The 70,467-nt window shown below is 44.0% G+C and overlaps 4 protein-coding genes across 10 annotated transcripts; 3 read left to right on the forward strand and 1 right to left on the reverse strand.

The window, feature by feature from the left end:
- Positions 1 to 3,343: 3,343 nt before the first annotated feature.
- Positions 3,344 to 14,920, forward strand: LOC121685389. Of its 3 annotated transcripts, none has more exons than XM_042065892.1 (8): positions 3,344 to 3,433; positions 11,548 to 11,592; positions 11,683 to 11,697; positions 11,856 to 12,031; positions 12,257 to 12,404; positions 12,618 to 12,884; positions 13,019 to 13,327; positions 13,560 to 14,920. In XM_042065892.1, exons 1-8 carry the CDS (start codon positions 3,373 to 3,375, stop codon positions 13,685 to 13,687), a joined length of 1,149 nt encoding a protein of 382 aa, XP_041921826.1. In that variant the 5' UTR covers positions 3,344 to 3,372; the 3' UTR covers positions 13,688 to 14,920. The 3 variants fall into 3 exon arrangements, with proteins under 3 accessions (XP_041921826.1, XP_041921834.1, XP_041921843.1); XM_042065900.1 differs by lacking the exon at positions 3,344 to 3,433 and adding an exon at positions 10,859 to 10,922; XM_042065909.1 differs by lacking the exon at positions 3,344 to 3,433 and adding an exon at positions 10,936 to 11,025.
- Positions 14,921 to 17,581: 2,661 nt separating this feature from the next.
- sona (SON DNA and RNA binding protein a) lies at positions 17,582 to 27,717 on the forward strand. Of its 4 annotated transcripts, none has more exons than XM_042065855.1 (8): positions 17,582 to 17,759; positions 19,448 to 19,569; positions 20,404 to 20,596; positions 20,697 to 20,782; positions 22,177 to 24,888; positions 24,992 to 25,425; positions 25,558 to 25,639; positions 25,905 to 27,717. In XM_042065855.1, exons 2-7 carry the CDS (start codon positions 19,542 to 19,544, stop codon positions 25,627 to 25,629), a joined length of 3,525 nt encoding a protein of 1,174 aa, XP_041921789.1. In that variant the 5' UTR covers positions 17,582 to 17,759; positions 19,448 to 19,541; the 3' UTR covers positions 25,630 to 25,639; positions 25,905 to 27,717. The 4 variants fall into 4 exon arrangements, with proteins under 4 accessions (XP_041921789.1, XP_041921815.1, XP_041921795.1 ...); XM_042065881.1 differs by having other exon boundaries at positions 19,455 to 19,569; XM_042065861.1 differs by lacking the exon at positions 17,582 to 17,759 and adding an exon at positions 17,922 to 17,945.
- A 1,740-nt stretch (positions 27,718 to 29,457) lies between these two features.
- fhip1b (FHF complex subunit HOOK interacting protein 1B) lies at positions 29,458 to 55,731 on the forward strand. Of its 2 annotated transcripts, none has more exons than XM_042065835.1 (14): positions 29,458 to 29,596; positions 35,571 to 35,715; positions 38,498 to 39,082; positions 40,079 to 40,519; positions 40,928 to 41,158; positions 43,676 to 43,834; positions 45,860 to 45,946; positions 46,260 to 46,427; positions 46,582 to 46,661; positions 47,433 to 47,602; positions 47,909 to 49,420; positions 49,677 to 49,855; positions 51,152 to 51,320; positions 51,975 to 55,731. In XM_042065835.1, the coding sequence occupies exons 3-14, from the start codon at positions 38,954 to 38,956 to the stop codon at positions 52,286 to 52,288; spliced, it is 3,639 nt and encodes a 1,212-aa protein (XP_041921769.1). In that variant the 5' UTR covers positions 29,458 to 29,596; positions 35,571 to 35,715; positions 38,498 to 38,953; the 3' UTR covers positions 52,289 to 55,731. The 2 variants fall into 2 exon arrangements, with proteins under 2 accessions (XP_041921769.1, XP_041921775.1); XM_042065841.1 differs by having other exon boundaries at positions 51,152 to 51,314.
- Positions 55,732 to 56,494: 763 nt separating this feature from the next.
- LOC121685405 lies at positions 56,495 to 59,255 on the reverse strand. Its single transcript, XM_042065920.1, has 3 exons — positions 59,052 to 59,255; positions 57,199 to 57,865; positions 56,495 to 56,877 (listed from the first exon to the last, which is right to left on the reverse strand). Exons 1-3 carry the CDS (start codon positions 59,127 to 59,129, stop codon positions 56,732 to 56,734), a joined length of 891 nt encoding a protein of 296 aa, XP_041921854.1. The 5' UTR covers positions 59,130 to 59,255; the 3' UTR covers positions 56,495 to 56,731.
- Between the last annotated feature and the right edge of the window lie 11,212 nt (positions 59,256 to 70,467).

Raw genomic sequence — 70,467 nt, forward strand, 5'->3', positions numbered from 1 at the left:
CACATGTTCCACATACCCACAAGGGTCAAAGGTGACAGTAGTGTTATTTTCCCAGCATGAATAAATAATTGACCCATTTACATAACATGTCAAATCAAAATAGTGTGGCAATAGGGGGGAAATACTGTAATTACCCAATCACATTACATGGTGGTGGGAGATGGAAACTCAGAGCTGTTGCGGGTGTGTGGCCTGCAGGGCTTCAAAGAGCCCATAACAAAAAGCACCCTATCAGTGTCAAACAGCTGTCCACCCTGATCAGCCATATTAGATCCGCCTCTGTGAGTTTCAGAGCCTACCTGCTTTTATTTCCTAGGCTCTGAGCATCTGGCCTTTATTGTTTGGCCGAGTCCCCACACGTACTGTACCTCCACAGTCAACCCCACCACTCTCTCTGTCTCTGTCCCTGCCTCTCTCCCTCTCTCTCTCTCTCTCTCTCTCTCTCTCTCTCTCTCTCTCTCTCTCTCTCTCTCTCTCTCTCTTTGTCTGTCTGTCTTGTTAATGAGTATGGTGGTGTTACCTGAGGACACAGAGTTGTCCTGCGTGATGATGAGAGCCGGAGAAGTCGGTGCTGGCTGAGAATGGGCCTTTTATGAAGTCATAAAAAAGCTGCCCATCTGCCACTGAAATGATGTCATTTGTGGTGGAGGTGATTCTGTGTTTTTATGACTGCTAGCTGCCTGTGCATGTGGCAACCGGGGGAAAGAAACATAACACTAGAGATCTGTCAGTTGATGAGGGTTGCTCACAGGTACGATCCCGGGCAAGAGTCATAAACACAACACCAGATCAGTGGTGGCTGAAACATGCTAAGGCCACAGTCGTAAGTAACCATGCCAACAACACATCCTGATGTATGATTTGGGGACAGACTGCATCATTGATTGATATAACATTGATTTTTGTAGTCAATGCTGATTTTCAACTGTGTTTGCTTCCTGCAAAGAACCTCCAGATTATATAGTATATATACTTTTTTGATCCTGTGAGGGGAAATTTGGTCTCTGCATTTAACCCAATCGGTGAATTAGTGAAACACAAACAGCACACAGTGTACACACAGTGAGGTGAAGCACACACTAATCCCGGTTGAGCTGCCTGCTACAACGGCGGCGCTCGGGGAGCAGTGAGGGGTTAGGTGCCTTGCTCAAGGGCACTTCAGCCGCGGCCCACTGGTCGGGGCTCGAACCGGCAACCCTCCGGTTACAAGTCCAGAGTGCTAACCAGTGGACCACGGCTGCCCAATTAACAGATTAAACATATGATGAAAGGAATTTGTCTTGTGTTTACAGTTGATGAATGAGTTACACTGAGTGTAACTTTCAATTACTTTCAGCACACAATTGTTGGCAAAAGTAAATAGACATAGAAGAAGGCTGAATCAACCAAAAGTTTGTCATTTACAATGGTTGTTTTTATAGCTTTCATAGTTTGTGATGTCTGCTGAAGATCACATCCGGTCTGAATGCTTGTTTAGGTTTCATATCAATATCTTGTTCTGCTGTTTTCATCAATTGCTATTGTTTTTTTTTTTTGTTTGTTACTGAATACATTACATTACATTACATTACATTTAGCAGAGACACTTCTTGACCAGTGACTTACATATGTCAGCTATATTACAAGGGATCACATTGTCCCGGAGCAACTTGGGGTTAAGTGCCTTGGCACAACGGTGGAAGCCGGGAATTGAACCGACAACTTTCAGGCAACTTTCAGATGGGGTTTCTGAGAAACGCATTTGAGAACAAACCGACCTTGAAAAAAGAAGCACTCACTGTAGCTGTCCCATCCATATTAGATTTAACTGCTCAATACCCCACATTTGTGTTCCTCTGCTTACTGGAGGCCTTTCCCACAAAGTCTGACACAAACCACACCACCAAACTCTAGCCTCTAACCCCCATTGCTGTGGAAAGTAAACATGTGGTCACTGACTGTGGGCTGGATGGTGGTGGAAGTGGACGCTTTGGATACAGGACAAAACTAATCATAACAGCTTTACCTGAGCCAAGGAGAAGGTTAACAATGCACCAGTGCTATTTTTGAGTGCTACTTGACACCGTCCATCAACTCACATGCAACACAAGCTTCCTCTGTGGCATGGAAAAAAGCCTGGTGCTAATGGCTCTTAATATGATACAATAGCCGGCGTGTCAGCCTTAATTGGGCCTGTGATTGTCTGAAGTGGTCTCACTATTGCGCTGATTAGTAACGTGACCCCTCTAACCCCTATGACCTTCCTCTGTCCACCACACGCAAGGTGTCCCTTTTCAGAGACTAATTGCAGTTTGTCCGGTGGGAAGCGAGCAAGTGAATATAACACCGTACCTCACACCGCAGCCGTCTGGATTAAATGCCAGTCAAGCTGCTGCACTTTATCATTGGCCATGTTTTTTTTTTGTCTCAGAGTGTGGTTCGATAGCAACGACAATAGGATCCTCCGTCCTATGCATGAATTGTAACAGCTTAAACTGCTGTGTCTCAAACCCTACACTAAGTGCTATATACAAAACCATAGCCCTACTTCCTGACAGTAAAAACCCAGCAAATAAAGTCAACTGCAAATGCTGACATATTTTAATCAATAGAAAATTGTTTAAAGATAGTGTTACTTAATAAGTGGCAAGTATCTTTAAAGTACTCTCATAGCTATTTGTTTTCTCCTGAGCTTTGCATATGTCTCAGCCTATGTCTAATAAATCCAAACTTGAAGCACTTAACTGAGGAATTCATCACAGGCAAAGAGATGAGCTGACAGATTCAGAAGTGCAGCCAAACCTCATTCTTCACAAACATGTTGTGTGCACACCGTCTGTCTGATGACAGCACACAAAAGCCAGACAATTTCAACAACAATGCATTATATGTTGACTGTACATGCTATTGTGATGCTATTACACTAAATTAAAGCACAAAAAAGCATTCACACAGAGAAAGTGTTCCTGTTTAGGCTGCCACAGCCTAACCTGACAATAGCCAGATGAATTTCGCTCCGCCTAGCTCCACTCATCCATCTGGAACCGATCCATTGAAGTGTTGCTTCAGAAGGCTGGGCCTAATCAAAAAATGCTTGCATATGATTGAATAAGCCACTTGTCCGTCATCTATTGACGTGCTACTTCAACCACTCACATTGAAGCCAACCCGTGACGCTGATAACAGTCTCACAGTCGCTTCTACGCTATGTCACATCTATGAAACTCCCGCCCTGCGTCCTGATTGGCTGAACCATAAAGTCGGTTGCAGAAATCACTCTCAATGGAAGAGGTCCCAGATGGATGTGAGTGAAGCTAGGCGGAGCTAAGCGGAACGACATTCATCTGGCTATTGTCAGGTTAGCCACAGCCTGCACTCAAGCAGATCTGTTCTATGCCTTTCCAGACACTCCGAGAGGCACTCACGCTCCTCGTGGAGTGGGCCACAGTCTATGGTGAGTTCAGGGGGAGCCACACCTGAGGCCAAACAGTGGGAGAGTTTCTGCTTCAATGGCACATGAACAGCTATTCGGTCTTGCGCAAGGGGTGCATTCGTTCAGTGTAGACGCACAGCACTCTCTCCAGGCAGAGTCTGACTAACCTCAACTCCTTCTGCTGAACATCGGAGCAGATGAAGGCCATGCGGCCAAAACGTTGGCATGTTAGGTTGGCCAAAAGAATTGGTGAAATAGAGATGAGTCCAGTTCTATGAAGATTTGTGTGCTTCCCAATTACCTTTAGGTATTTAATTTGGAATGTTATGCAAGTTATGTTTAGCACCACAAACAAAGACTGGGAAAGCGCATCCAGAGAGGGTTAAAGCGGAGCGGAGTAATCAAGGATATTTGGCGCATTCTTTCAAACAAGTATAGCTTTTACTCCTGAGGGCAGAGTTCAGCACTTTAGGTCGGTATAAGGGTTCAGATGTAATACAACCTTTGAATCACCCGCAAGGAATTGCATACAAACAGAGTTCACTGATAGGGCTGTTAGGTCACTCATCCGTTTAACCGGTGTCAGAGCAAGCAACAGTACTGTTGAAATGAGCTCAATATCTTCTAGGGCTCGAAGAGAGCACTACTGAGAGCCTTTAGCACCACAGTGAGGTCCCACATGGGCACCTTTAAAAAGCGGGATGCGAGGGGATAAGCCCATGAAGTCACGCCAGACCAACGCCAGGCCGAGTGTCCCTGCTCAAACAAATGCTGTAAGATCATGAATACCAATTCAATGGGACACGTCAAAGGGTGATAATTGTTAGCAAAGTCGGGAAACATCTACGACAAAGAGTAGTGGAAGTATAGTGCAGATGGCTCTATAGACCCTTTCAACAAGGTAAACAAAAACAATGCTTGAACGTTCTATTTGGGCCCCAATCTACTTCCTCTGCATTAAGATAACATATGGAATGTTAAAAAGGAAGTCTTGTGGGGCCAACTATGATGTTGAAACTCTCTTGAAAGGGTCCATAATGAATAGTTTCAACGACTAAGGGAGGTAACCCTTTTCTCAGCTGTTTCGCCCACCCGCTCTCAGGCTCTGGGTGCCATATCGACCCCTGCGCCTGCATCAGGAGGTCTTTGTACATGGGCAGCTGACATCCATACCTGGTGCTTTACGGCTAGTTCACTGATCCCCTGCCTCAAAATCGCAGGGAGGCAGTGGCTGAGGCTCCAAGCACAGTGGGACCGTTGAGGAGGAGATCTTAGTGGCCGAGCGTCGATGTGGGGGCGAGTATAGTGTGTGGCATTTACGGAGGGCTGGTCCAGAGGCTGTGCCGCTCCGTAACGTGGCCACTTGCCACTGCTCGACGGGCCCTGTGAGGTGAGGTTGGCAGCCACCGCCTCCTCAACATGGGGCAGGGAGGTGTGCCTAAGCTGATCCACCTTACCGAGAGGGGCAAAGACCGAGTAACCCTAAACCAATGCCTGTGCCGAGAAAGGGTGATGCCAAGAGCACTGGATTTTTTGAGTTAAGTGAATGGAAGTGGATGGTCATACTTTGAGGGGCGTCCTGGGCTCCATCTCAGCACAGTGGGGTTAGAAAGTTGGCGAAGAGAGCCACCTGTGCGTGTCCGTGTCCATCCGGCGGGTTGTAGGCTTTCTACAAGCGTGGTTCAAGGTCCTTGTGATTGCTGAAGGATGCTAACAGAGGACTAGATTCTCATGGTGCAGCCATTTATAGGCAGCGGCCTAGAAATGGCTGAAAAAATCCCTGAGGCAGGTGATAGAGGTTAGAGATTAGAGATTGGTTCTGATCGATGATGTCATCTGGACGCCCATTGGCTAACGTTGAGTGAACTCTACATATACCCATAGTACCCATGCATGTATGAAAGTTCATATTTGAGGTTCACTGGTGATGTTATCTGAAGATATCCCTACATAACTATTGGTCCGAGATGACTAGAAATGATAATCTGAGGTATTTCTATGTCTTTATTTCTCATGCCACTGACTTTACCATTAGTAATGCATTCCAGCATCTTTTAGCTGTGATTATTTTATCCTCATGTCTCACTAAGCACTGACTGCATCTTCAATTAATATCTTGAGCAGTGAGATAATGCTTGTTAATTTGTCACCACACGTGTCCCATATTGAGTAGGTTAAAGCACACTGGAGAGGTGTTCATTAAAAACCATAAACCATGAAGCGCTGTGGTTCTTGATCAACACAGCCTGTCCTTTAACAACAAAGCTGTCTCACAGAAGAGGCAAAGGATGTTTTTTCTCAAAAGGCAAAAAACGATAACAAAGATAACAGGTGCTTCCATGAACACAAGACGAATCGTTACTTCGATACCACAAAGTGAGCATTAATCATGAAAGTGAATGGGAACTTTGAAAGAGGCTCTGTGTGGTATGGAGTGAGGTTTTCCATTCTAACTTTAATTGGCTGCTCTGTGTTCTTGTCCCCTTGGCAACAGAGGATGTAGCCTTCCACTTCCCCTTCTGCCCCAAGCAATTTCCTCTTCTGTCTTTATATCAGTAGCGTTTAAGGTTTCAGGGCCGATCACTGGTCCCAGTAATGTCACTGACGTGATTCCCATGGCCATATATATATATATATATATACACAACTCTGGAAAAAATTAAGAGACCACTGCACATTTTTCTGATGTCATCCTACGGTTGCTGAGTGACATTCGAATGAGTTTACGGTTAAAAATTAAGAGACCACTGCAAATTTGAATATGACCATCAACTCATTCAGTGTGTCAGTCAGCAATCGTAGGATGACATCAGAAAAATGTGCAGTGGTCTATAAAAGTCTATAAAAGTGTGTGTGCGTGCGTGCGTGCTTGTGTGTGTGTGTGTGTGTGTGTGAGTGTGAGAGAGAGAGAGAGAGCAGCCTACATGAAAGGTGGGTAGGTCTTGAGAAACCAATAGAAATGTTAGTGTCAGCTTTATTTAAGTGCACTCTCCCAACACTGTTTGTAGACTATAGAACATTTCAGTTAAACATTTGAAACTTGATTTATATTTGACATTTACAAAATTGAAGTGATAGTTATCTCCCTGCTGTGTAGCCTACACTGGAGAAGATGGATAGTGTATAAAGTCTCTGCTATATTTATGATGACTCAAGGCATCAAACACATAATCTGTTGTCATATGGAAGAACCTCCTTTTACATCATATTGTTCAATCATCAAACATGGCAGGAGTCTCACAACTGAGCCATTAAACTTTTGTTTGAGGTATGTTTGCATGGGCAACTACTTTTGGTAACATCATGATGGTACAATGTTATGTGATGGACAGGTAAACACACCTGCTCTTCCCACCAGGAATTGAGGCTGCACTGTGCAGTGTGGTCCAGGACGGATAATGCAAGAGAAGCTCTCATAGCATGGCATGGCAAAGTAAATCACCAAAAAGACACAGGCCGGCGTGTCAGCAAGTTTATCAGTGCCAACTCTGTTGATGACATATCGGGGGTTTTTTTAGCTTTCTAGGTGGCTTGTTTTATAGTTTTAGAATAAACTCCAACATGTTTCTTTAAAAAACACACAAAAAACATTGTCTGAATCTTACCAAATAGCAGACAGTGTGGCAACGTAACTGTACAAATTTCATACACCCCTAACATAGCAATCACACACACCCCTGCAGATGACCTGACACCAGCAAAGTGACTGCAAAACACATCAGGAATTTCACCAGCCTCATTCAATAGTAAATCTGTGTGTCCATTAAACTTACCATGGGCTTTTACTGCCACCTGCTGGTAATACTCTAAGCTACACAATCTCTCTTGACTTGGCTGTCGCCTTGCCCTTTACACTGCCTGGGTTGATTGGATTCTAGTAATCTCTGACTCTTTACCCATCAACATTTGCCTATTTTCACCGACTACCAATTCAGCCTATAGCTATTAAGTACTCGCCATTAGGTAATTGCCAGAGGTGGAAAGTAACTAAATACATTTACTCACGTTACTGCATTGAGTAGTTTTTCTGTGTATTTTGTATTTTTTAAGTAGTTTATAAAATCAGTATTTTAAATTTTACTTGATTACATTTTGAGTGAAGTATTGTACTTCGCTACATCAAAAATACCATCCATTACTTGAGTAAAAAAAAAGTTAAGACTAACGAAAACAGAAAGGGAGAGAAAAGAAATCGCGCCCTAAACCACTAGCCTAGTGATAATGATCAGCATGTAGCCTACAACAGGACATGAATCAAGCTGGCGCCAAGCAGTCTTTCTGAAAGTGATGGAGATGGAGCTGGATCACGAGATGCATCAGATTACATGTGTAGCCTAATCTATGAAGGTGTATTTTCCGCTATTCCAATGGGTTTTCTCAGTTCGTTTTAGCACTAATGATTGCGGAGATATTCAAGCAAACACAAAACAAAGTGTTTTGACGTTAGTGCTCACTTTTCTTTGGAAAGAAGTTTATTAGCAGTTGTTTCCCCTTTTTTGATGTCTCTCTTTTTAGTAACCTGGCTTTCTTGGAGAAAGACATTGCACCAGCAGCACAACTAGCGATGCTCAACTAAATAAACAAAAGATAGACTACCTTATGAATCAGGCGGACTAAACCATTTAGCTCTTTAGCAAGGGAGAGTGAGAGTGACCTTAGACAGTTTTCACTATGTTTTGTATACAAAATCCAGTCAGTCAAACTTTAAATTTCGTCTGACATTCATTTTGACATTTAATTTGGAAGTTAAAATATTCAGGTAAAATAAATATATGGTGAAAATATACATATATATTTTCAGTAATTAGCTTAAACTTCCAGTGAGTCTATTCGAAATTTTCACCACACGGTAAGCGCTTTCAGACATACGTGTAAGACCGGAAGTTCTGCCGATGTTAAACGGTGGGGCCGTATATCTGAACGACATAACCGGTCATGTGGAAGTCCGAATTCACCCGGTGTTTATACTACTCCCCCCCTAGTATTTCCTCCGGACATTATGTAAATGTGCTGTGTCTGAATGAAGCGTAGGACATGCGGTTAAGATCACACCTAGTGAGAGGGCGTGTTGGTGACGTTTCTTTCGTGCATCCATGTGGTTAGATCTGACTTAAATGCCAGTGTAATGATGGAGTGGCATAATGCTGTCCAGAAAATCTCCGACCTGGAAAGATGCAGACATCACGGAGCTACTGTCCATGAGGGCATACAACATTTTGATAGAACACATGAAGGGAACGGCAAGAGACGTTGTAGCCTACAACTGCATGGCAAACGAATTCAAAAGACTGAATCACCATAAGCAGAAGGCGCTGAAAAGGCAGTAGCCTACAGCGACGTCCTTGACGACAATAACAGGAGTATTTAATAAATTGTTAGCCAACATGGTTTTCTGTTCATTGATACCTCGCTGAGCTCGCTGATATTTGTTGAGCATATATGCCTAGAGAAAATGAAAACGAAGAAAAGCCAACTTTGTTACAAGCTCCTTACGTAAAAGCAATAGACACATGGGGAGAGGATGCTTTTGGAAAAAATAAACCATGAAAAAACGAACAACTTCACTGTTATGTTAGTAGGCCTATTTTGTTTATTGCTTAAAAACGTTGTATGATGGCCTTGCAGTCTTGAGTTAGCCTACTGAATTGGCTGGTAGCCTACCATAAAGTTTGTGCATGCTCTCTCTCCAACGCAAACCAGATGTGGGGTTCTATAGCCAAGTAATTCTGGGACATAACGTTGAAAACAGATAAATGTGTTTATTCGAAGCACACATACAAATACTGTTTGCTTACTTGACTAGCCTACTTCAAGTATTAGCCTACGCACAATAGATTTGTCTTCTTTAGCCTACATAATGCATAGGCTACACGTTGTAAACAAAAAGCAGCTGTGACAGGCAGCGGCCGCATATATTCTGCGTCATATCTCGCATCTTGTGAACTCTACAAGCCCCCACCCCTCACTCGACAACCACACGGAGATTCTGTAATGTGCGTGTATGTCGTTCACACATACGTCTGTATAAGGTCAGTATTAGGTCCGCAGGTTAGCATCATATCTGAATCATCCGAAGGGTAGGACCTCCGTTTGACAAACCTCCGCATGTACTCCGGAGGTTATATCTGAAAGCGCTTACTATATTAACACACATATTAAAAATCCAAATATAAGAGTTATGTGTATTAAAGTGAAATGACACAGGAAAAAAGTATTGAACGTGCCTACTGAAAATTTATTCAATTCTTTGTGGATGTCTTAAAGCTGTCTTTACAAACAGAGGCTTTTCCACAAAGTATTGAAGAAATTTCAGTAGGCACGTTCAAGACTTATTGGCTGCCTTAGCTGCTGGCTGCAGCAACTCGAGCTAGGACCAAAGTCCTTTTCAGGCAAGTACTTCCACTCGGCGGCCATATTGCAACACTTTTTGGGCACTTATCGTGCATCTATTTCGGCAGAAATGCGTGTGCGTAAGGCTTCACGACACCAATCTTGCTCCAGCAGCGAGATCACAACAGATGATTGGCACGATGTCTTCACAGCACACCACATGATTGGCTCAGTGTATTTTACAACACACCACATGATTGGCTCAATGTATTCACATGTCGACGTTTTGCCGCGGAAGGGTTGTGATATTTGTAGATGCATTACTATGGAGGATTTTTTGAGTGCTGCATCTCCTCATTAGAAAGTCTCTGGTAAAACTGGTTGTTCTGGTACACCCCCCCCCCCCCCCCCCCCCTCCAAAAAAAAAAAGTAACTAAGTAACTTTTACTTAAAGTACATTTTAAATGAACTACTTTTTACTTTTACATAAGTACATTTTCAGATCGGTATTTTAACTTGTACTTGAGTAATATTTCATCAAGGTATTGGTACTTTTACTTGAGTACAATATTTTCGTACTTTTTCCACCTCTGGTAATTGCTGTTAGGCTAAGTTAGGCTGATTTCGAGCTGGATTGTAGACATGATTGTGCGAAGTTTAGTGTGCTCCAGAAACTGCTGATGAATCTGGGCATTTGCCAAGTGATTGAATTCAATTACACAATCTCTCCATCACTAACCCTTATATACCCAAGTATCACTTGACTCTTATCTTCCTGGTTTGTTTCACAATCTCAGACCAGACTTGCTATAAGCTGACTACTACTTCCATTTATAAAGCTTTCAGAGTCTGCAGACATTTCAATAACAATAGTAGGTCCCATTAGCATACTGGATAGTGGACAAAGATTTGACTTGGCTTGCAGATAGTTGTGTAGTTCACGGTTTAAGTTAATCTTAATGCCACGGACGTCAAGCGTAAACATATGATCCTGCCAACCAGGACAAGCGGTTATCCACACATACTTACCTACAGGCTTTTCAAGTCTCTAGGTTTAAGAAGCCAAGGTGGATAAATCCTAGCTCCGCCTCCCAGGAGTAATCAGCCACTGTGGACTGTAAACTCTGTTGCATAGGAGCGCACTGGTTTCTCTTCTCTAATATCGGGCAATGACTGACAAGTATGAATTTACTATTTCACTTGGAGAACTAAATAGTTAATTAAGTATCTTCTGCTCACAGACTTTCATGGGATAAATGGGCTTTTAAGGTTAAGCACTACGTGTAAGTGACATTTTCTAGTTGACTTGTTGACATGCTGCTTTCTGGGTGACGTTTGTCTGTAGTCTGGTACACAGTATGTAAAAGCATTTTGGTGGCTATAATTTGAAGAATAGACCCCATGAACAACAATTTATAATATGTTTAATTGGGCTGTACATTTAAATATATTTTGTAAACTACATTAGCAATGTTCTGTCTGTTTTCATTCACTACGCTTTGGTTTTTCACCATTCTCTAATCTTTGAAAGCAAATTGACAATGTAAAAGAGACAAAGAACTAAAGACAAAGATTTCAGAAGTTTAGAATTATCAACACTGAGATTTCCCAGACTGAAAAATAGGATGTTCATGGATTGGCTGGAATAATAATTTAAAAAAAAAAAACTCAAAGGGAAAACACACTATTCAGGAGAATTTAACATTTAAACAAACATCTCCTTTATGAGTGAATAGAAGGCTCATCCGACTTTCTGACACAATTTGTATTACATGGGGAATTTACTTGTTTTCTTTATACTGTAGTGGCCATGATGCCCTGGTTGCTGTTGTTTGTCCTCCTTTTCGTCGGTGAGTTTTATGTAATATGAAACCTATTTCTATCTAATGATATTATGCAATAAAACTGTGTTACTGAATTCATACCTTCTGTTCTTCTAGATACTTCTTTGGCAGGTGTGTGACTGAGCAGAGTGAAAGAGATGGGGAAACAATTAGCTACCAGGTGTTATGTGAACATGTAGTTAGTTTCCACATTATATCTCAGTATTTCAATCACACACAGATATGAGTTGTTAAAGGACAATGATGATGAGATTGTGAGTTGTTTTCAGATAAGCCAGAGGAACCAGAGGAACCAGAGCATGTTAGTGGATGTTACAACAAGAACTTCAGCATCCTACTCATCGAGGCTTCCCCATCTGATATCCCTGACCCTGCAAAAGCCTCAGTCTATTTTACTCCCAGCATCCCAGCTGGTCCTCAGAGACTAGTGTTGGAGAATGGACAAGTAAGTATGTGTTTGCGTTTCGGCCTGTCAATGCTTGGATGTGCATTTATAAGGTACAAACCATAACTGTTTATTATTATTATTATTATTATTATTATTATTATTATTATTATTACTACTACTGCAATATTGTAATATATATGCATAATACTATATGCATAATACTAATACATGCAGTTCAATAATCCATGCAGTTTATCACGTGAATGCATTTCTGTTTTGTAGTTAAAGGACAACAGATACAATCTTGTGTCCAACAAGTCAGGGCTCTATTTTGAGGTGCCCCAGCTAAACGCAGAGGATCAGGGAATATTCTCCGTGATATTAAATGATATCGATATGGATAATGAGACATTCTCCCTCACAGTGACAGGTGAGCTGTCTTCTGAGCTGTCTGTTGTCTTTGAGATGTCATTGTTTTGAATTTGCTTTCAACACGTGGTCACTAAAACATACAAAAGATGCAATACAAAAGCAAACTTTGCACATGTCCATGCATAATATGAAAAGTCTCACAAATGCATGGATTTGTATGACTGCTGCGTATATCTCCTTAATATTTTACATTACCGATTGATATTTTCAGAGTGCGCCCATCTAGAACGTTTGGATTATGGAAGTAATTTCTCCATTCTTCTCGATGGAGACATTTTGGAGTTCACCCGAAGGGGCTCGTACTTGGAGCCAGCACTTTTGTGGAACCGAAGTGACCCTACAGTCAGTGAGCGGGGCAGAGGTCGAGTCGTAGCTGGACACTGGCTGGCGAAGAACATCACCCAGTCCGACCAGGGGAATTTCACCCTCCGAGATGTCAAGGGCAAAGCCGTGTCCACTACAGTCCTCATTGTCACTGGTAAGTCAAGATTTGAAAGACAGAAGTTTGAAGGGACAGTGCATTCACTTTATTAAGGTCTCTTCCTTCCTGTCTTTGAAGTCATTTTCCTTATATATTTCCTAACTCTCTTTTCCTCTCTGACCATTCCCCAGAGACCAAAACTTATGATTATTTGAAAATGAATGAAGATTTGGTCATTGACCTGCCCTTCAGTCTCTCCAAAGTGACCCTCCTCTTCCATCCTGAAATTGCTAAGTGTAATATAAACAACTACGTCAGGCCGAGGGTCCTGATACGGGACGGGGTGCTGGTTTTAGAGGAGAAGCAGAGCTATGAGGGGAGGCTGAAGATGTCCAACTATCAGATCGTCTTAGAGAAATTCCAGATTGCTGATGTTGGATCTTACCATGTACACGACCCCCAAGGAAACTTGGCTACCACTGTTGAGGTGGAGATCTTATGTGAGTTCTATTTTTTCCCACATAATTTTGTTGTCTTTGCCTTAAATTATGAGTCATTTGGATTTAATGTACCAGCAAATTAATATGAAATTGCATATTTTGGTGGTACGTCATGTACTGTCAACACTTAAAACTAATACACTAATAAAAATCAATAAATGATCCTTCATTAAATCTTAAAATAATATTAAATTATGTTATGTTGACATTTTCTCTTCCTATTTCCTTGCAGTGCCCTCTGAGGCCTGGAAAGTTGCTGTCTTACCCGTGGTTGGAATTGTGTTCATGTTACTGGGTTATTATTGGAAGAGTAAGGGTCGTACATGTTGCAAAGGCGTTACTGGGCCAATGGCAGCTTAAACTTTTGTGGCTAATGAAGAACAGCAGAGGAGCATGAGTGTCATTGTTTGGGTGACTGTGTGTGTGCTGTTGAAATTAAGGTCAGATTTATCTGTCAGTCAACTCAATCTGAGTTCACAGGCCAGACATTGTGCAGCATTGTAGAGACCTCTCAAGAGACTAAGAGTTCCAGTCACAGCCATGCAGCAACCAGAAATGCTAATAGCTCTCCCTTCTGGACTGCTTCTTTGTAATCACTGTTGAGTAGTCTTGGTATAGGAAGAAAATGCTATCGGTGATCACCATTTCAAGGAATAGTTTGATCTGCTTGGCATTTCTCTGTCAACAGATTGCCATTTCAGTAAGTTGATTTTGGCACCATCTCCTTCACTGTACTGAAGCCTAATAGATAATCACATCTCGACAATATGTTAGCAAATGTTGTCTCACTCTAAACTTGGGCTGTGTCAAAGTCATATTGCAGGCCCTCAAATATTTATTCATGCATTCCATGTAACAGCACTTTTTGCCACATTACCTGTTCATTTTACGTTCTGACCTCTATTATCATAAATGTTTGACTTGAAGTTTCAGCTGTACAAACTTCCTTTACCAAAAAAAGTTTTGAAAAGAGTTTCTTTCAGCCAAAGACTTTTTGTAATATGTAACTGTTTACATTTTTATCTACATGGGGTAATAATATACTCACTGAAAGGAGAAAATCATACTGGTTACACTTAAGTGGGATTACATTATCCTGATACAAGAGCTTTGAAATAATTCCAAGTTTTTCCAAGGGATGGGTACCATCAAAAACGCACAAATATTGTAATTATTATTTCACGATTTTGTACAACTGAAGCAGTCCAAATAGTCTGTGCCATAGGCTAAAGGGCCGTTCACACCAAGAACGGTAACGATAATGATAACAACAAAAAAGTATTGCTCTAGCTAAAACGATAACGACATGAAGAACGATATCGCTGGGGATCACTTTCAGAGCGATTTTGAAAAGCTGATGGCCAATCAGAATCCATAAAAATTGAGCCATTCTCCATGTACATTTTTAGAATGGGCAAATATACTGAGGAAGGGTATAATAAAAATCCGATTTTATGCAGAATGTAAAATGTTCATAAAAATAGTTTCTGGAGTCAGAAAGTTTTTATATGTGTGCATTTATCAACATCATAATGAAGATTGTGTGTAGTGGTAAAGCACTTTGAAATGTCTAGTTTTATACTGTATCATTTATCACTGGAAACATTAAATATTTATACTCCAATTGTACATATTGAACTGCAGTGGAAGTCTTTTTTTTTCCATTTCTATAGCCTCCACAATTTCCCTACCTAATAACTTGGAAGGGCCTGCCATCATCTAGCAGCCAAGAGTTCATTCCAGTCATGTTCAAGTTAGCCTTTAGTTGCTACCTTCATAGACAACAAAATGAGTCTCACGCACTTGGGCAGTAGCTTGGTGTCATGAGAACAGGGAAACGCATCTAATGGCCAGGATCTGTAATCTCTAGTGACAGTGAGGTCATTTTGCCGTTTGTCAGGCCATCGGTTAACACCATAAAGGAGAGGGCAGGGGCATGGAGGGCAAGCCAAAAGGAGACTGCTGACCTGACATACTCCGCAACACAAACGAATATCCTCTGTAAGCCATTTGGGAGAATGGGTACCTGCTGAGTAGCTCTGTAAATCCCTTTGCTTCCTTTTCTCTTCAAATATCAGGCAACACTTTTGAAAACGACAGCTTGGATTCTTTTTCATTTATTTATTTTAATAAAATCAATGCTTCAAAATAAATCAGATTAATATTGAAACATTACTGAATAGCTGCTAAAATAAGAGTACTAAAAGTTACTAATGAAATTACAGAAGAGTAGGCTAGTCATGACCATAAAGTTATAAAAACATTGTAGCATGTTTCATACTGTACAAATGATTATCATCCAGATGTTTTTTTCTTTTTTATATATTGTTGACTACTTGGGTTATGCAGAACCATTACAGCAATTTCAAAATATTGGAGGGAAAATCACTGAGATGAAAGCTATGCTGAGTCTGTAATTTTAATACAATGACTAGCTAACTATTAAGATGTTCATAGTCAAGGCAAGGGTCCCACTTGTTAACAGTCACAGAGCCAGGTGATATTGGCAACTGAGATGTCTCTGGTGTGGTCATTTGAGAGTAATCCATATTGTGTGCTTGCATAGATTACCTGAAAGAACAGAGTCTGTTCGTTCTCCTTGTCAGGCGCTGTTCCATTGGTTGGCTGAGGGAAAGATCAGAGGTCAAGTTCAGTTTACATGGCCTGTTGAGGTGAGGGGATGAATGATGGCTTGTCTGTCTCTTTCCCCCTGCACTGCACAGTCATTGTTGGCCTAAATAAGTAAGTCTTTATATGGAAGCACATGTGGGTGTGTGTGCACTGTGTACATGTTGCTAGGACTATCTGGTTCTTTCCTAACTAAACACATCATACAATCAACAAAATCAATTATACAGGTCAAACATTTGGACACATAGGCCTGCCCAAATACCTCTACTTGTACAAGTGTACGTCCCTCTATTTTTCACCAGTTTGACTGTCCGCATGGCCAGGGTCAGCGTCCTACAATACAGCATTGTAGGCCTAGCCGCAGGAATCCCCATGTAGGTGGGATCACATACAGACTAACTGATTGAGGTTTCTCATTGCTACTGAAACTGTTTAACACCCAATTGGTTTAGTATGAGAAAAGGATTTAGACTAATCCAGGAGCATTTATGGCCCAACATTACTCTCTACAGGACACTCTATGCTATTGCACTAAAGTTTCTTCCCCCATTATCCAATTGTTAACAGCCAACAACAAATTGGCCTATTTATCGTGAAATAAGTTAGTTCCACATCCGCATACTGATGGTTAGCCTATAACGTGAACTATTTTCATTATTTTTTTATTTTATTTTTTTACACCTGCACTTGACACCACATGTGTTATACCTGCTGAGTCTCAGCTATGTTCTAGACTGGACTTTAGACTATGTTGCTGCTGGTCTGCTGTGTTAATAAGCTGTTTATGTTTGTTCTAGTAGATGCTTTTGTACCAGTTAGTAGACTTTAGTACCATTTTTTTTTTTTTTTTAGCCCTGTTGACCTACTGGTAGGATTTTGGCTATGCCTGCTGTGTTTCAGCATCTACTGTAAGCCTAGCCTATGTTGCTGCTGGTCTGCTGCCCACTCTATATATCCCCCTGCCCGGATTCCTGGCCCGTGCAGCCTAGCGACCCACTACTTGCCCTATGACAACTCCGGTTTGCAGTGTTGAAACACGTGTATGAAATGTATTAAATATGCAAACACAGATCCGGTATAAACACTGACCCCCCCCTAAATGTTGACAGGTATGCTGTAGAGCGGTGTATCCCCTCCCCTCCCCCCTGACTAGCAGAGTTGGCAACCTGGATGCCGAAACACATACCGACTTCGTGATTAGTAGACAGGTGGAGGGTGGCGCATCAGGCCAAAACACAATGACAACATCAACATCAGTTGAGGGCTTCAACTTCACTTTTTAAATGACAATATCCTGGCCGGACTACTGTTGTTTTTAGTGATATAAGTATTTGAAATGAACATGATTTCTTAATGTCTAGTGACATATCAGGGCCATTTTATGATTAATTAAAATAAATTTCTTACATACGGTTCCTTTAATGTTCTGTTGTTATCCATATCTTTCCACTTGCCATCAACTTCCCGCCATAAAGGAATCATCATCATTTTTGAAAAGTTAACAATTTACAGGCTCAAGTGACCTCTGCAATCTGGACCACAGCAGACTTGTTTATTTGTTGATATGTAGAGGGGGTGGGGTGGACTCTAAGAGCACAAAACCAGTTAGGCCTACCCTGGCCTACAGTAGAAGCTACTGTACGTCTCCATGGTTTCAAGACAGACTTCTGGGAAACTTTCTTCACTCGCGGGATGCTGGGATACTGGTGGACTACTGTTCGACCTGACTGTCATGGCGACCAATTTTCAGCAAGTTTCCAGAATTTCGTAATCAATCAAATTAAATAAGTCCGAGATCTAGGTGAGAAACATAAGCTTTGTATATGCATTTATATATTCACCAGAGTAATATTTTAGCATTAGTAATATATGTCGCGAAAGGTTCGTTGCTAATGTTAGGCAAACCTTGATCGGCTTGTGATGCTAGGATAGCTAATGTTAATGTTCGCCAGTCGACACTAGAACTAACGTTGGTGCGAGGAGGCCGGTGTGTATATGATGCGTCCGTATGGGAATGTGCAACAAGATTAGCAATAGCTTCTTTGTTAGCATTGATTAGGCCATCTCGACTGAATTGGCCACTGGATTGGTCCTTTGAGAATCGTTAACTGGTAATTTCATAACACTGTCAAATCAGTAAGCTGTGAGCAATATCATGTAGTATCGTGATATGTTATTTTCTATCTAAAGTGAGATCGTAATGTTAAGGTTAATGTGTACGTTCAAAGCTTTGGTTAGCTCATGTGCTAACCTGCCCTCGCTAGCAGCTAGTAGGCCTGAATAATGTTAGCTAGAGACTTCCTCGCTCGACAACGCTAATGTTACTTAGCTGCTACTCAACAATTGTGTAAACTAGCCGCGCGAATTTCAAACATTCAACATTTGTTGGCTGAAGGACCGATGATGGTATAACTGTAATCCTTTTTTTATATTCGCGGACATTGGTAGTTTCTAACTAATTTATTTGGTTACTTTTGTGTTCCGAATCAGCGGTCAGTTGCAGTGTTTGTTAGTAACTTGAGGTAGCTATAGCTAGTTCCTGGAGCCAGCTGTTTACATGCTCTTCGTCACAATGACCAGAAACGTTCACATTTTGTCAAAATTACCATCAATGCAACTTTAAATTGTGTAATGCTAAAGGTAATGAACCGTTAGCCCGTTAAATGCTTTGGTGAAGTAGCTCTGCAAAATGTGCAACAGTCGGAATAATTTGTCAGGTTTTCAGTTTGTCTAACGTTGCCAACCTAAGGCTAATATCGCTAACGTTAAATGGACCAACGTTAGTTCGCTAGCATGTTGGTGTGGCGTTTCACCAAACGCATGTAGGTAACAAAATGTTGAAACACAGTGCAGTTTTTGACTTTCACAGCCGTCCCACCTTGCGTTTCATATGTGCATTGTTTAGGATTTTAAAGATGTACTTTTAATAAGAATGCAGTACAACTCGTCTCCTTAGCCACACTGCTGTATTCAAGGAGCTAACGTTACCCTTTTCCCGCTCGACTACTTTCTTGAATGGCCGGATGATTCTCTTCTGTGATCAACCGTTTCTTTCAATCACCAAGGAACCTCTGTTTTGAGTGTTACTTGAGCATACATAGCCTAGATGCTATGGATGTTGTTTTTATACATCAGGGGTTGTGTTGCCTGTATACATGTCACTCTATACTCGGGCAAGGAGCACACATTTGAGATTGTGCGTAACATTCAGGTATTGAGTTCCTGCATTTTATGCTGTAAAGTTACTGCAGTCCACCTGGCAAAATGATTGTCAGTAAGGCTAATTTATTATCTGTTGAGTTTATGTATGGTTTGACCGAGAGATATGGCTACACTTCGATTGAACATGGATTTTATTGGGAACAAAGTAGATTGACGACAATGCAATCAGTGCAGACCAGTGACCTAATAACTGATGTTGATCAAAAATGGTTGTGCTGTGCATATGGTCCCAGTTTCTGTGTAACATGTGCACTGCATCTTCTGCAGAATCCAGTGAACTGTGACCTCCCCTTCTGTGGTGGAGAGGGTCCAGCCAGTTCTGTGGTCAGAGATTGAAAAGGACCCTGTGTCAACTGAAGCAATGGAATGTGCTGTGAATACTGCACTAGGTAAGTTCCAGAACAGTGTTTGTGAAATTCCATAAAGAAAATGTCACTCAGATATTTGGAGTCTGTAGGTTGCTGCTATCATATTATGCATCTACACAGATTTTATGTATGATGTAACTACTGTTTTTTTGCCATTATGCAACACACATTTCAAATTAAGGTCAATGGCTACACTACATCACAAATATCAATTAAAACCAGTAGCCTATTTATTCTTCTGTCTGTGCAGTGCTCTTGCTAGCCTGTGAGAAAACCAGACGAAGCTGTTAGCAAATTTGAATTTGCTCTGCTGTGCTGGTCAGTCTGGCAAGGAGGTCATTGACACCCATTTCCAATGTTCCAAAAACCCAGGCATCAATAGCAATCACTTATCCAGTGTGGGGTGGGCTTTATATGATGACAGATAGAGCAGTACATTTAAACACAACCAATGGCTATGCTGATAGCAACAGGGTAAAACAGATATGGATATGTTTTCTTTGGAATTGTGTTACCAACTGCAATTAAAACCTGCATGAAGTCTTTCCAGACCCACTCTCAATCTTAATTGAGATTTGAGAAGCTGTATGGTGTTAACCAGGCTATGGTCTTGCTTTCATGTGCTAATGACTTAAAGGAGAATTCTGGTGATTTTCTCATGTTCATGAGCCCCCTTCATGTTCATGCCCCCAGAGTGTAGCACTCTAGCTGTTGGCTGCAGCAACTTGAGCTAGGTAGAACAGATCATTTTCTGTTTTTTTTTTCCTTCTTACCAACAAATGAAAAATTGCCGGAATTCTCCTTTAATTGAATATTTATTATAAGAGATGATGGCAATGCATTTGTCTCTCCCAGATGAAGAAGAAGCCTCTGATAATAGTGCCGCTGTAGAGGTGTCTGTGACCAAGGAAGGGAGTGAAACTCCTCGGAAGAAAACAAAAAAGCAAAAAAAGCACAAAAGTAAGAAGAAGAGGAAGAAGCGCAAGTGTGAGAAAGAGAGCAGTTCTGAATCTGAGGAATCTGACTGTGGAATGCAGACAAGAGCCAGGTGAGGTGACCTGATTTAGAAGATATCCCCCTTTATCATTATTGTTGTTGTTTTATCAGAAATGTATCATCAATTCCTGTTTTCATTTACTTTCATACAGAGCAAAGAAGACTGAAGGTCATTTGACATCAAAGGGAGGAGAGCAAATTAAAATAAAAGATGAAACCTCAGGAATCCCCATACCAGGCAAGTGTATACCAGTTAAAACCTTAAATGTTCCCATAATGTTATTTACTACTATTGACAGGCTTCCCACGGGGTCATGGCATTTCTGGAATATCATGGAATTTTGGAAAGTCTATTCCAGACATGGAAAGTCAGGGAATTGTATCATTTTTGGTGCAAAGTCATGGCATATCAGGGAATTTTGTTGTAGCAATTTAAAACTTCCTTGCCAAAATATATTAATACCAAAATTTCCATGGAAAATTGGTGTATATCTGGTTATTAGCTTTACTGCTTGCTTGCTTAGCCCAACTTTGTTTATTCATCTCCCGCTCTAAAAAAGTAAGATTTTTGAACGCTACGCGGCTGCTCTGAAATTATTTGTCGGTATATTGTACCATTCATTATATAGTAAAGTTATGGAAATTCATGTTTTTTGTCAGGGAAAAGTCATGGAGTTTTCACATTTGAGTTAAAGTGGGAACCCTGTATTGGCTTTGATTGTTTTAGCTGTGGGTGTAGCATTTTTTTAACCATTGCACTATTTGTCATGAAATAGTTAGCTTAACCTGGCAAGGGTTCATAAAATAACCATGGTAAAAAAATATCAATAACAAATCATTATTCTTCCTCTAAGTAATATAGTTCTTTAGCTACAAAGGTTGTCTGGCAACACCCAGACGCAGTGTTGTAGTGTTGAGACACTAAACCTTGAGTGTTGGAGTCTGAGTCAAGTCCAAGTCATTAAAGAAAAATCGAGTACCAATTCATCCTTAAGTCTGAAACCAATGACACAACCGTCACCTTCTTAAAAGCCAAGTATCACACATGCTGCAAAATGTATCGATACTTGTGAGTAGTGTGCCGATGCATGTTCCATACCATACAAGAAATACATTTTCTGTCAGGATTTGTGAGATGGGGGGGGCTTTACAACTCCAGCCTCTCATAAGGAATGGGTGTGACCGGGCAACTGGTGGAGGTGGGGAAAAAATAGTAGGCAGCAGCTTGTGGATTTTCATTGAAAAATGGTGCAAGTTTATTTACGGAGTAAGATCTGTAATTTAGGCAAAATACACCAACATAGTCAAGTCAGTGACAAACACATTGCAGTGGAAACAGCCATTAAAGTTATCCTTATCATTTTGGTGCAAATTCATGTCTGAGTTGGAGTTGTTTTAATAGCCAAAAATGTAGTTTTTCCTTTGAAAACAAACATTTCTATGTGAACCCAATCTTTTGAACGGTAGTGTATATTAGTTGTTGCAGCCCTATTTGAAAGGAGTGCTATTGTTGTGCACCACGAATAACATTCATATCTTAGGATTTCTCCTATTATTAAATTCCAAAATGTGGCTTTTTAAAACAGGTTGTAAAACATGTAATTGTGTACTGATGTATTCCTATTTTCACAGACTTGCAAGGGGACGATGGCATTGTGAAGGCAAAAAAAACCAAACGACACACCGGGAGAAGAAAGAGGAGGGGTACGAAAAAAGATGCCGAAAAAAAAGGAGAAAACAAATCAGAAAGCAGTGCTGCTTCAGGGTCCGAGCCGGAATCAGAATGTAAGCAGTTATTGGCTTCTGACAACACAGATTTGGACCAAAAGACTGCCCTGGATTCTTTGGAGGCATCGAAAGGCCGGATTAAGCCTCACCTTGAAGAATCCGTTGATACCAGAACTATTAAGTCAGAGCCTTCTGTTGAAAAAACTAAAGACACCCAATGCAATGCTGAGGAGTTGCTTGAGAATTTGGCAAAAGGTGATGACCACTGTGAAACCACTATGAAGACTGTGCAATGCCGTGGAGAAAATGGGAACTTTAGCAAAGTACAGGACTTGCCAGATATAATTCCCAAACAAGAGAATCTCCAGAAGGACGATGCAAGCCTTTCTACAGAATGTTCAAAGGAAACAAATGGAGATCAGAGGGAAAAGGTTGGCCAATGTAGAGTGGAGAGTCCCCCTCCCTCACGATCCCGGTCAAGATCTGTCTCTGACACCAAAAGAGTAAAATCAAGCCCAAGTTGCTCACCAAGCCCTCGTCGTTCCCTTGATAAGTCAGCTTCTCGAAAGGAACGTTCTTCTTCTAGGGCTAGGTCTACATCAGGACCCAGGAGAAGGGGTAGTCCTAAGAGGAAACCCTCAAGGTCACCATCAGTAAAACGTAGGTCGAGGTCCAGATCAGTCAGGAGGTCGGGACGAAGGTCTAGGTCCCTTTCTCCTAAAAGAACCCGCCGCTCTGTCTCCAGATCGCGCAACAGAAACATAAAGTCTAGAACCCGGTCACCACGGCATGGCAGACGATCAAGATCTAAGTCCGTTGTGCGCATGCGTCGCTCAAGATCCAGGCAGTCTTTGTCACGCAGAAGGACTCGTAGGTCCAGAACGAGGTCACGCTCTGCAAGGAGAGGCAGACTCTCAAGATCCCCGTCACGCACACGAAGGAGGTCGCCAGTAACCCGGTCTAGGAGGTCACGTTCTCGGTCTGTCAGGAGAAACAGGCGAACTCGATCAAGATCTCTTGTTGTTCTGCGACGGTCTAGGTCTCATGCAAGGAGAGTCAGGAGATCTAGGTCACGGTCCATCCGTAAAAACAGGTCAAGATCCAGAACACCAAGACGGCTAAGTAAATCTCGCTCCAGGTCCCCAGCAAGACGAAGAAGATCAAAATCTAGGTCCCCACAAAGGGCTCGCTCTAAGTCAGCCAAACGCACCAAACGATCAAAATCCAGATCCATGTCACGGCATGAACATTCAAGGTCCAGATCACCTGTGACGAGCAGCAGGCGGCTTAAAACAACCAAAAGAAGAGAGCGCTCAAGATCAAATTCTCCCATCAGAGATAAATCATTATCTAGATCTGTCTCAGATGGCAGGAGGTCTACAGAACGGAGTCTTTCTCCGGCTGAACAGCGTTCTAAATCACGCTCCCTTTCTAAAGATGAAAAATCAAAAGAAACTCAAAAGCTGAAACTTAAAATAAAGAAAGGTGATGAATCTCCCTCACATGGGAGTACAGGCAGTAGCTCTGATGAGGACATTGCAGCATCACCTGCACCTGCAGGACCATTGAAAAAAGTTCCATTAGCTGAAAAAAGTGTCTCAGGCTCATCAGATGAGCAAGATATGGCATCATCTGAGGTTGAAAGAGATGACTCTAAAAACTCAACTACTGCACCACGTGATGGAGACAAACAATCTACCTCACATTTATCTTCATCTGAAAAGACATCATCTCTGGCAGTTTCCCAGGGCCATCATGTGTCTGAATCAAACAGAAGGGAGGATTCCCTTGACCGTGATGGATCAGACCATTCAAGAGCATCTTCACCAGGTAGTGCTAAACATGAAGAAACAGGAAGAAAGTCATCTAGTAAAATAAGAACAAGCTTGCTAAAATTGAGACAGTTGTCAACATCCCCATCACCTGCAAGGAAAAAGTATTCGGAATCTAGGTCTTCCTCCAGAAGAAGAATCTCAAAATCAAAATCCCCTGTTCGGAAAAAACGCTCCAAATCTAGATCATCCAGCCGAAGAAGACGTTTGAAGTCTAAATCTCCACCAAGACGAAAAAGGTCAAGGTCTAGGTCCCCAGGAAGGAAACGCAAGTCTAGGTCTCCATCTCGTGGAAGAAGAAAAAGATCTAAAACAAAGTCACCTGCAAGAAGGAGAAGGTCACGTTCAAGATCAACTGCAAGAAGGAGAAAATCAAGGTCCAAGTCCCGTACTCGTGTAAAGCGTTCCAAGTCAAGATCACCAAAAAGAAGACGATCAAAATCCCGATCTCAAGGAAGGAAAAGACGTTCAAAGACAAGATCACCAGCTAGAAGGAAGAGCTCAAAATCCAGAGATGACAGCAAGCGCTCCAAGTCTCGTTCTCCTGGCAGGAAGCGCAGGTCTCGTTCCCGATCCACAACACGGAACCGCCGATCGCGCTCAAGGAGATCTCGCTCCGGTTCTCGTCACCGGAGGCCAGCATTCCGTAGTCGATCCTTTGATCGACGAGATCGATGGAAACGTGAACCAAGCCACTCTCCAATCCTTATTCTTCGTAAAAGGAGATCCACCTCTCGAACTCGCCGGAGCACCAGCAAAACGCCACCACGCCTCACTGATCTTGGTATGATCGCATTCATTCACTATAAATATATGTATTTGTTTATTTAAATTTTGTTTATGGCATTTGCGGATTATTAATGAATTTGCATTTGTTCATTCGACAGACAAAGACCAGTTACTGGAGATAGCAAAAGCTAATGCTGCTGCTATGTGTGCTAAGGCTGGAGTGCCTATCCCGGAGAGTTTGAAACCTAAAGCCATTCTCCAATTGCCTCTTCCAACGCCAGCTCCTCAGCCTCTGTCATTACCATTGCCACTGCCCATGAGTTTGCCAATGAATCTGCCCATAGGAATGCCAGGTATGCCAGGGATGCCCAACATGCCCATGAATGCTGCCATGGCAAGTATGACTGCAGCTACAATGACAGCAGCTCTTTCCAACATGGGTGCGTTAGCTGCTATGTCCCCAATGCCACCACTTCCCACTATTACCAACAAGCCACCTCCTGTGCCCACACCAAACCTTGCTAATATTGAAGAGGTGAAGAGAAAGGTGACTCAACAGGCCAATAGCTTCAGCATCAAGGAACTCACAGAGGTTTGTATATTTTTGTTTAACAAAATAATCCCAGTTCTCTTTCCCTTTAGCACAAATACTTCCATTGCATTTGAATGTGAAGTCTTTTATTGCCGTTTGAGTGTGAAGTTAAGTGTTTTTATGTCATTTTAGAAATGCAAGCAAATAGCAGCATGCAAGGAGGAGATGGCCATAGCCAAACCCCACATGTCTGACGATGAGTGATGAGAACCAGGTAAATTCTAGTTGATGGAACATATTAATGTGTAGTTATACTAATCAATGTTAGTTTTATTCTATTCACAGTAAGTATTCCAAACCTATATCTATTATGAATATTGGACTGTATTATGTGTATTGGACTGTATTATGTGTATTGGACTGTATTATGAATATTGGACTGTATTATGTGTATTGGACTGTTATGTGTATTGGACTGTATTGGTTATACACCGTTGCTGCAGGTGCCTGCCATAAGGTGTTTTCCTTTTCCCCTCCAGTCCCAGTCAACTTCTGGTCATACCTCCTGACCACTTTTCTGCCCTTGATGTGGACTTGCTGGATTTGGTGATTGCCTTTGTAGACAATACTCAGATGGAATCATTTCAATAGATCTTCAGAAAGTGGAACCTGACTGACCACAGTTTTGGGGGCCAGCAGTCATCAACAGATCTTAAATGGCAGGTTTTCATTACGCTTCTGGAGAATATTGACTGAATTGACAGGATTATAAACGCAAGAGTACATCTTAATAGGAATAGGAAAAGTGAAAGTGTCCAGTCAGTTTGAAAATGTCCAGTCATGCTTTGTCCAGTCATGCTTTGTCAGGACACACATGGTGGACGTTGTGATGCGAGAAGTTGCTCTTTCAGGAACTACAATTTTGTATAATTACAAGTGTCTACAAGGAACTTAACAAATATTCCTCCATGACATTTTACTCATATGTTAACTGCCCATTTGATTGTAGTGCAAAATTGTCTAAGACTTGGGATAAATTATACAAATGTTGTAAACCTGTAAGCTTTTAACCTTTTTTAATTTTTTGTGTTCACTTTCCATGGATGGATAGTAAAATGTGGTCCTAGATTATATGGCCTGTAGCTCATTAATCCACCTCTACTGTAATGCTCTGTAATGTTTGGTTGTACTGGTTTAAATACAAGTAGAATGGAGGCAGAAGAGCCAGCCTTGTTTTTCTCTTCTAATTTTCAGAAACCCAGTATTTAATTGAATTTGCTTGGTTGCAAAACTTGCTATTGTGTTATTGGGGAACTGTGCTTGCTCTGCTAGGAACATTGTTTGAATCCTTTTAATGCAGGCAGTTTAATTATAATGTTTCACTAGTGGTTACTTGAAGTGATTGAGGATATTTCACTTGATTTTATCCTGGACGTGCAGTGGGACCTTTTAAATTCAGATTCTGCTTTTTTTCCCTTCTGTGGTTGGCAAAAGTATAGTTTCAGGTTCAATTTTCAGGTGATTGACATAACTGAACTATACGCCAAGGTAGTATCATCCAAGTATGAGAGAGCTGGTTTAACATTTTTGGAGAGAAATGACAATCAGACTGCCATGTTGTAAATATGGCCAGAGGGCAGAAACTAAGAAGAAAGATACATAGATGTATTGACCCCTGGACCGTAATTTGTGCTGTGTTGATGTTCATTTCTGTGCGTTTTGTATTTTGCCGTCTTGCTGTGTAGAAAAAGAACAATTAGCAAAGGCTCACGAACAGTGTCCATTTTAAAGGGACAATTATTATTTAGTTTTTTCCCCTTTTGTAAATGAGTGCAGTCCCCAAGAATGAGTGAAATCTTCAGAATGTAGTTACCATTTTCACTCACTGTTTATCTGCACCCTACACCGTCTTCTGAGGTTACTTTATTACAGTTTGGTCTATGATATTTGTACAGAATAGAGAAGAAAAAGCCAGCTGTTTCCCCTATACACCTGCAGACACTGAGTTATTAACTGCTAGCAGAAGTTGCCATGCACACCATTAAAGCAAATTAATCAACCAGGTATGTTTTGATACCAGAGCAGGGAGTTTTACTTAGTCATTTTTATAGTTAGTAAATCACACCAGTGGCTTGTCACTAGGGACAAGGAAAGAGAACACACTGTTAATGAGAGTATGGGACTGTGAGTAAATCTATATTTACATTGTAGAATTAAGAATCCTGCTCTGAAAACCCATAGCTTTTCTTGTTTTAAAAACAGATTTCAGTTTTTGCCCGAAAGTTAGTACCCTCATGTGCTTGCTTTGTACATAATGCCATGTTGATTATTAAATGAAGCTACTAAAACATTGGTCTCCAACGTTTTGTTTATTTATTTTAAATAGAATTGTGTTGAGTAAAAAATAGCTTGTGATGTGATTATTGTGTTGCTTTGTTTTGTAGTCAAATCAGGTTTATGTTTCCAAGGGGTATTACCAAAGATTTTAGAAGTACTGAAGACGCACCATCTGCACACTAAACATTCATCCATTAGATGGAGCCATTGGCTAACTAAATAAATACTGATTTCTGGTCTGATAATGCGATGATCTGAACATTTTGTACCTCGTTTCCATACCACACTTCAAATGGTAGGTCAGACCATTTGATGTTAAAACAACTTTTTTCTCATTACACATGGTAAAACCCCTAGTTATGAAATAGTTCCGTACAGTACAGGTTGTTCTGAACAGCCCAGCGAGCTGGTGCAGATATTGATATGGCATTCTTGACTGACCTGACACGATCTGAATTTTTTGGTTGTCACAACTTGTAATACAAGTAGACATGTAGATGTCCCTGCGTGCCACTTCCACTTTGCCGGTGCCAAAACACTCCGCCCAGTTGCACTCATCCCCATCATGAAGTGCTTCGAGAGGCTGGTCCTAGCTCACCTCAAGACCAGGGATGTAGTGGAGGGTAAACGCAGTTTACCCACCTCTGAAATTTCAGAAATAGAGTTCACCTCTTATTAGAGTTTATCCACCTCTCAAAAGAGTTTATTCACCAATTGTAACTTTTAACATTCAAAAATCACACTATATTATCCACATTCACAATATATGTACACTCATCAACACTCTAGGAACCATTTTATGGCGCAGTCCACCTCACCGTGATCACAGAATTCATAGTTTATCCACCTCTTATTTTACCACTACTGTACATCCCTGCTCAAGACCTGCTTACCACCCTCAGTGGACCCCTTCCAATTCAAACAGGATTATACGGAGGATGCCATCTCAACAGCACTTCACTCCACCCTGTTCCACCTGAAAATGCTGTTCATTGAATTCAGTTCAGCTTTCAACACCATCACCCCCTCCAAACTGATAACCAAACTCAGTGCGCTGGGTATCAATACCTCCCTCTGTAACTGGATTGTGGACTTCCTAACCAACAGATGGCAGTCTATATTAGGTTAAATAAACAACTCCTCAACCGTCACCCTGAACACCGGTGTACTACCACAGGGCTGCGTGCTGAGCTCCTTCCTTTACTCTTTCTCCACCTACGACTGCACGCCTGCATGGCTCTAACACCATTGTCCGGTTTGCAGACGACACTACGGCGATTGGTCAGCAACAACGATGAGACGGTCTACACTCTACAGGTCCAGCATCTGGTCTAGTCCAGCATCTAACAATGTGGTGCACTGACAAGGCTCAAAGTCACTTGGTGTCACTGTCCACATCTCTGAGGACCTCCTCCCCACCCCACACACACACACACACACACAAGGCCATTAGAGTGCATTGACATTATATGCTTGTAGATGCAGAATTTTAGACAGAAAAAGTTTTAGTTACTGCGATCGTGCACTGTGCACTGAGTAGTGACTTCACGGGCTAGTACCGCTCTTACAAGACGTCATAACGTCCCTTGCGTGTGGGTGTGACTGAGCGATTCTAGTAAGATGGCTGCGAAAAGGGAGAGTGATTGAGAAATCTGACCAACGTTTGTTTAGGACTGGCACAATACTGCGGTGGACAACTGGTCCGGAAGATTAATGATGTGAATGAGTGTCCTCTGCTGCCATTGGTTTATGTTTACCTTTTTTCAGGAAAAGGCACCTTGTCTGACGTGATGAGAATTGATTTGCTAGCAGCCCTTCTTAGGCTGTTTATTCCGTAGAAATCACTGCTCGGCAACCCGAACGCTAAACGTTGAAAATACTGGAAATAAAGCAGGTGGGTGGCTTCATTTGTAACCAACGCTGAGATTTGTAGCATTGTAAGTAGTTGACAGTAACATTAGCGCTTTAAACATCTGACATTAGTAATATGTATGCTCCACTGCGACAGTTGACGGTTATGATGCCTGTTCAATCTAGTTCTAGAATTCTAATAGCAGTGGATGGTTTTGAACAGCCTTGCACTCGGCACTGGGATGTATTGCGTGGCGTGATAAATGTCATTTCGTTGGACCAGCTGTCTTTTTAGTTTGCTACAGGGACATAAACAACAGTAGCTAATGACACGTTGTTTACCTAGTTATAGATAACATTACATACTTGATCATAATAATCTCCCCATAAATCATCAATGTTACTTCCATTTGATTTGGTTAACATTAGCCACCTAGCGATAGCATGTTTTATCTCTGAGTTAGCCGGTGTATGGTTGTGGTAGGCTAAATAACACCACCGTCCGGATAACTTTTAGCCATTGTAACATCAATGTTATTGGGTGAAATAGATTAGATTAGGTCGAATAAGGTTTACTAAATACATAGACATTGTCAGGCAGATGTGGTGGTGAATTTAAGTGACCTTAATTTAAATTACCTGGGAGCATAACGTTACATCAAATGCATTCTATTAATGTTAACGTTACCTCCATAGATATATGGCTAGTTGGCTACCTAGTAGTTAGCTATCAGCTAGCTACTGGCTAATTGCAGTGTGTGAAGTAATTATTTATTGCATCGATGTGTTGCTTCTTCTGGCCTAAAGTGAATAATGTCTAATGGATTACGTTAGCTCTTTAGCTAGCGAGTTAATTAGCTTATAAGGGTTGAATTTTTGCACACAAGCCTTGCATGATGAATAGCTTGAAATTCTCCCAAATATTGGATAATACTCATCAGTAAAAGGGTGTAAGTTGGCTCGTTGATTATAACTATACTTTATATGAGTTTAATGGTTCGTCGACTAATCTTGTGTAAATGGTCCGAAATAAATCACTGCTACCTAGCTTTGCACCACCTTGGTCTTGGTGCCATATCCAGCTATCGATAGCCAACGCTTTTTATATTCTCACCTTCAAGACACACACCTCTTAAATACATAGGCTACATTCTTCTGTAACTGTCAAGTTAAAACTTGCGTGAAGTAACCATACAGGAGCAACGTTAGATTAATTTCGGTAGTTTTGTCTACTGGAAACCAGTCACTGCCAAGAAGGAAGATAACAATTAGTTAGCTTGCTACTACCGGTAACGTGTAAGTTATGCAGACTGAACGCGAGGGCGTTAGAATAATATATATAGCGATGTATTGACCAACTACTAATGAGAATAATATGATATATATTGTGATGTATTTACCAATTGTTAATGTTAAGTTGTGTTTCCTGATCCCGAGAAGAAGGATATAGGAATTTGTGAGACCTTAATGATAGAAGTGTTTTTATTGCATTTCTCTTGTCACATCTTTGTTTGCTATCACGAGACACTCTGCAATTTAGTGCTTGCCCAACTGAACTTTGCACCTGTACAACAGCATAAGGGAGTGGAAAGAATGTGACCTGTAAACAGAAACCTATGTCTATCTAAACCTGTAATATATTCACCTAGAGTTTTGCTACAGTGTCCACTTGTCATCATTGTGGGGAATAATTTAACTTGCAAACATGACTATGTATTTTCTTGCTGAACACATGCATTATTGTAACAGAAATTCCTCCTTGGAAGAATTATTTTAACACAGAGACAGATGCAACAGTTCACAGAGAAATCATCATTAAGCATATAGTGTCAGATGATTGGTTGACATTTCATATCAAAATTGCCCAGTTATTCTTACCTCCCTACAACAATGCCTTGCAAGTGTCCTGATGACAAGAAAACTAGACAATTTAAGCTATACTCTGATAAGAGTAAAGGGAAGGAGCAATCTTTGCACAATTATTTGAACATAAATCTTTCAAAATTCATAACCGTCAAATCAATGAATGTCCATGCGTATGGCATTAGCCTAGCCCATGCATTAGACTGCTTTTGTTTCTGGCAACTTGCACAAAGCAAAGGCCAAATATCCTGTCAGACACAACCTCTGCAGAGCAGTAACATCAGTAGAAGGTTTGAAACCAATGTAGAAAAGGATATTTTTTTAAGGCATGTGTCCTGAAAGTCCATCAACTGCTTTATTCTGGGCTATAGTGGGTGCTTAAACATTTGGCAGTGCTCTACAGAAGATTGTGTTGTGATGTCTTCCTTCAATTGCAGGCAGGTCTGTTGTTTAATCACGTGTTACTACTGTAGAAGAGAAAGACAAATCAAACTGTCAGGATATCAGCAATATCAGTGTTGTCTGAGAATGTTAAAGATGCGTAGTTGTCTTGTAGTTGGTCTGTTGCAGTAGTATAAAATTCACTCTACTTTTGCGTCATTGACCAGGTGAGCTGGACATCTGGCTAATGATTCATTGTAGCTGGGGGGCGGAAGTGACTGTCTCTGTTCCAGCCAGCTTGCCTCTTTCTAAGCTTGCCTTTCTCTCACTCTTACTACTATGCATGCATTTGTCCAGTGTAAAATCAGGAAGTTGGCTTTAGTAAAGCGGTCCAACTTGGTCATCATTCCATGACTCACTGGTTTACACTAATTTAAAGGTCAGTGCTGCTGTCAGAATTGAATTGACATTACTTTCATGTGTGTTTTATTATTAGCTTTGTGTTAGTCATAGTTTCCCTAGCACAGTGGTGGTGGTGATGTGAAGTTTTGCTTTCTCTGAATTCAAACTACTAAGCTTCCTGGGACCGTTACTATTGAGACAGCTTTGAATTGCTTATTTTTCTCCCTTTGGGCTTTAGTCATGTGCTTTCATGGATTCCTTCTGGCTGGTGTTCAGGTGGCATGGTAAATAGACTGTGTACTTCTCTGTCCTGGTAACGCAGTAGTCTTACTGCCTGGCCAACAAAAAGATAAATGTGAAAGTTGAACTTCAAAAAGTCTTCTCCAGACATCCATTGTTTTTCAGATCAGGATGCTGTGGTGGCCAATTCGCATGAAAATTATCGTGCTCCCTGAACTTTACTTTTTACTTATTTAAATGAACTTTGACTCCCTTTTGGTATAATGTCAGGGTCATTTAGGCCTAGTGCATCTTTGCAAGACTGTAACCCACAACCTTGTTGCTTTTTCCATCCATATCCATATCCATGTCTTGCTTTCTAGTAGTGTGTGAGTGCAAGTGAATTCTCCATCCTCAAGTGCTGGTGCTTCGTAGTGGTCTCAACAAGCTCACAGTTGAATAAACAAATCGTAACACAAGGAAGCGCCTGTGCCTTCATGGCCTCTAGTCACTGAGCTGGAAAAATAAATGTGTTCCACTGCTTCAGGGATCTCACAATGGTGAAAAAAGCCCCTTCTTCTCTCCACATTAGAAAGGGAATGGCTGTCACAAGAAGATTTAAGTGAATGGAAACTTGGGACAAGTTGATGGACTGTTCTTTTGGCTAAGCAGAGTATCATTGGTGGAGCTTAGTCTTGATGCCAGAGCGTTGCACCGGTGTTTTGGGTGAAGTTGTTTTATCTTTTTAAAAAAAAGTTAGTCACACAAACACTGGGTTGTGGCGTTCAAATCAGACCTTAGTGTTACACAGAAATAATTTAGGAGAATATTATTATGAAATTACAAAATGGAATGAAAAAGCCACATGGAGTTACTTGTTGGGTTTGAAGATAAGGAACTAGAGCAGAGGAGTTTTCCATCAACCTCTCTTAATAGAAATAGCCTGGCTTGAACCAGCATAGACTTTCACTTGGGGCTGAAACCGCTCCATTAACTCAAGTTAACTGCATCTTGTCGTAAACTAGATTTTTTCTCTTTTACTTTCTGAACCCGGGATGTCTGTTTATAGTTTATAATAGGCTACTATCTGCCATAAAGTCTCGTAGTTCTGTCAACGTTTTTGTGAAATAATTATCTGAAATGCAATGGCTTCAATTTGTGACTTAATATTTATTACATTTATATTTTGGTGATGTGATGACATCATAAAAGTGCAAAACAATCAATAGAGCCTCTGACTGGTGCTGATTTAGTAATTTGCCCAGACTTGTTGTGATCAGAATATTGAGATTCAGGAAGATGATCCAGTGCAAGGAGTAACCTCAAGTTTCTTGAGAACTTTAGTTATCCAATCGGAACACATGGAACCGGTTAAGTGGTTGGGTTTCCCTGCAGCATTGCTCAATCTGGACATGCATTGACGATGTCAGAGACTTGTCTCCACTTTGTACCACTTGAGAAGTTCAGTTGTGACTTTTTGAGTGCATCTCTGATACAGTATTTAGGCGATGAGATGTAACAGGCAGGTCGGCATAGTTGATCTGTTGACTGTAGGTTTATGGCATGTCTCGTAGGCAGAGATGAGCTGTTGCTCTCAAACACTGTCCACTTACAGTAATCAACAGAGTCAGTGTCCTGATGAAGGAATAGATTAAATAGACAGATATGGAATGTTTGCAAAGTGATATCATGCTCGATTTAAGGAGTATTTTTAGTACTTTCAAAATACAAAAATACAGTATTTTATTTTGATACATGGTGTGGCTAATGTATTTTGTAGTTTATTTTGACTTAAAATTAGGGTATTTGATGTTCTATTTTAAAATACATTTTTATTACATATTTTTGTCCATCCCTGCCAGGCAGCTACAGTGCTACACTCTTCAATTCATTTACAAAATTATTTATTCAAATTTTCATCTTTTAAATCATGCCCCCCAGGGTGTAGTACTGTATCTGCTTGGCTTCTCGGCTGCAGCGGTTTTCTGAAGGAGAACATAAGTCATTAACCCTTTCTGCCTCCTGAATCTGGCCAGCCGGTCACTTTAGAATGTTGAAAAAGAGAGAATATTTCTCAGACACTGCCTGAAATAGGGCACAAATATTCCCCTAGATGGGTGATTGGAGAGTTGTTGAAATTGATGACATCATCAAAGATGGACTTTCCATTAATTAACGTCTCCTGTTCTTCAGCAAACCAAGGTTATACATAAAGTGTTTGTACAGCTTTAACATTGTGGAACACTTACATTCCAAAACACACTGGCTCTATTTAAAGATTCAACAACCATTTCCATTGATTCAAAGGGCCAAAATGAAAAAGAATAGACACCAAATTTGCAACAAACCAGAATAAAAGAATGTTCCTCAACAACGCAAGATTCTAAAATGCTGCGCGTCGGGGTCCAGTTCGCCCTGTCGGGACCTATTTCCCGATAATGACCGGCGTTCTATACATTATCCCTTACTTAAATGGGATCAGATATTAATTAGAATGCTTATTCTACAACATTCTAATTACAGTTTTCCAAAATCTCCACTCTGGCCGGAGTTTTTAAAAACTCTAAAACCTCTGTTTGCGTCTAAATGACAGGGTCAAACGCAGAAAAAAATCACCGTTTGCATCGTTTTGTTGTCGTCTAAACACCACCTTATTCTACAACATTCTAATTACAGTTCTGTCAGTATTTGCTGAAGGATAATACATAAAAACAACCCTCATTTTAACATGCATGTATTTCCACCAACTGGATTTTTTTTATTGAAAATAAATTCTGTTGCAATCAGTTTTGGGTCAGACCTTACTTTGCATGGACTACATAGTTACCAAGCTGGAATTCACGTAAACTACACTAATGGAACAGAACTCTCACTAATTAGCGAGGCTTATCAAAATAAGGTTGATGAAATACTCCCAGGTCGAGGTTGATGGAATACTCCCAGGTCTATCTCATTTATGAACACAATGTACTGAAAGCTTCTGTCAACATAAACACCAAGCATCAACCTGTGTTTGTGTGGGTTTGCATTTTGGAACATTTATCTGTTGCCATCAGAACAGAAACGAGCAAGCATGTTTCTGTTTACGTAAAGACCCTGGCTATTATCCTACATTCTATTCAAATCAGACTCTATTGATTCTCCCCCTGCAGGACGCTGACGACCGCAAGCGCCGGAGCACAGGCGAGAGCAGCGGCGTGCAGCACGTTACTGAGAGTCCTGGAGGGACTGGAGTTATGACTCAGAGCCCCTGAGACGCCATGGAGCTTTAGCTCGCCCAACCAAACCTCAGTTCGAGTAAGAGCATGTTTGTTTCTCTCTCACTCTCTCACACACACACACACACACACACACACACACACACACACACACTAGCACTGGCAAATAGTATAGAATAGAATTTCTTTCTTTGTCCCGCACACAAACACACTCACACACACAAGCAGTAAGGACGCTGAAGGTGCCCTACTCGGCACTAAAATCTGTCCTCTTCTCCTGAGACTGGGGATGATGGTGAAGGTTGTTTTATCAGTGAGATCAGCCTATGTGTGTGTTCTCAGTCCAGCTCCCATAGTGGTCATAAGGAAGAGATCTTGATCACAGGCCAGTGCTTCACGCACACTAAGCATATTAGTGATTTGAACGACAAGCTTTCCCCTGGGAATTACCTTGTAAATCCCGTTGTTGACTGCTGTCAAATATACTGCTGAAACCATAATACTACTGTTAGGTTGTCAACTCCTAATCTCGGCTATATCCCCACTTTTTGAGTCATCAGTCTATCTCTTTCAAGAAAAGATTAAGAGAAATGGGTTAGGGTGACCTTTAGAGTAAACTAAGCACTGATATGGGTCCATTTTGTTAGTCATGATTGTGTCTGTTTGCCAGCCGTTGTTGCTGACGGTTCAACCTCTTCCCCTGTTGTGTCAGAGCAGTCCGGATGAGTGAAACAGCATGATGAAGGTGCTTTTTTTCATGTGCCTCAGTACTTGGTGTGGAAGTTACTTAATATGTTCTTCTTTTTAAGACAGAAACACTCATACAACTAAGAAACCCTGTATTACTCGTGTGTGTGTGTGTGTGTGTGTGTGTGTGTGTGTGTGTGTGCGCGCGCGCCCACCTCTCTTGAGGTTCCCAGGACCATTATGTGTCATACTGTCTGACCTCAAGAGCCTTTGCTATAAATACTGTATGTACACACACATACACCCATGGCTCTTCTCTGATATGGGAAACTTGACCATGCCGCAGCTAGGAAAGAAATTGACTCGCCAGCTCTGTTTACACACATTTTCCAAGCCCTTGGCTTCGTCGATTTGTTTGTTTGCTTGCACTAAGTGGGCAGTGTTTCTCAGTTCAAACATGGGTCATGCCACTCGCAGAGACGAATTGATTGCGGTTTGTCTGTTTGGGTCAGCTTTTCATATAATTGTTTTTTTTCTGCACTCGTATCTGCGTTAGTACAAAGTGTTAGTGTTAGTGTTGCACTGTTTCTCTGTAAATGATTGGGAGGGTCTTGGGATTGTGATCGTTTTCCTCGTCTGTTTTAGCAGACTGGACTCCACCCGCTCGGGTCGGCTTGAGCTCCTTAGAGATGATGTCAGTTCAGCCTCTCCTAGGGAAGGAAGCCTACAGTCATGTGAGATTCCAGGAAGTTTTTGGGGATGGCAGGGTGGAGTCGTCCACATGCCATTCTGCCGTTTAGATTCCATGTCTGTTGTTCCAGGCTTCCCGAGAAATCAAAACATGCCTGTTCCTTCTCAAAAGTAGTTCTCAGAGGTGGCAGAGTTCAGGCTTTTCCCCCCTCAGTCCACATTTAAACTTCAACGTAAATTTGGTCTGTGTTTTTCTCTTCAGCCAATTTTACCGGCACAATGTAACATATCTTTTTTTTTGAAGGGCTGAATCTTATCCAGTATGTCAACAAACAGTTCAGCATAAAGCTAATTTTATATTTATAAACAGTTGTAAGAAGTAAAATGTGAGTTTGGGCCCAGTAGTTTGGTGCCCATCATCTGCTTTTGATTGCCTGTCCATGGTGTGTAGTGGAGAGATTGTCTCATGTTCCTTGAGCCTGGTCTCTGTGTTTTTTCTCTCTCTCTCTCTCTCTCTCTCTCTCTCTCTCTCTCTCTCTCTCTCTCTCTCTCTCTCTCTCTCTCTCTCTCTCTCTCTCTCTCTCTCTCTCTCTCTCTCTCACTCAACATATTTTGATCAAAACCAATTTTAACAAAAACAACAATTTTATCACCAAAATTCCATAGTTGATGTTTTTAGTAAGGTCCCACCTTTTGAAGGTTTTAGAATATCTTACTAGCCTAGATTTTAAAACACATATTTAAGCTTCTCTAACACACAATGCTCTGGCCATTAAATAGCCTTAGTTGCTGAAATGGCCTTAAATTAAACAAACAAACAAACAAACTCTCTTTCTCTTTCTTTCTCTGTCTCTCTCCCTCTCTCTCTCCCTCCCTTCCTCCCTCTCTTTTTATTTCTCTCTCTTTATTTCTCTCTCTCTTGCTCGGCTCTGGGGGGTAGCAGGGTTTGGAGGGTCTGCTTAAGGATCTCTGTTACATATTATTGCTGGGTGGGAGGCTTTTGAGTGTTTTCACTCTCAGGAAGTGTTCTGACATCACAGGAAGTTTGAGGTGAAAGTCTTGAGCTCTTCCTGTGATGGGATCAGTGTAATCTCACCGTGGGTGTCGATCTAAACTGTATGTTTTCGCTGAAGCTGTCCTCTAATGTGTGGGGATATTGATTATTCTGTTGATGGTACCGGTAAGTTATTTTCTGCAGAGGAAAGTCATGGTTTCTGGTTTTTCGCTGGACATGAATAGGGTCAGTGTTTATGTGTGAGCTGTTGGTATGTGGACACATGTATAGATTACATGACTGATAACTGCTATATCCTGCTGTAGTGCTTTATAATCTTAGTTACTATGATATGAATAAAATATTGACTCCTAAGCACTTAGATCAGTGATTTTAAAAGACTTATCTACTGTCTTTGGTGAGAGCTGTTCATTTACTCTCAATGTGGACTGAATTAATCTCTCTCTCTCTCTCTCTCTCTCCCCTGCAGGAGTGTGTCTGTCTGAGAATGGAGTGGTGCAGGCTGCAGGCTGGATGACAGGGTCTGCAGGGATCTCTGACCGCCCTCACCCCCCCCCTCCTCACACCACCTGATCGCCTGCGCGCCGCCCCGTCTCTGTGCTGACGGGGATCCGGAGAGACGGCCACACACACACCTTCCTCCCCCACCCCCCTGCCTCCCCTCGGGCCACAGCATTGCACACTCCAGGGCAACCGTTCCTGCCCCTTTCTCTTCTCTCACCCCTCCACCTGTGTAGGAGGACACTCCACCCCTCTTATTTTGGGGGTTTCCCTCTCCACCTTTCCCGAGCCCCCCCCTCCCCTCCCTTCCTCCCCTCCTTTTCTCCCCCTGTTCTCTCCTTCCCTCTCCTCTTCCTCATTTCCCCTCTTCTCTGATCCTCTCCTCTCTCCCTCTCTCCCCCCTCGGTGAGCGTGTGAGGGCAGAATGAGCTGGTTAAGTCGGCTGAACCCGCGGGCCGCCGGCTCTAGGTCGGGCCGAAACGCTGCCACCTCCAGCCCCTGCACCGCTGACCCGGAGACCTGCCTCATGGTCTTCCAGAACCACTGGAGACAGGTGAGGATGGACAACTCAAATGAGCCCCTGTGTTTGGGTCTGTGGTTTCTCTTTCTCTGCTTGGCACACTTGTTTGCCCATGTTTTTGCCTAGGTGTATTTTCTCAACTCTCACTAGCTCAGTCCTATTCGCTTTCGATTTCAATATAATATGCTTTATTGGCATGACCATTTAAAAGGAAACTGTTGCTAAAGCATAACACATACAATACAGAAATATAGAGAACTTCAAAAAAGTTCTCCTTCTCTCAGTCTCAGTCTCTCTTCCCCATACTCACGTGAACATAATCTTTCTATTTCATCCTTTTCTTATGCTAAAACCAGTTACACCACCTTGTTGGCCATTTAACATTGCAGTGGATTCTTACAGTTGTTTTGGGTGTTGTCTTGATGTAGAAACGCTTGTGCCAACTTGCTATTTCGCTTGTTTATCTGTACACACAGATTAAGCCACTGTCAGATATTATTGATCTGTGTGTGTGTGTGTGAAACTGCATCTCTGTGTGTGGTCCCCAGAGTTGTAGGACACGTGAGATCTACACCCTTCTGGGTGATCATTACGCAGCTAGTTTTCACACACTCCAAACAGGGACAGGTTCCAAGTAGTGTGTGAATGGGTTTTCCAGTGACGAAAGCAGAGCTTTGTCTAGTGCACTGCTCTTCACAGTCCGTGTCACTAGTGGAACACATAGTTAGATAGATAGATAGATAGATAGATAGATAGATACTTTATTGATCCCCAGGGGATGTAAGGCAACTATGTAATACATAGTTGAAAAGGGAAATGCATGTTGCAAAGGGAAAGGATCAATGTTTTGGTTCATAGTTGCAAAGAATAGAAAGGCAATTTTGTTCATGTAACACAATTCATACACATTGCTTGCACTTCATGCTTTACAAATGAGCAGATAAAGGAACATCAAACATGAAGTTGAAGTATAGATTGAACTGAAATATATTCTCTCTCTCTCTCTCTCTCTCTCTCTCTCTCTCTCAGGTGTCGTGGGTGCTGGAGCAGAAGGACTCAATGTCCAGTGGCGCTGACGACTTGACTGCCGTGAGGAACCACACTGACCAGATGCTGTGCCTGCTGGCCGAGGAGCGGCCCCAGGACCTCGACCCCGAGGTTCTCTCTTCCTCTTCCTCGTCCTCCTCCTCTTCCTCTGCGGCCGTCTCCATGGGGCCCATCTTGGAGTTTGTGGTGTCCGAGCGGGTCCTGGAGCGGCTGGTGGAGTGGCACGTGAGCCGCGGCCTGGACCCCGACAGCCAGGGGGCGCTGCTCAAGCTGTTTGAGATGCTGATCGGCCAGTCCCAGCAGCCCCTGCTCCAGCACATGGCCGTGCTGCAGCCGCTGCTCTGCCTGCTGGCCACCTGCGCCGACCCCCAGCTGGGCTGCCCGCCCGCCCTCGAGGCCAGCCTCGTGCTCCTGCTCAACCAGGTGAGCCAAGAGCCTCCACTCGAGGGGAAAGGGCTTTTATTTGATCTAGTTCTATGGCTATGTTATGCTGTTGGTGTTACTGACTGTGCTGACGAGCAGGGTTGCGTTTCCCAAAACCATAGTTGCTAACCTGTTAGCAACTTAGTTGTTTGGCAATGGGAAATTGCATTACAACCAACAAAGTTGCTAGCTTAGTTAGCAACTATGGTTTTAGGAAATATGATGTGACTGTGCTGTCGTTCTGAATGAGGGCTCTGAATATTTGCAGACTGTGTATCTCCTGCTTTCAAAGCATATTTCTGTTACTCTGTCTGTTCTTTTCAACTTCTTCGTCTTCCCCTTCTCTTCATTTCTGACACTTCTCCTCCTCCTCCTCCTCCTCCTCCTCCTCCTCCTCCTCCTCCTCAGGTGTGTGTGTGCACAGCGCGGGAGCCCAAGGTGCTGGAGCTCTTGTTCCAAGCGACGCCGGCCCCTCAGGGTCCCACCAACCTGCTCATCTTCTCCCTGCTGGTGCCCTTCATCCACCGGCACGGCGCCATCGGCCAGCAGGCCCGCGACGCCCTGCTGCTCGTCATGGCAACGTCCGCCAGCAACCAGGCCGTGGCCCAGTACATCACCGAAAACTCCTACTTCTGCCCGGTACCAGCTCTCGCCTGCTCCATCTCCCTCTATATCTCTTACTCTCTCTCTCCCTCATACACACAACCTGCACTGATGATCAGAAGACCTTTTGGACACCTCTCCGAATTGCATGTTTTTCAAGTCCGCTTTAGCATTTGTTATGTATACTACGAACTGCTGCATTAGCTGGATGTGAAGTGGGGGCCTTACCTGAATGAAATCAGCGATTGGTTGTGTACTGAGGCTACTGGTTGCTATTATCTTCTTTAATGAAATGCATTACTGTAATGTAATGTAGCTATGAGGGAAGGCATGGGGATTGAAGCTGTGTATTGTCATCATGCTTTCAGCCATTTATATTCAGTGTGCAAGCCAACTATGGAGATTCATAAGTGTAGCATATCATATTTGGCAGGCGCTACTGTCATCAACACGATTCAGCCTGGCAACAGGTCTATTTATTTCTGCATTCTTCAGATTGCAACACTAAATGCTGAGCATGTTCTCTGTGAAACGAGAAGTCTGAGAACCTTTTCTCTCACATAGAGCGATTGCTGCAAATGTGAGTGAGTAATGTCTACATGCAATCTGAAGATCTCCTTATTTCCCTAGATGTCCCTGAGGAAGACCACTGTTTTGAGTTGTGAGGGTGAAGGGTCACTGGTGTTGGTGGACTTGGCTTGGGGCTAACACAGGGAATAAAGCTCAGTGGGTGAATGATTGTGATCACTGAATCGTTGAGTTTTGAATCGATCCATGGAGTCGGCCAGGGTTTTATGCTAAGATTGCAGGAATTCCCCACCTGTTACTGGGACTGTTGTCTTGTATGTTGCCTGTATGTTGTCCCACCAGAAGCATAATATGCTGTGTGTGTGCGTGTCATGGCCGTTGTGCTGCGGGATAGAAAACACAGGCTCAGTGTGCGTCTGGGTCGTGCTGTGTCTCTGCGGAGGCTATGTGGACAGAGAGCGCCTGTCTTGAGCACTGATGCCACAGTGTGTGTGGGCGTGGGTGCGCATGAGAAAGAGAAGTGGCATGAGCTGGCACTCTGTCGGGCCGCACAGGCGGCCATTGTGCTCCGGGTGGACGGCTGCTGTGGTGGCGCTGTGCCTTTGCCATGCCCACACGAGCAGCCACGGTCCAGAGACAACGGCTGAATGTTTCCACCAGCAAGAGGCTTGGCCTGAGGGGCTTTGTAAACATTTTGTTGTTCGTGGAAGCCGTCCTCTCTTCGTCGGTTTCTTTCCCTCCCTGCCCCAACCCAAGCTGCTCCATGTCCTTTGCCTCTCCTTCAGTCTCTTTCACACTCCTCTCCCCCTCTCTTCTCTTACCCATTAAATATTAGATAAGGTCGGATCTGACCTACTTAGGCCGCCGACCAGCCGAGGTGCCATCTAGGATGAATGTGTGCCACCCCTTCTTCCTCTCTCCATTCTCCATCTCTCTCTCTCTCTCTCTCTCTCTCTCTCTCTCTCTCTCTCTCTCTCTCTCTCTCTCTCTCTCTCTCTCTCTCTGTGTGTGTTCCTGTACTTGTCCTGCTCTCCTCGATGTTTTGAACAATTTTTTTTTTACTCTTTCTTCCTCTTCTTATCTTTCCTCCCCCTCCAGTCCCCCTGGTTCTTTGTTTTCCAGCCGTAGCACTAGCAGCTCCTATCACTGGCTCTGTCTCCCACTTTGATCTTTGCCCATCCTCGCTGCAATCACTGCGCACGTTTGAATTGCTCCTTGATCCGTCTCTCCGCCTCCACTCATGAGACGGAGGCAGAGGCGGTGGGTTGGGGGGGGCGTGTTTGTGTGTTCGCTTGTCCTCCCCCCACCAATATCTCTGCAGGGGCGCTAGGCTTCAGCTTCAGTAATCTAGGGCCTGCTTGCTTGCCTGCCTGTCTGCGTGTCTGACTGTGCAGCCCTCCTATGGAGAACACGGAGGCCTTTCTCCTGCCCCTTGGATGCTCTGAGGTGCTGCTGCAAACCCAGTTCCCATCACCTCATTACGGTGGCCATATCCTACCACACAAGGGAGGGAGCGCCAACCCCCAACCCTCTACACCTTCTCCCCTTCCTCCTCATCGGTTGTCATGTCTGTAGCGGAGTGTGATCAGAAAGAACTTCATAGCGGGGCGTTTCTCTGATGCTGCTGGCCCAGGGTGCCTCCCTCTGCTCTCTCTCCGCTGCCAGCCTCTGCTCTGATGTGGCCCAGAGATGTTGGCCAGACAGCTGACAGGCCTAGAGAGACCTGAGGACTGCACGGTCTGCTTGAAGGCACGCCATTTACGTGTAGGAAGAGAGCTTGCAGAAATGTTTTGAGCTGTCTGTGTGTGTGTGTGAGGTTCTCATCAGTGCAATAAGGAGTAGGGTCAGGCTGTATGCCAGATTCATTTCATGAATGGATGGGCGTAGCAGCAGGATGAAGTGCTAGCCACAGTACGTCTTGTCTGATGCCAGACACAAGCGCGCACACACACACACACACCCCGATGGCTGACCTGTCTCACTGGTTACTGGGGCCCTGTCTCACTGGTGACCTGTCCTCTCCAGGTTCTGGCCACGGGCCTGAGCGCTCTCTACTCGTCGCTGCCGCGGAAGATTGAGGTGCGCGGGGACGACTGGCACGCCCTGCGGCGCGAGGACTGGATGGGCGTGTCCTCACTGGTCCTCTTCATGAACTCGCTGGAGTTCTGCAACGCTGTGGTGCAGGTACGTAAACAAGAGCTCTCATTCATGCACATCAACTTGGACAGAATTAGCATGTTTCTCAGGATCTGTTTCTCTGTTTGTGAACAGCGGACATTTACTCTAGCATGTCTGATGCCTTAAAGGTATTACTCTAGCATGTCTGGAAAGGTACTCCAAAGCCTAATGTCATTGATGGGAAATGCGTCTGGACACACAAGCCACACAGAAGCTAATTTACTCTGCAAAATCATTTAACCAATTTACTCGCCAATTTACCCTGCAAAATCATTTAGCTAATTTAATAACATGAGCAACATGAGGACATGGGAGGTCCATGTATACAACTGCTGACTGTTGCTGATGACAGCCTCCCAAAGAGACATGTTGCATGGCCATGGACAAGGTAGCTTGTGCATACGTATGACAAGGAGTGAGACACCTTCTGTGTGGGCATCTCAAGGCAGGGAGTGGAGACTGTACAGTGATTGTATTTCAGTAAGGCCTGATCACCGCACATCTCTCAAAAAAATGCATTTAGTCAGTTTTGTGATTGCATTTAAAAAGGCTCTTCCTACTGTTGATATTGAAAGCACAAGCCTGTTCACATTGTGTTAAAATGGACCTTTCAGTGAAATGCCATAGAGGACAAATGCTTTTCATTATGGCATGTTTACTGCAGATCCTTTAAGAAAAGGAATGCGTATGGCCACTGCACTGATTATATTGACTGAAGGCACAACTTGTACACAGATTGTGCCCTGCTTTGTGTCAATGGAATTGGCAATTATAGTTATCCCTGCCTAGTCTCACTGCAAGGTTTTTGCTACCCTGGAAACTCCAGAGTTCTCGCAAGAACACAATTAGAATTGTCTCTGCGAGACACTCAGGCAATGAGTAATGATGCACGTTACTTTTGCAGGGGAGCCAATCCCATCGGTGTATCTGATATAGGCGGGCCAGAGGCGAGCTAAACAGATGACAGTCGTAGTGTTATCCAATTGCGTCGAAGTCTGAAATCAGTCAGTAAACGTTGGTCGTATTGTGTTATCCAATGCGTGCAGTAGGGCTGTCACTTTACGTTAGAAAATCGATTGCACAATCGATTGGACCAACCAACACAAGTTTCGAAAACTAAAATAGGGAATCGATTTTAACCAAATATGTACACTATTAATTTTAAACGAATTAAACAAAGATGTAACAAAACTCACATCGGCTGCTGTGCTGCTGGTGTTTTGCCAAAAAATTGAGGACAACGCGATCAACCTGTGCGACATGAGAGAGACGAGTGATGGGCCCTAATAACTTGAGGAGTTCGAAATGGAAGCACTTTGGGGTTTAGGTATATCAAACTATGGAGAACGACAAAGCGGTATGCAAACTGTGCAGTCGTGAGTTCTACGTAGGCGAAATTTGTTTTACATTTCTAATTGTAAACGCAGCCACGTTGAAGCCTGCAGTAATGTTTTTCACTTATGTTATGGCAGTCCACTCTGCTTATTGTTTTTTCGAGAATGTTGCACTCCTGTTTTGTCATTGTGCACGAAAGTTTGTGCCAAGAAATCATCAGAAATATTGCTGGCTTGTGCATCTTCAAGCGCCCCCTTTACGTTCGTCCTAATGCCTGTTAGTTGTTCGTGGATTGGCCTATATTTGGCGTTGAAAATTGAAACATCTTTAGACATGAAAAATCGATTTTACAATCGATTCAATGAACAATTATGTCTCAAGAATCGAACAGGATTTTTTCACAAAAGTGACCGCCCTAGCGTGCAGTGAGATTTTCAAATGCACGCTTGGTGCTGCCCCTCGAGTTGGGCCATTACATTGTTCGTGGCCAGACCCTTAATCTTTCTAGATTACCAGGGTCTGGAATCTCCAGGCTAGCATTTTGCAGTGGGACTATGTAATTAGGGCCCCAGGAGTCTCAGCACCAGGTCATGAGTTTAACCAGGTCATTACAAGCACACTCTGCTGTCTCCTGCGTATGTCCTGTTGGTGTGCACTCCTCTGAAGTGTGTTCTGTTGTCCTGTGTGTCCCTGCAGGTGTCTCACCCACTGGTGCGCACTCAGCTGCTTGATTACGTCCACAATGGCTTCCTGATTCCAGTCATGGGCCCCGCCCTTCACAAGGTACAGCCAATCATTGTGTTGCATATTCAGTGGGGTGCAGGGTGTAATTAGTGCTCTCTGCCAGAGTAGACAATTGTATCACAAAAGAAAAAATTAAAATAAACTAAATGAAAATATATTATAATACATCGTTTAAATATAGTTATGACTTGTACTCAGTGAAGGAGAATATGAATATTGATAAAGGTGTTTTTTCTTTCACTCCACGAAGGTCTGTTCTGTTTTGTTGTTTTGTCTGTAATAAATGTAATTCAAAATGAGGATGCTTTATTTCTGTCCCCTTCTGTACCACATCCGCGTTTGCTGGCCTCAGTCATCTGTCGATGAGATGATTGCCAGCACGGCCTACCTGGACCTCTTCCTGCGCAGCGTCACGGAAACGTCCCTCCTCAAAACCTTCCTGCGTTTCATCCTGCTGCATCGCCACGACAACGACACCATCCTGGACACGCTGCTCACACGCATCAGCAGCAACTCGCGGGTCAGTCAGGAGCACACACACACACACACACACACACACATACACTTTTCTTTCTCCCATTCATATTTTGACGACTTCTAATTCAAGATATGGGAGGTTTTATAGTAATGAGGCGAAGTTTAGATGTGTATTTTCCTTATTTGTGTGTCTGCAGTTGTGCATGGTCTCTCTCAGCCTCTTCAAGACACTGCTGTCCCTCAACTGTGAAGACCTCATGCTACAGCTCGTTCTCAGGTAGTGTGTGTGTGTGTGTGTGTGTGTGTGTGTGTGTGTGTGTGTGTGGTCTCGCTTCATTTAAAGGAACAGTATGTAAGATTGTGGCCAAAACTGGTACTGCAATCACTTTCAAATTACTGTAGAGCGGTGTATCCCCTCCCCCTCCCCCCTGACTGGCAGAGCTGGCAACCTGTATGCCTAATCACTACTGACTTCGTGATTAGTAGACAGGTGGAGGGTGGCACATCAGGACAAAACACAACATGACAACATCAACATTATTTGAGGGCTGCAACTTCACTTTTTAAATGACAATATCCTGGCTGGACTACTGTTTGAAATGAACATGATTTCTTAATGTCTAGTGACATATCAGGGCCATTTTATGATTAATTGAAATACATTTCTTACATACGGTTCCTTTAAACAGGGAAATTAAGTCTTTCAAACTGCTCACAATTACTCATATAGTTGATAATTAAGTATTGATTAGATTGATCAGATGTGTGTTATTAATTTACCTCTACAAACTGGCCACTTTTTTATGCTTTGGAAAGGTAAATCAAAGGCTCAATTAAAGCATTTGTATTCCAACCAAGTTATTCACAGTTCATCTGTACATGTGTGAAACAAGTGGTCCTCTATGACGAATAAACTTAAAAAGGGACAACACCCCAGCAGTTTCAACCCACTTGGAATGACCTTCATCTGTTTCCCAAGGTGCCACCTAGTGGTGGCTGTATGTACTGTTTGTGAGTGTTTGCAGTGACGTGTGTTGTTGTGCTGTAGGTATCTGCTGCCATGCACACATGTGATGCTGAGTCAGAGGCGTGCGGTTAGGGAGACAGACATTTACGGCAAGTCCGCAGACAAGTTCCTCTCCCTCATCCCGGAGTGCTGCCGCCTCACAACAGTGCCATCTGGTGAGCGGGAGGATGAACCCGCCTTTTGGGGGAAAGGTGAGCTCACATGAGAAATGCATGCACAATACCCATACATACACACTCTACTGAGTAATTATACATACTCTACTGACTGATGAGAACTGCTTGGTTAAAGGTGATGAAGATGACACATATGTAGCAGCTTCATCTCAGAGCATGCTAAGAAGGGAAACTCACATGTGACTCTGCAGTGCCTCTCATGACTGTTGACACAGAATGTGTGCAGAAAAAGGTTCCATTGAGGGATACAGTGTTCCAGTCATGTCTCTGTGCACCACTCACCATTCTCTCCTTTTGCTTTTCTTTCTTTTGTTTCTTCAGTCCTGGGCAGCCCCAGCGCTGCTGAGTCTCCAGTCCACCCCAGACCCAGCACGCCGTCCCGTCTGGCCCTCTTCATCCGCCAGCAGAGTTCGGGCGGCGGCGGCGGCGGGTCGGCCAGCTCACCCACGAGCGCCGACCCCACGCCCTCCTCCCCCCGTGGGGCTCCGGCCGCCCCCCTCTCCCCCGACAGCCCCCTGCACCAGGCCCCGGGCTCCGCAGACGAGCCCAACGGGGAGTCGGGCTACCTGGACTACCTGCAGGACGCTCGGCGGGGCATCGAGGTGTGCTCCTGGGCCTGCCGCGACTGGTCAGCCCCCTACGACGGCGAGGACCCCTCTCCGAACCTGGCGCCGGCTCCCCCTCCCCCTCCCACCAGCCACCCCAGCCTGAGCCTGGTGCCCGAGCACTTCTCTCTCCAGGGCGGCCCGACCGGTGCGGCCAGTGCGGGCATGGGCTCAGGCGAGGCCGGCCAGAAGGAGCGGGCGGCGGTGGTGGCGGCGGCGCGTTCAGAGTGGAGCAGCTCGGAGCGCGATAGCGGCGAGTGGGATGTGACCATCAGCAAGAACTGCATCAGCCTGACACCGCGCAGCAAGAAGCGCAGCCTGCAGCGGGACCAGATGCCACTCAACACCGCCCCGCTGCACCTACCCACCGCTTCCTCCTCTTCCTCATCCTCAGCATCAGCAGCAACGACAATGCCGACCTCCACTGTGTCCACTTCTTCCACCCCTGCTCCCCCACACCAGGCCCTCTTTAACGGGACGGGCCGGGGGGACAGCTGCCCCGACCTTGCAGACGGGGGCATGGAGGTGAAGAAGGTGAAGCGGGACGTGGATTTGGACGCGAGCGTGAGCATGGGCGGCTCCGGCGCGGAGCCGGGCCAGAACGGTGCGGTGGGCGTGTGCGCCCCCGAGGCCTGCCTGCCGCTACAGGGAGGCGTGAGCTGTGTTGAGGACCGCGGTGGCCCCAGCGCCCTCCAGCAGACGCTCCCGCAAGTGTCCTGCCAGCCTGACGGCCCGCCACTGTCCTTCCCGGCCCCGGCCCCGTCGCTTGACGAGGCCCCCCCGAAGCCCACTCCGTCTCCCGCCCCAGCAGCCCCGGAGGCGGCCTTAGCACCATCGGCCTCCTCCTCCTCCTCCTCCGCCTCCTCCGCGGTGAGCCGGGGGCTGGAGTCGGTGGAGAGCCTGATCGAGGAGCTCTTGGAGCGGGCACCCACTGCAGCGGCCCCACAGGCTGGGGACTCCAATGGCCAGGGCATCAGCATCGAGGCCTTCCACCAGGAGCTGCGCGAGCTGGAAGAGCGCGTGAGGGAGCGCAGGGCGGTTGCCCAGGCCCTGGAGGAGCTGGCCAGAGAGCCGCCCGGCCTCGAGCACACAGAGGACGAGCTGCAGCCGCCGCCCACGCCGCTCGAGGCCGAGTCGGCCGCCGGCGAAGCCAAGACGGAGAACGCAATGGGAGGGATGTTCAGTCCTGCCAGGCCCCTGGGCCAGCCGGCCGCTCCTCCATACACTGGTAAACCCTACAACCCAGAAACGCTTACGTCACTCCACTGATGTGGCTTTGGTTACCAGTTATGGCAGTGGCTCTCCGCCAGTCAAGTCCAAATGAAAAATTGTTCTGTCCTGCACTCACACTCTTTCTTTCTTTCTTTCTTTCTTTCTTTCTTTCTTTCTTTCTTTCTTTCTTTCTGTCTTTCTTTTCCTTGTTCTTTCTTTCTTTCTTTCCTCCCTCCCTCTTGCTGCTTTTTCTCTCTCTCTATCCCTTTCAGGACCGTTTATTATGGTGTTGTTTGCCAAGCTGGAGAACATGCTGCAGAACTCTCTGTACGTGAACATCCTGCTGACAGGCATCGTGTTCCAGCTGGCCTGCTACCCGCAGCCTCTCATCCGGTCCTTCCTCCTCAACACCAACATGGTCTTCCAGCCCAGTATCAAGTCCCTCATCCAGGTACTGCACACCCACCCTCCGACCAACCCGCACAGCACAGCACAGCACAGCTCTGCTCACTCAGCAACGCAGGTCTGGAGCGCGGGCACAACGGCACCAAACACGTTTCCACACCTTTGGGTCAGGACCAAGAGTTGCTGCCTGGGAATGTCTTGTAGTTGGTCTGTACCAGTAAAGAAACATTCAGTTGAAACCATTTTCACTCGTCCTCTTAAAAAGTAGGGTGAAAATAACATGCAGATCAACATAAATGCGGATAAACATGTGTATTGTGATTGATGAGGGGCGTGTAAGTTTTCTTATGTGGCGTCACAAGCTAAAAAAAAAGAGAAACTTTGCGGTATCTGAAGTACCATGGAGTCTTGTTAAGACATGCACAGCCCTGGAACCAGTAATCCCTCAGACGTGCTCTTGACCGAGTGTGATGTCTCGGCTCTGGACCAGCTCCCTCTAATTGGTCAGCTTAGATGTTTTATCAGGCCCCCGTAGACCACGGACGGATCATGTGCAAGGTTAATAGAGTTAAACCCAGTCTGTGCCACATCAGCTGATCATCAGAGTACCAAGAGCCCCATCAGCTGAGCTTGTTTGGCAGAAGAAGGTCAAAAGTCGGTTGCTTGGTTACTGCTAACTGCAGAGCGATTCACGTGTGTGTACAATGCAAAGTAAATGAATGTATGACAAAAACCGAGCAGATGGCTACAACTCCTCGACTGTGATGCTTCTTTTTCATACGCAGCCTTTAGCCAGCAGACATGCATATTTGTTGTGTGATGCCAACGTTGAATATGATTAGCATCTGATTAACATACATATGACTATCATATTATGAATGTGGGAGGTAGTGTTAACTGTTAAACCCAGAATAAGAGTATTAGCCTGTGGTGACAAGTGTGAACATGCTAGCATGCAGAACAGGATCATCCTTCAGCCCTAACAGCAGTTATCTAAGTCATCATGGGTATTGAAACGTGGCCTGTCCCAACACATATGACCTTCTGAAAGCGGATAACGGGGAGTCTTCTTGACTCATGACTTATGATGGGCGTTTACTGTGTAGAGAACTGTCCATGCCCTTGATATTTTGAGGTTTTGACACCACACCAGCAAGTAATAGAAATGGTTAACAATTCTAGTTGCTCTCTACTGCCCTCTGCTGTGTAAATGTATACCATACAAATCCAGGTCGTCTCAAATGTCAAGGTTGCTCACTGTTTGCTGTTTTAACTCCAACGGCAGAAATAACTTGAGGGCTTTTTTTTCTCCCCTTGACGTTTTCTCCTCCTGTCTGCACAGGTGCTGGGCACGGTAAAGAACCGCATCGAGGTGTTTGCCGCCATGCACGAGGACTTCCCGGCCATGCTGAGGAAAGCCCGGCGCTACCTGCTGGCCCGCGGCAAGCTGGACTGGAGCGACTCGCCCACCACTTTGCCCACCCTGCGCCGCTCCGACTCCATGGGTGAGGGTGAGCGCACCAGAGCGGGGAGTGGGCAAGGGCACGGAATGGTAGAACCAAAAAGAAACAGGGAAAAAAGAAAGGGAGAGAAAGGCAGAAAGAAAGACAGGGAAAAAGACAAGAAATAGTGAGAGGGTAGCCTGTTCTACTGAGATGCCCCAGTCCAGCTGTTTGCAATTATGTGTGTGTGTGTGTGTGTGTGTGTGTGTGCGTGCGTGCGTGCGTGCGTGGCGCAGTGCTGGCCATGGGGTTGAGCCCCAGATGGTTGAGTTACGGATGGACAGGGACAGGACTCCAGCGCAGCTCCCCCGTGGCCTCATGTCTCTGGCCGCCACAGCTGGGGGTCTGTGGAGCAGCTCCGCTGCTTTTCTTCTAGATGTTTGTGGTTTGGTTTTCTGGCTCTAGTGGGTTTTTCATCCAGCCAGATTCAGCCATTCGATTGTGCTGGCTTCTTTCTTTCTTGTGAGTGTGTTTCATGAGCATGTAGAGAAGAATCTTGCTTAGTTATTCTTTGAACCTCTCTGTGAATCGATCTTTTGATTCTCCATTTGAAGATCTCTTTGAAAAAAACACATTCATTCTTTTCATTTCTCTCTCTCTCTCTCTCTCTCTCTCTCTCTCTCTCCCCCTCTCTCTCTCCCCCTCTCTCTGTCCCTCCTGCAGTGAAGAGCCGTAAGCCGTCTCTGGGCGACCTGATCTTGCGGCACACCAACAGCCCGACCCGTGCGCGCAATGCCGCTCAGATGGCCCTGGCGCACGTGCGCGACGGCGGCCAGTCTCTACACAGCGCCCTGTTCCGCGCCACCACCTCCTCCACCGCCTCCAGCCTGGAGCGGCAGGCCGAGGCGCTCCGGGTCAAGAACGCCGTCTACTGCGCTGTGGTCTTTGGAGAGTTCCTCAAGGAGCTGGCGGCGCTCGCCCAGGAGCATGCCGTCGCCTTGCCCTTCCCCCGCAGCGGCCCTGGTGCCGAGGAATGACCACACACACACACACACACACACTGCGCGCGCACACACACACACACACACCACAATGACCCACAAACTGGCATTTTTTTTCTTGCCACATGAGGGCAGTAATACGTTTAATCGAACTGAGAGAGAAGCCTGTTGGGATTTTTTAATTGTTTGTGGAAATTGCACAAGTGGCCTGTGCATATTTGTGTACATACCTATACATAGAAAGAGTATAAATATATAAGATATATAGAATATTTATGTGTATGATGGGTTTTATATGCACAGAGACTGTGAACGCTGAACTGCTATTTCCTGGAAATGGTATTCACACCTGTGTACACAAACACACACATACACACTGTGTGCAGAGCTCTGCCACTGTAGAACTGTATTCTAGCGGCTCAGCTGAATGAAGTAGTTGTCCACCTGTAGTGCACGGCGATCTCCTCTCAGCTCTGTATGGCTGACCGCCCTCCCTCAGTCCAGTCTGATACGGGACAGGAGAGGGCTCCCTGAAGTCAGATCCTCATTCGTTTTCTACACATTTTTAAAACCCTGTTTGTCTCCGTGTGTTAGACAAGCGTCCAATGAATGCATTCGTGGAAAACATTTTTTGTTTTTGTTTTGTTGTTGTCAAAAAGGAATAAGGGTTCACCTCTCACAACATGGGGACATAAATGAATCATGAATGGGGGGGGGGGGGGGGCGGGGACAAACAACGCTGCGCCTCTGTTTCGGAGCCTCCTCACAGCTGCACATCATCAGAGGAGGCCAACCCGTCGTCGGCATCTCAGACTCGACCTCTGGCCCCGTGCTGCTGCTCTCACTCTGCGGTGGAGAGCTAGGAGCACGCCGGCCAATCGTCTCTGACCACCATCTCAAGGACACACCTCCACTTTATTTTATTATTATTATTATTATTATTGTTATTTTTTTTTTTGGTTTTCTAATTGACGCATCACCTCTGTCGGATGGAGAGAGGGGTAATGGAGGGGGTAGGAGGCCAAATACAACCCCAGTGATGAGGAGTAGGAGATCAGCTGCCAGACCTGCTACCTCCTCCTGTCCAGCGGCCATCTCTCATCTGTGTGGGATCTGTAGTACTGGACAAAAGCAAACACTACATGAGCTTGTGTGAATGATCAGATTTGTCTCTTAATACTTTAACACATATCAGCCATGTGTGGGAGCTGCACACTTGTATGAAGGCTTCTGCGTCGGTGCTAAGTGTTTGTACGGGTGTATCTGTGTGTAAGTGTTTGTAAGTGATGGAGAGAGTGAAAGAGAACGCACACGTCTTTTTTTTTATATTTTGCATGTTCTCTGTTGGACTGCCAGCAGTTGAAGAAGGAGCCAGAATCGTGAGCTGCCATGTTCTGCATCTTTCTGTGTCATTGGGACGTGTGCATTATGATTTTGAAAGCAGTGTTTCCGTTGTGTCCATTATTTGTTCAGTTATCCTCGTTCATTTCATACACGCATTCTCCTTCCGTCCCTGGTTCTCCACTACGTATCTCTTTCTTTGAAAGTGATAGCGCTACAAAGCGCTACATTTAGGCCCTGTGGTCAGCCGAGACCACTTCTGACTGGGCGTGCTTGAGAGTAGGTGTCCAGCAGCATTCTCCTACTCTTTGTGTTTTTTTAAGTTTTGCTTTTTTTTTTTTTAAGTGTGCGTCTGTGTGAACAAAGGCCCTTTAATTGTCTGTCCAGGTGTTTGAGTGTAGAAGACAAAGCCCTTGGCTAGAATGCTTGTTTCCTGGCTGCCTTGTTGGAGATGGCCGCTGGTGATGTGAGACCAGCTAGAACGTGCAGCCTTGGGACTGTCTGTCTGTCTGTCTGTCATGTGTGTCCAGTTATGATCTGAGATTTAGCTGTGGCTAACCTGCTTCCACCGCACAGTGTTGTTTGTACCAATTCTGATTGCCAACGCTCTTGTCACTTTGGGGGGTGTGTGTGTGCGCGCTAATTTGAGACTCTCAGCAGATTTGAAGTATGTGGGTGCATGTTTCCTATGTAATTTGGGTCGTCTTGTTGCTGATGGCAACTGTCAAGCTTTTAGAATATTTTCTTTAAAACTCAATGAACTCCTTCCAACAAGTCCACTCGAGCCATCGATTCCATTTTATCATTTTTTCCCTTTTCTTTTGTTTGTTGTTGCATGTCATTGAATGTTAGTCTTTGGAGCCAGAAGCCAAGTAAGATTCACATGTCTTCACGGGGGTCACCAGATCATCTGGAACACTGCGAGAACGAGAGAAGCGCAGTTCTTAACAGATTGAGCTCGCGGCAGATCTCCTCCGCCTCCTCTGAGCGCTCTCGGCCCTCGTGAGGGAAGGAGCAGGGGAGAGGGTGTCCGTCCAGGCTGTCTCTGAGACGATAAAGGAAGTCTGCTCGGGAACCAGGCTTGACTGATTCACTCAGAACTCGCTAGACTAGGGCTTTTATATTTCTATTGTTTTAGTGTTATTTTTATTTAGGATTGCAGTATGTCTCAAAGCATGGTTTATCTTATTTTTTTATGGAAAGAGTGATTGTGTGTCTTATGCATTGAGGAACAGTAGTGCCAAGTGGGGTTTTTTTCCAGTCTATAGATGAAGATAATGGTCTTAAGCCATATTCCCAGGGTTTGCCAGACTGTGGTCTCCAACCCTCTGAATCGGTACAAGTATAATGTGTGGACAGGTGTGTGAGAGTGTATGTATATGTGTGTGTGTGTGAGAGAGGGAGAGAATGAGAGAGTGAGTGAATGATTGTGTGTGTGTGTGTGTGTGTGTGTGATTCATGCATTGATTCAGAACTCATGAGAATATTTTGATACACTTCTGTGCACTAAAGCTGTCCCAAAGAGAAAAAGGGATTACATCTCTCAATAAAAAAAGAAATGTTCATTTCAGTCCAAAGTGGATCCAATCTTTAAATCTTATTTGGGTGCTTTTCATTTTAACCAGATTCTTTTAATTAATTTTTGTGTTATCAATTGACTCATCATAGCAATTGTTTTGAAATTTGTATGCATGTATGGGAATATGCCAACAGAAATGTTCATTTTAATATTTTAATTTCACAGTATTCAGTGGTTCTTTTGTTTCGTTTTGCTTGTTCCTGTATGGATGTGTGTTTTTAAGGAAATAAGGGGTGTCGGTCTCTCAAAATCTATGCAAATCATCCTCCTGGTTTTCTCCAACACCACTGCGATCTGAGAAGGACTGGGTCCTCTGTAAATAATGTATAAAGAGACACTGGGGCGGAACATCGGAAACCAGAGACAACTTAAGTAATCAATAGGACTGAATGGAACACATGCAAAATAATGAATGTTGTCAGAATTATTTTTCTATATTAAAAAAAATCAAGAGGAAAAGTTAGGCAGCAAAAAAGCTGACACAACAACTTTGGGAAAAGCTGTAAGAAACACTACAAAGGGAATGTTTTTATTAATTTATAAATGTTTTAACTGGCAATAGTTGTTTTGTCCTGGTCTTTCTCTGTCTGTTTGCTTGTTTTCACGCAGAATGTATCACATAACCGCAATTAACAGCAATTAATTAATTGAGAACAAGTAACAGGTTGGTACACTGCAATTGAAAGTATGAGAATAGATAGAGTACATCCAGAATAGATTCATCATTTCCACTTCTTGTTTACATTTCAGTTTAAACTTAGACTTCCAAATAAAGAGCCATTCAAAAGTGTTAGTGTGTGTAGTTTACGCAATTCTCAATGCATGAGCAATTGAAAAAAATTCTACTTCAACAATAGGTGCCTTGGGTACAAGTATTGCCTTGATTTGAAACCGGGTTTGGAATGTGTGTGTGTGTGTGTGTGTGTGAGAGAGAGAGGGCATGCTGCCTAGGGACTCAATCGTAAATGAGTCACAAGGTATAGAAACAACAAACCTGAAAGCTTGTGTGTGTATGCGTGTGGGTAGACTAAGGATCCACACAGGGCACATTGGCCTTCCGTCTGGCCCTCTCCACAGACTAAAAGGAGAAGAGGCTCAGTGCTCTGTATCTGCCTTCATTTTCCCACTCAGCATCCGAGGCAGCATAAATGTAGCCTACGTTTGAGAGCCATCCGAGGTCTTTTCACGCTCCTTTCTAGACACCTAAAAGGCAGGTAGTATCACATACATATTCTGTTCTGTTACTTGTACTTTGTGATGGAAGCTCAATTCCTTTCATCTAGAGAGGACTTGTTATACTGCAAAAAGATGAGGGTTGTCTCTACTTGTCTGCGATTTAGCTTTAATCAGTTGACAGAGGAAACCTTCCACTTCTAGTCATACCTTTTCTCGCACATTCCTTTTGTTTTGTCATCTGCCTTCATCCTCCTACCCACAACCACCACCCCCCCCCCCCCCCCCCCCCCACACACACACACACACACTATTATTCAACCCCTCCATAAGGCCTTGTGTTCTCTCTGTCTTACAATCCATTCTTCATCTCCTCTAGCTCTGCCTCACTCCTCATCATCTTCGTCGTCCAGAGGAAGCAGAGCCTCCTCAGGGTTCTCTTCTGGCTGCTCGGGTCCTGGGCTCAGGGTGTCCTGGCTCAGTGAGATGGGCGCAGGTAGGGACATGGTGGAGGGGTGCGCAAAGGAGAACGCTGAGCAGGGAAAAGAGAGCCTTCATGTGGGAGCTTTATGTGGATCTGTAGGCCCTAGGAATGGAGCAGTAGTACGCACTCCTCCCTTTTGTGAAGCTATATTCAGAGACGGTTGAGAAGGTGTTCTAAAGGATCTTTGCTATATTATACAACAGCTAGATCTGGTCAAACAATGTATAATTATTTATTATTAGTTATATCACATAATATAGAGTACTAATATAACTGTCACTACAATTCTATCAAACTAGTGTGATGTAATTCCTTTTAATAAGTAATAGAGTGCTGGTCAGAATCCTCTAGCATCATCTAATTGCTCACCGAGCTGAGACAGCATGCCCATCACTCTGGGCTCGGTGGCCGTCCCTCCCCTGAGCCTCTCGTACTCGGGTGAGTCGAAGCGGGCCCAGCGGGCCTTGGGGTGGAGGTAGCCGCTCTCCCAGCCACACCGCACCTCCACCAGCCCCGAAGGCAGTGCCGAGAGCCGCAGGCAGTTGAAGCCCAGCGGGGTCTCGGGCTCCAACTTAAGATGGTGGCCCGGCTCGCCACCCAGCAGGCGCACGCGGCAGCTGGACGAGCACACTGTCTGGCTGACCAGATAGAGCCGATGCACCGAGTCTAGCCAGGGCAGGCTGTCCCGCAGGGTCAGCTTTGTGTGGGGGGCAATGGGCTGCACGCCGGACTCCGTCCAGTAGTCCACCACGTGGATCCTCACGCGGCCCACGCCGTCCAGGAACTCTTCGTGGAACACGTCGCAGTGGACCGGGCCCTCCCGAATCACAGTGCCCAGGGGCCGCAGGTCGGAGTCAGTGTCGCCGGGACGGTCTAGGAGTTCGGAGAGGGGCCCCAGGGGGAAGAGACTGCGCACCTTCCGCAGACGGAGCGAGCGCTCCACCCGCTTTCCGATGACGGAGAGAGGATGGAACATGTGGGCGTCCTGCAGGTGAGGAGTCGGCGTCCAGCCGGTGCCACACATCTTTGTGACCACCTGCGCACACAATCACAAACTATTACACAGGTGAAGGGTCTGAGCTTCAGGTACATTGGAATCTAGTTTTGCTTTCCTTGACATGCACCTCTGGTGATTTTCTTCTGCTGGTGGAAGATGTCTAAGTAACATTTCTCTCACAAGATGCAAGTTACATACATACTTGCAGATGCCTTTTGTCCCTCCACAGAACTGAATAGCATCTTCTGTCAAGAAGCTGCTGATCAGTAGATTAGTAGAACTTGAGAAATGAAAACTTGAGAAATGAAAACTGCTACCCTTGAAGTATAAAAATAAGAGACAAGCTGATACATTTAACATTCTAGATATTAAGCACAGGTATTACCTGGGGAAAGGTAATGGGCTGGTATTAAACCGAACGACCGAAATGCTTCTTCCCAAAAAAACAGAACAAAATAAAGGTTGATAGGTGCCTGACTTGTGTTATTTTTATGCTTAAAAATGGGTTAGTGTGTCAGACACAGTCCTGCCCAACAGGTTTGAACAGGCTGCTGCTAGACTGCTAAGTTGGTGTGAAGTCACCTGAGAACCAAACATCTATCCTGAAACGAGGTCAGGCCGGCATATCAGCCAGCTCTTACATATGGAGTACCACAAGTTTCTATTACCTGTACACATCATAAGTACAAGCAGAGGTGGGGACAAACAAAGTGCAAATACGTATCTTTATGTTACTTGAGAACTCATTTTTCAGACAACGTTTTGCTTTCACTCATTTGAGTAGAAATATCTGTAGTATATTATCCTCCCCTTACATTTTCAAAATAGGCTTTTTACTTTTGTGTTTATGCATTGGAGGAGAGTTATCAATTAATTTTATTTCACATCATTGCGTACCTCCCAACTCCAAAGCCAAGAAATTGAATCAGTTTTCTTACACAAGTATCTGAACTTTAACTTGAGAATGGAAAGCATACTTTTGCCATCTCTGATATCTCTACAAGTATGCAAGATGCTAAGTTAGTTTTATGGCGTAAATAGATCTAATGCATTAGTCCTCCACCTTTGATTTGTTTAATTGTTTTTGGGTGTGAGTAAGCAAGTGAGATTGTATTTTCTATACAGTCGGGTCAATGTTTTTTTGCTATCAGAAAAAATGTTTAGATGTACCTGTATGTGTCTATATATGTTGATTGATGTGTTAGATATTTTGGATCTTTCTCACCTTGTGCTTTATACACTGCCAAATGTCATTCGCCTCCTCCAGGCTCATGCCAGGGCCAGCAATGCTTGGTCCCGCCATGATGTGCCCCTCTTGAGGAGGTATACTGGAACAGTTGTAGAAAGCCCCGCTATCTATCCATCAATGCAGGAGGTGGGAAATGTCAGCATCATGTCAGAGCTCAGAACACTGGATGTTCTCCTCTTGGTAAAGGGCCACTGTCATTTTAATGATGTCATAAACATCCTATGTATTCTATTTCATTCCATTCCAAGATTCAGAAATCCAGTTTTTTTTTTTCAGAAATGTCTCTTAAACTCTTTTCCTAATGTTCATCTGACAAGAGCCTTCTGTACACATGTATTTTGTCAAAGTACACAATAAATGTCAAGTGTCATCCTATAATGTTAACAAACTAAATTTTTGGTCTGAAGAAATTTAATCTAATCTGTCTATCTGCCTACTTATTTGTATTTCTCTCAAAAATCAGTTAGTCTGTCCTTTCAATTCTTCTGCTTCTTTCATATTTTATAGGCTTTGCAGTATTGCAGTAACAGATATTATATTGATGGGGTTGATCCATTTCTCTACCAGAGGACCCTTTACGATATGCTTTTGGAACAATACTTCAGCTTGCTACCCCAGGCACAAGTTTATTGATTCAGACATCAGCTTTCACCTATTGCACTTCCAAATCGAATTAAAGAGACAAATTCATGATTTGTTTGGTTTTAACAGTGTCCCAAGGAAACCAAACTTGGCTTGACTGTGTCCTAGCAACAGGAAGAATACCAGCAAGCTAACAGATGAAAAGCAAAAGCCCTCCCATGTTTGACTGACAGGGAGAGAGTGATACGGAGAGAGAGAGAATCATGATGAGTTAGAGGGCATTCTACAGACTGGACACAGGTGCAGCTTACCTTAACACAGGTAAGACTATAAACGTATATACTTTTAAAAATGCTTAGTCTTGTTTTTATTCAATCTCTTTTTTGCACTTGGGTAGAAATATGTGATTGGGAGATACTCTGACAGTTTGTCAAATTTGCATTAAGATTTGATGTTTTTGCATTGCTTTTAAAGTGTTACATATTGACCTTTTAGTATGTTTAAAGGGTAAATTGGTAATTTTCGCAAGTGCATCTCTTAATTTGTTTTGTGAATGTTCTACTGAGTTAGAAAAAGGCAACTGCATTACCATTTAAATAAATTGACTATTTTGTCATGCCATTCTTGTATACATGTTAGTCCCATCACATTGTGTACTGTATTGCCATTTGGAAGAAAAGATACCATTTGAGATATGATGAAAGTTCACTTCTCTCCAGTGTTCATTTGATACATCCACCATGCTCAATAGAAACACTCTCCTCATTGATAATGCAGAAGGTAATTTGAGATGCTGGTTTCAGTTGAGAAAGGAGATAGAGAGAGAAAGCAGTAGATGCATGCTCCACTGTCAGGATGAATAAACACATAGACGCACACAAGGCATGCTTATTTATAATGAGTCACGATCACATATTCTATTTTTATTCAGCAAAAAATACCATCTCTGGCAGAAGTTCGCCATGCACACACTGTATCTTATTTTATTTTATCTGCCACACATGGCTGCTCCTCTTCCATAGTAAAGCAGTCAGACTACACCAGGAGTGTCAGCTGTAAAGCAGTCAGACTACACCAGGAGTGTCAGGTGTTCAGGCTGTTCTCTATCTCATCTGGAGAGCTGCCATAGCAGAGAGGACACCAGAAACAACCTTTCTGTGCTCTCTTGTCTAACCAACCAACTGGTTTATTAAGCAATTTCAGATGAGGTCAAAGTATCAGTGCCGGTTATGAGTCATTCGGTAATGTCAGGTGATGATCTCATTTTCTACATAGCCTTGATTATTGGTATTCAGATTTTTTACAGCTTTGTCAAAATATCAGTATGTTGTTCACGCTAAAGTTCCATTAACTAACAATAAAACTAATTCAAGTAAAACAAGCTAAAGAAATGTACTGTATTGGGACTTCCATCCCTTTATCACTCTAGGCAGGCTGTGATGTAAACACCTGCATTAGCAAGTAGATACTTTATAAGCTGATGCCACCTAAAATCAAAATAGTTTTAGATATGAATAAAATAAACAAAACCAAATATAACCTATATGTGTCACTTTACAACAAGGACATCCTTTTGGTGAAAGACCAACTTGTAAGTTATGCGGGATTCCAGCATTGCCACACACACACTCACACACACACACACTCTATATATATATATATACATACATACATACATACATACATACATACATACATACATACATACATACATACATACATACATACATACATACATATACATATACATATATACAGCTTTTAAAAAAATGAAGAGACCACTGCACATTTTTCTGATGTCATCCTACGGTTGCCGAGTGTCATTCAAATGAGTTGACGGTCATAAGAAACCACTGCAAATTTGAATATGACCATCAACTCAATAATACAACAATAAGGGGCAGCCGTGGCCTACTGGTTAGCGCTTCGGACTTGTAACCAGAGGGTTGCCGGTTCCAACCCTGACCAGTAGGAACGGCTGAAGTGCCCTTGAGCAAGGCACCTAACCCCTCACTGCTCCCCAGGATTAGTGTGTGCTTCACCTCACTGTGTTCACTGTGTGCTGAGTGTGTTTCACTAATTCACGGATTGGGATAAATGCAGAGACCAAATTTCCCTCACGGGATCAAAAGAGTATATATACTTATACTTAATTACTTAACACATTCGAATGTGCAATGGTCTATTATTTTTTATTTTTATTATTAAGAAATTGTATAAGAAAAAACAATAGCATCTAAAATGTCATTACAATGGCAATTCAAAATGTCAGTACAAATCAGACGTGTATGTCAAAATTGTAATATAAAATGCTACAGCAAGTGTGCTGTAACTTTGTTGTATGCATGACACACAGTACTCATAATAAACTTTATCTGATAGATGTGGTAGTCCCCATGGTTACCATTATCAGAATTCATACTGTGTGGTTTTCCTAAGGCACTGACATCTCTCTCAGACTCCCTTTTCCTTTCCATCTGTGTCTGTCTGTCTGTCTGTCTGTCTGTCTGACACACACATTCGCCATGCCTACAGTGGCTCCTCTCTCTGCCACTTGGTTCCTCTTCATGAATTAAATATCGAAGCTTCACCACCCTGATGTGTCACACTTCTGGAGGAGGAAGAGAAGAACTGGATGTGTGTGTGTGTTTGTGTGTGTGTGTATGCGTACGTGCGTACGTGCATGTGTGTTTACGTGTTTGTTGTTGTGTGTGTGTGTGTGTGTGTGTGTGTGTGTGTGTGTGTGTGTGTGTGTGTGTGTGTATGTTTGAACAGATTTCTGTGTGTAACACATTGTGTGTGTGGCGGGTGTGTGTATGCTAACTTGATGACACCTCAGCTTTCAAGACTGACTTTACCTCCCACGCACACTCCATTCCATCGACTTCTGCCTGCCTTTCTGCATTTGAAATGCTAATATCTGCCAAAGAAGACAGTAGATTCTCTTTGTCTGTCTTCCCTTTTGCTTCTCCATGCTGGCCATCCGTCTAAACAGTAATTGCATCTTTGACTCCTATAACAATGTTCATAACATTTACAGCCTGAAATGTACAGTGATATGCGTAGTTGCTGTATGTATTCCCAATCTTGGTCATGGAGAATCCATAGCTTTATTTACATGTTGGAATGTATAGCAGAAGAGAAGCTTGTAATCCTATAGCCCATGGATAACTGATCATGTCCCTTTGGGAATTCTTTGACAGCACAGAACTTTGATGCCCTGCTCTCCCCTGTAACCGTGAAGGGAAAAAGGAATATAGGAATATAAAATGGTTCAACCCAAGAATTAATTTTTGTAGGGAGACAGCCTTAAAATATCTTGGCCATTAGCACTGAAATCAGGCTAGTGCAGGAATTTATAGTGAGGTTGACATTTCCTGTCAAGATGGAACTCATACACATTGAAACTCTAAAATAAAATAACATGTAGGCTATGTGCACTCATTCTGGATTGTACCCTCATGAGTCACTGGTCAAAAAATTATATTTAGGTACCAAAAAACACTTAATATTCTGTAAGTAAGCCACCTTATTTATGAGCATGATGAGCTACTGTGACTATGAAATGTGAGAAAGGAATATCAGGCACTTTCCTTTATATTAGCTGAGGCTATGCTTGACTAAGTAGTTTTACTTTCTTACTGCACAATATTAATCCTGCTACAACAAAATAGTTATCAGTATAACCAGAGACTTTCTAATGAGGAGACAGCACTCAAAAAACCCTCCATAGAAATGCATGGGGTTAGTTTGTAACGTCAATATGGCAGTTGTCTACACATGCCGTCAGGGCAGCCGTGGCCTACTGGTTAGCGCTTTGGACTTGTGGAGGGTTGCCGGTTCGAACCCCAACCAGTAGGCACGGCTGAAGTACCCTTGAGCAAGGCACCTAACCCCTCACTGTTCCCCGAGCGCCGCTGTTGTTGCAGGCAGCTCACTGCGCTGGGATTAGTGTGTGCTTCACCTCACTGTGTGTTCACTGTGTGCTGAGTGTGTTTCACTAATTCACGGTTTGGGATAAATGCAGAGATCAAATTTCTCTCACGGGATCGAAAGAGTATACTTATACTTATATACATATCCCACCCCTTCTGCGGCAAAACGTCATGTTTGTACATGATTGTGCCAATCATGTGTTGTGATCTCGCTCCTGGAGCAAGGTTGGTGTCGTGAAGCTTTGCGCACGTGCCGAAATAGATGCCCGGTAAGTCCTCAAAAAGCGTTGCAATATGGCCGCCGAGTGGAGGGACTTGCCTAAAAAGACTTTGGTATAGTTTTATCCCTTTAAGCATTATTTCCAACCAGAGATATTTATGACATATGTCTTCTAAACAGGAAGAGAAGCAAATGATTTCCATAAGAATTGAGAATTGTCAAGAAAAACAGGATGTGACAGGTGAATTATTACCGCTTCCCAATAGGCTTGTGACGCCCCTTCTCCATTGTGAAAGGGGAATCATTGTGACAGCTGAGATCACTCTGAATAAAGCAGCATCATGAAGCACATGTTAGAGTCGTTAAACATTCACAGCATTTCACCCCAGTCCTGTTCAGTGTGTTTCAGTTGCTTTTTAAACCTTCTTTTTACGTACCCTATGCTCAAGTCTTGTTTGAGTGTGAGCTGCTTGGTTGTCTTCTCAGTGCAAGTCTATGTATGATGGAGTGAATTCTGAGCAGCCATAAAAAAAATGAAACATCCTTGATTGATCTTGGGGGATTAAGGGGGACATGTGGGAACTTTTAGAAATTCCTTGTACCTCTGTAACACTAACATCTAAAGCCAGCCAGATGTCATTTGAAAGGACTTAAAACTGTGTATTTTCAAGGGCAATAGTATACCAAGGCTTTCTCTTACGTGTATATGGGCTACCAGTGGCATCTCAAAGGATCAGTTTTGTGGCAGTAAAACAAACATGACCTGTAAATTACAACCCCAAAACAGAAAAAGTTGGGACGTTGTGTAAAATGCAAATAAAAACAGAATGTCACAATAAAGTCTCATAAACCCATATTTAGCAGCAAAAAGGACAAAGACAACATATCAAATGAAACTTTGAGCTATTTCATGGAAAGTATACGTTAATTTTGAATTTGATGCCAGCAACATGTTTAAAAAAAAGTTGGGACAGGAGCATGTTTACCACTGTACTGCTTCACTTCTTCATTAAACACAATTCTGTAAATGTTTAGGAACTGAGGAGACCATTTGCTACAGTTTTGAGAATGAAATGTTGTCCCATTACTCCCCAGTATAGGATTTGAGATTGAGAACAGTATGGGGCATTCTCAGTCATGCTTTTCATTCCATTATGCACATAATTTGAGAAATATGGACTACAGACAGGTCATTTTAGCACCTGGACTCTTCCTCTATGGAGAAATACTATTTAAATATGTGCAGAATTCATTTTGGCATTGTTTTCCCGAAATATTCAAGGTCGTCCCTGGAAAAGACATTACCTGGATGGCAGTATATGTTGCTCAAAACCTGTACTGTATACATTATTCAGAATTGATTGTGCTTTGCCAAATGTGCAAGATGCTCATGCTGTAGGCACTAATGCTCCTCCACACCGTCATAGAGGTTGGGTTTCGAACTGAGCGCTAAAACAAGTTGGATAGGTTGAATACTTGGATAGGCCCTCTCCTCTTTAGCCCAGATGAGTCAATGATTTCCAAAAAGAATGGAAAACTTTGATTGGTCTAACCACAGGACCTTTTTCCATGTTACCTCGGTCCATTCTAAACAAGCTCAGACCCAAATAAGAGGGTGGCATTTTCTGTATCATGTCTCAATACAATTTTAGCTGTTACAATTTTGGCTGCAGTTTTTGAATTGAGTATCAAACTGGGCACAAGACAATGGTTATCAGAGGTTTTCCTGAGCCCATACAATGACAGGTCTGGAAACAGGGTCTGGTGTTGATGCAGTGCCATCTGAGGTCCAAAAGATCACAGACATCCAATTTGTTTTTCAGCTCTTTCCCTTGTTTGCAAAGATTTCTCTGGATTCTCTGAATGTTTTAATAATATTATGTCCTGTAGAGGATGAACTCCCTAAATATGTCACAATTTCATGTGAAGAAGCATGAAGATGACATTGTTTCATCATTTGTGCACACAGGTTTACTCACAGGGATGAATACCCCTACATCTTTACTTCTAAGAGACCCTGCCTCTCTGGGATGTGCTTTTTTTAATACCCAATCGTGTTGCCAGTTACCCTAATTAGTTGTGAAACATTCTTCCTTTTGTTTTCTTTATCATTACACAACATTTCCAGCATTTTGTTACCCCGTCCGAACTTTTTTTGAAACATGTTGCTGGTATCAAATTCAAAATTAACATATATTTTCCATGAAATAGTCAAATTTGTCATTTTCAATATTTGATATGTTGTCTGTATCCTTTTTGCAACCAAATATGAGTTTAAGAGATTTGCAGATTATTACATTCTGTTTTTATTCACATTTTACATAACATCCCAACTTTATCTGTTTTGGGGTTGTATAATCAAATACAATAACCACTTTAAATGAAATGAATAATAATGAAATCATCTTTATCATATGATGCTTATTTTGACACTTTCTTTTTTCTGTCCCCTTTCTCTCTCCCTCTCACAGTGAGTCTGTGATACTGAGAAAACGCTCCAGCCTCAGCTCCTGCTCATCAGTAGACTCCATCCCACTTTGCCTTCAGACATTTCCTGAGACTTGTTGAATCCACCATGAGCAGCAAGGCCTCCCCAGCCACCTCAGACCCCCCTGAGGACTCTATTCCTGGCCCTAGTCCACTGCCTTCGTCCCCACTGCCCTGCTGGGCCACCCAGGCCCTGTGTGACCTGGCCCGCAGCGAGACGGACCTGCGGCGCCTCAAGGAGCGTCAGACCATCGAGACGGAGACGGTGAGCCGAGGCTTGGAGCGGGCGGTGATGGGCGTGCACCGGGAAGAGCGCCGCCTGCTGGAGCGTGTCGAGCAGGACCAGCGAGATGCGCAGCAGCGGCTGGAGCAGCTGCGGCGGGAGAACGGGGCGGCCACGCGCGTCGCCCAATCTCTGCTCGACCAGAGGCTCCACAGAGTCGCCCAGCTGCGCCAGCAGGTGCAGCAGAGCGGAGCCGAGGCCATGAGGACCGACGGGCTGACCGACGCAAACCCGCTGAGGGACGAGCTGCTGAAGAACGTGGCCGAGCTTCTTCAGCCCTGGGAGATCTCGCTGTCACTCAAACGCGTGTCCTTCAAGCCGAGCTCCCAACCAAAGCCCATCAGCTTCGGCGAGATCAATGTCCAGGAGCACAACCTCAGTTTTCCTGTGGGAGGATGTGGTGCCCAGGGGCAGCTGTGCGCCCTCCACGCCTCTGGGGGGCACTATGGGGGGCAGGGAGTCAGCACACAGGATGGAAGAAGTACACCAGATGGGGCTGGATCTGGACAGGGTCAAGGCCAGGTGGGAGCCACATCCTTGGGCAGCGGGAACTTAAGAGTCGTCAGGAAGTTACGACTGTCGACGCGCAGTGACGAGGAGTCAGGGGAGGAGACCAAGCACTTGTCCTCCAGATCGCAACGAGGGCCCCCGAAGAGGGACTCCAGTGAGCGGGACTCGTCCCAGGATGAGGAGCAAGAGAGCCCCACATCTGACCTACGAGGGGATTGTCTCTTTTTGGCTGTTCCCAATTTGGTTGGCAATGGGGATTCAGAGGGGGAGGAACTCGGGAATGGGAGGACTGGGAAGATGCATCGGCATAATATAAGAGACAAGAGGAGCCAGCTATCCCATCGCGAGGCTTCACCTTTTCTTGAGCAGAGCAGTGTTGGAAAAGAGGGCTGGTACTTTCGCAGTTTTGATGTCAGCGATTTGAACAGGGGCCGACGAAAGGGCAGGCAGGACTCCCCAAGAAGTTCCCGATTTGGCTATGGGTCATCACCATCCCCTCGTGGCAGCCCAAGAGACCCACTGTCCAGCCACAGCTGCATGGACCTCTCTTTGCGTGACCGGCCTCGCTCTCGTCTCAGTGCGTGCTCTGATGACCACCCCCACGGGACATACGGGGAGATGGGTGGTCGAGCCTCCTCCCCAACAGACAGCGTGGACTCTGGCTACACCTTCATCATAAGCTCCCCTCGTGACTTCACCAGCTCTGTCCGTCAGGATTCAAGACTGTCAAAGTCCACGGTCGATTTGTCCCAACGAAGTCGTCCACTTATCAATGGAAGCCAGGGGGAGAATGCCGGCAACTGGAAAGTGCACCGCAATCGTTTCTCCTCCTCCTCTGCCTCGCCAAGTCTGGGGAGGGGGCTCAGGCGAACAGTTGGACGAGCGGTTTCCTGCACAGCCACCAAGGCACCAGGTTCACAGCATTCCCAGCAGTTCAGGGGCCAGAGGCATCAGAGCCGGGTATCTCGATCACTTTCTATGTCGGTGATCGATGGCTCCTCTCAGGATGAACTGGGATTTCCATCTGCCCCAAGCAACTCCCAGTCCAAGGAGAGGAGCTGGAGTCGGGAGGGGAAGAATGAGCCCACCTTAGTGGAGGAGCTGGAAGAGGAAGGCGAGCCAGTAGCACAGGGTGAGGCGCGTCTGGTTCGGCAGTTTGGAAAGCAAGGTTCTGGCCGTGCTGACCTCACTCTACCCAGTGGTATTCAGGCCACCCCTCAGGGACAACTCTTCCTGGTCGACTGTGGGAACGCTCGCGTCCAGGTGATGGATGCTGTAGGGAACGTCATGCAGCAGGTGAAATCGACGGGCAACGGCTCAGGCACGCGTCGGTGTCGCAACTATTTTGATGTGGCCGTTAACGCTAAAGGTCTGATTGCTCTGAGCTGTGCGGCCGAGCGGGCTCTCCTCATCTTCAGCCGCCACGGCCGCCTCCTGCAGACCTTTGGGGGGAATCCTGCCCCTGGAACAGCAGCCTCCGCAGATGGGCTGGAGGCCCCCCGTGGGGTCGCCGTGACGAAGCGGGATGAGTTCCTGGTGGCGGACATCCGGAAGGGCACTCTGACTGCCATGAAGCTGGACCCCAAGACTGGCTCCAGGCTGGAGCGCACTGTAGTGACAGGCTTCCACAGACCGTACCTGGTGGCCGCCTCCCAATACTCCGACCTGCTGGCCGTGTCAGAGAGGGGCAATGAGACCGGACGGGAGCCCTGTGTGAAGGTTCTGGATGCAGGGTGGACGACTGTCCGAGTGCTGGGTGTGTGCTCCGGCATGGGGCCGGTTCTGGCTAGTCCCTGGGGCATTTGTATTGACCACGATGGAGCAGTGTTAGTGGCGGATTGGGCTGAGCAGCATCGCGTGGTCCTGTATCCTGCCCAGGGGGTCGGTAGGACGGTGGTGAGCCGAGGACTGAGTAGCCCACGTGGACTGACCCTGCTCCCAGATGGGTCCCTTGTGGTGTCAGATAGCATGCATCACTGCATTAAGATCTTCCAATACAAGTGAATCAAAACACACTACTTCCTTTAATACATTACACAGAATTTTTGTTATTTTAACAATGAGCAAATATGACGAAGTGATCAAATATCAAAGTTAGGAATATATTATAAAATATCATTAGCTCTGTTTATTTCAGTGTAGGAATTAAACTGTGACTCACACACTTTCACACTTGTATTGTGTACATTGGTTGAAATAATAATAACCAATAACTGTATGAATAGTTCCATCCTGATATCCAGAGCTTGGGAGAAAAGATTATATTATATATTACTCACCCAGGGTAACGGGGTGAGATACCTTGTTGGGCAATAATGCAGACATTTTCCAGCATGCAGACCATAAAGGCTCTGTTGTGTCCACGTGATTAGGATATTTTGTCCAAATAGTGTGGATCTGGCACCACTGGCACAGCTGAACAAAAATACAGCAGATTCAAGAGTCAGATCAAGAACATTGTCATTAATAAAAGATGACCTGAGGAATGAGAAGAGAAGCAGTGCCAGACTGAAATCTAAAGCTATGCAGTAGGTCACCAGAGATCCTTTGGTGAAAAATAGTTTTAATACAAAATAATGTCAAAATGGTAAATGCCATGTGTATTATTGGTAACTATAGCAACAACAGATATGAAGGTATAACCAGGAGAGTGGAGGATGAGAGTAGATCTGTGCAGCATATACATATGATGTAGATTGTATGGAAACCTCACTACACTTGCAAAATAACTATATTTCTATGGGTACTAATTATATAGTGTTTCCACATCAGTATCAGACTACAGTTAAGAGTATAAGTATATATACTCTTTTGATCCCGTGAGGGAAATTTGGTCTCTACATTTATCCCAATCCGTGAACTAGTGAAACACACTCAGCACACAGTGAAGTGAAGCACACACTAATCCTGGCGCAGTGAGCTGCCTGCAACAACAGCGGCGCTCGGGGAGTAGTGAGGGGTTAGGTGCCTTGCTCAAGGGCACTTCAGCCGTGCCTACTGGTCAGGGTTCGAACCGGCAACCCTCCGGTTACAAGTCCGAAGCGCTAACCAGTAGGCCACAGCTGCCCCACCAGTAGGCCACAGCTGCCCCGTGAGTGAGTGTAAGAAGAAACAATAGAGTAGAATCTTATAACTACATTTCTAAAATTAACAATTGATGTTTACTCAAACAATCAGTATATCATAAATAACCATTAAGATTTAGTCTAAATAGTTAATGTAATCAGTGACAGTGATGAAAACATTGGAAATTACTTCTTACTTACAGTACTGTTGTCTATATCCTTTTTAAGAGTTTTTATTGTTGAATGGTTAAGGTAGCCTTTCTTTTGGTCTTTATAAGTTAATTACTTCTTTGTGGTGTTGACAGAAGAC

The sequence above is a fragment of the Alosa sapidissima genome, chromosome 2, assembly GCF_018492685.1.
Source record: "Alosa sapidissima isolate fAloSap1 chromosome 2, fAloSap1.pri, whole genome shotgun sequence".
Classification (NCBI taxonomy): Eukaryota; Metazoa; Chordata; class Actinopteri; order Clupeiformes; family Clupeidae; genus Alosa; species Alosa sapidissima.

Excerpts from the sequence above, each read along its gene's own strand:
- sona (XM_042065855.1), top strand. The coding sequence starts at position 19,542 with ATGGAATGTGCTGTGAATACTGCACTAG. Across the intron at positions 20,597-20,696 it reads GGAATGCAGACAAGAGCCAG|AGCAAAGAAGACTGAAGGTC; the intron begins GTGAGGTGACCT and ends ACTTTCATACAG. Across the intron at positions 25,426-25,557 it reads GCATCAAGGAACTCACAGAG|AAATGCAAGCAAATAGCAGC; the intron begins GTTTGTATATTT and ends ATGTCATTTTAG.
- LOC121685405 (XM_042065920.1), bottom strand. The coding sequence starts at position 59,129 with ATGGCGGGACCAAGCATTGCTGGCCCTGGCATGAGCCTGGAGGAGGCG. Across the intron at positions 57,866-59,051 it reads GGCAGTGTATAAAGCACAAG|GTGGTCACAAAGATGTGTGG; the intron begins GTGAGAAAGATC and ends TTGTGTGCGCAG. Across the intron at positions 56,878-57,198 it reads GGGCATGCTGTCTCAGCTCG|CGTTCTCCTTTGCGCACCCC; the intron begins GTGAGCAATTAG and ends TTCCCTGCTCAG.
- fhip1b (XM_042065835.1), top strand. The coding sequence starts at position 38,954 with ATGAGCTGGTTAAGTCGGCTGAACCCGCGGGCCGCCGGCTCTAGGTCG. Across the intron at positions 47,603-47,908 it reads ACCCGCCTTTTGGGGGAAAG|TCCTGGGCAGCCCCAGCGCT; the intron begins GTGAGCTCACAT and ends TTGTTTCTTCAG. Across the intron at positions 51,321-51,974 it reads CTCCGACTCCATGGGTGAGG|TGAAGAGCCGTAAGCCGTCT; the intron begins GTGAGCGCACCA and ends TCCCTCCTGCAG.
- LOC121685389 (XM_042065892.1), top strand. The coding sequence starts at position 3,373 with ATGCCTTTCCAGACACTCCGAGAGGCACTCACGCTCCTCGTGGAGTGG. Across the intron at positions 3,434-11,547 it reads GGAGTGGGCCACAGTCTATG|TGGCCATGATGCCCTGGTTG; the intron begins GTGAGTTCAGGG and ends TTTATACTGTAG. Across the intron at positions 12,405-12,617 it reads ATTCTCCCTCACAGTGACAG|AGTGCGCCCATCTAGAACGT; the intron begins GTGAGCTGTCTT and ends TGATATTTTCAG.